Here is a 63,804-nt window from a genome sequence, read left to right on the forward strand (position 1 = left end):
TCCCATAAGTACCAGAAGCAATAGAGAGGATACTAACCGAGGGACTAGGTTAAATTTAGCCTAGGCAATAGCAAATTAGGAGGAGGTCGGAATAGATAGTATTAGGTAGTAGTAGTTAGTACCGAAGTGTTACAAGCTAGAGAGAACAAAGACGAGGATGAGGATAATACAGCGTTTTCATTAACTAAGGCCATCTAAACTAACGAATCTCGGTAGTAACGACAAATAGAGTAATAGTATTGATCTTCATGACCAGCGGCCCCAGTTGCTATCAAAGTCATAGCTAGCGACAGAAGTGTATAGGAGGAGGTTGAAGAGAAAGCGCCTATATAAGAGAACTCGACGGCATAGACGGACTCAAAAGCAGTGACGGTCTATGGTGACTGATACCTTGACAAATTTCACCTAGTTTACTTAAACTGACATCTCGTTGCTGAGCAATATATCATTTGTAGTTGGACTGTGTGGTCAGTTCATAGAACTGACCATCGAAAATAAGGAATTAAATTTTCTAGGTACAATAATGCCTACTACTTTCCTAGCTTATAATGTAATGATTGAATGTACCGCATTCTTAAAAAATTCACCCATGCTGCGCCTGCTGCTTAACTCGACTGACGACCTAACCACCGGATCAACATAGGGTACTTCAGCTGAATAGACAGACTTCGCTCATAAATTGGGGGTGAATTTCTCTCTGATTCGACTACCGTAAACATAAAAGGCTACTAGTATTGGCACTAGCGCAAGCGCGATGAATGCCAATAAGCTGTTGCCCCAACCAATACCTAGAGCATCGTACAATTGTAGGCCAGCGAGAGGCAGCAATGCGCCTAGGAGAGACCTTAAAATTCCTAGGGCTGCAGTTACGGACGCTGCGTATTGTGGATATGCATCAATCAAGTAGTTCTGTATACAAGTCTGTACATATGTCAGCCATACACTTGTATTCATTCGATTGATTTGGACCTACCATAATGCCCATGAGACCGGTACACAAAATCAGAACACCAAACATTGGTACGATCCAATGTACATGTTTTTCGATTGTCCAGCCATAGATAAATAGACCCACCGGCATTGCCAACCCACACGGGATAGTCATAACAGGCTTCAAGCGGTTCTCAGGTCTATGTTGTAAGCCCTTCGCCTCCGTCCTTCTCACCATCAAGTCCGTGAGTTGACCAAAGCCCACCACGCCAATGACCATGCCAATGCCAGCTGGAAGGAAGGACAGGCCACTGGAGCCTTCATCGAACCCGTAATCTTCGGTGAAGACATACGTGAATGTGGCGATTAGAAGATATAATATGCCATAAGCAATTGCTATATAGAGCGCGCTAAGTGTCACAATCGGTACAGCCACTAACAGCTTGATTGGACGGGCCCCAGCAAGCCGGAATTTGTCTGCTATGGTGCTCTGTGTCTCAAGACGACTACGCAGGTTTTTGTTGCCAGTTTCCTTACGAAGTCGACGTGCACGTTGCTCGAGAAGAACCGGAGCGAAGGTTTCGCGCAGGGATAGGAACGATATAGGAATGAAAATGCCGGACTAGAAACTTCATAAGCATGGTCGGATACGTTCTCAAAACCTCATTAGCACTTACTAAGATAGAAATCAACCAAAACACCCATCTCCACCCAGCTGCCCGCGTTAGGTAGCCACCAGCAACGGGACCAATACATGGCCCGAGTAAAGGACCTAACGCCCAGAGCGATACAGCCCTCCCTCGTTGCTGGGTGGGCATCATATCGGCAATACTCCCGCTCCCAATGGTAAGCGGCACAACGCCAGAAAGACCCATCAGTAAGCGGAATGCGAGTAGCATAGCCACGCTCGTACTCATTGCGGCGCCGATAGTGAACACGGCGAACAACATGTTTGCATAGATGTAAAGGTATCTGCGACCATATACTTCACTGATTGGAGCAACCAATAGAGGGCCAAAGGCAAACCCAAGAACGTAGATCGAGAGAAGAAACGTCGCTGTGATGGAGGAATCGTCGTGGAACTCTTCCATGATTCTCGGTATTCCAGGCGCAAACATGGACGATCCCAAGGGACTAAGATCGGTCAGCAAGAGATTGAACGACGCGCAGGTGGGTGCGCTTGTATAAGAGCATGAACCGACGTTACCACGCTGAGCGATGACAAGACCGCTATGTTCATCCATTTCTTCGTATCAGGCCAGTTCAAAGGGTGTTCTGGGTCAGTGGTGCCAGCCCAATCAACAATATCGGTGTCCTCGATCGTGTCATCTGAGGGCTGGTTCGTCGAGTTGACGCCTGCCTCACCGTTGTGCTGGGCGAAGACGTTGGACTTCTCACGCATAGCTTCTCCCAATTCGGGGTCTCGATTAGTAGTCATCTTTGGTTGAGGAGACTCGGCCATGCTTGCGCTTTAGCACTGTCTTGGAGCTCAAGTCAATATAGAGGAGGAGGAGGAATCTAAAGAGTTGAATACTGTTGCTCGTTCCCCACTAAAGTCGCTCATTATGGCAATACAAACAGTTGTAATACGGGCCGATCTCGTCTCAGGAAAGATACAATACGGGTGATTGGACAAATCATGCCACACAAACCTCTCTTTGGACTTGCATTCCGCTAGTAGGGACCCTCAGCATCCACCAAGCCGGAGATGAATCAAGCTCACGCAGGGATAATCTGCCAAGGTGCTGTGCTTTGTTCAAGGACACTCCCGCAGCCAAAGGGTGATGAGGGAGGGCTATCCCAAATTGGGAGTAGTGTCAATACGCGTATAAACCCCACCTTACTACTGCATAGTACACCTTACTAGACGAGACTAGATCTAATCTCGCCTAGCCTCCTGTACTCCGCAGCAGGCTCCTTCCCTTGATTTGTGAGAGCTGTTGGAGCGGAGCTTAGTCATCACTCAGAAACGCGCTATTGCCACAGATAGCTAGCACCAGAGGTTCATTCCTTCATCAGTTTAGTCTCAATATATCACTTTGCACCCAAGGCTTTGTAAGCCGGCGCAAAGTACTCGCGTTATGCCACTTTATGTAAGGTGTCAAAAGTCACACAGTACGTCAAACTGTATGTGCTATCAGTCACTTTCACCTTACAATTATATATACCCCTCCTGGGGGGGTCTCACCGCCTCCCAAACCCTCGGGACTAACCCGAATTATTTTATATATTTAAAGTGCCACTAATTATTAGTCGTTGAAAAGGTAGGAAAGACAAAGCTTACAGTGTGTCATACTGCGTGGTGTGTGGCGAGTACTAGACACCTTACCTAAAGTGGCATAAGCGAGTGTTTCACGGTCCTGTGCGAGTGCTTTTCGTCAGCTTGAAGGCTTTGCATTGAATTTCAGGGCGCTTCAAGCTACAAACAGTTTGCTCATCGCGCCAGGCGGCCTTGCTACATCTCTAACTCTCGTCTTGGGCTCTCTCAGCAAAGCAATGGCGGCTCCTTCGCCCCATGGCTCCGACTCTGACCCAAACGCCAATCTCGCCAAACCTCGCCGAGGCCACACCAAGTCACGGGCGGGTTGCTTGGAGTGTAAGAGACGCCATATCAGGGTGGGTTGGCTGGTGTACTCATGAGTCATCTCTGCTTGAACGCTCTGCTGACTGACACAACTTAGTGTGATGAAAGACATCCCATATGTGCCAATTGTGACATGGCAGAGCGGCAGTGCGTCTACACTGGGGAGTCTCTCAAAGTCGGCAAGCACGCTTCCCTGTCTACAGGCAGAGAGCCCAGGAGTATCTCGTCCGCTCCACAAATTCTCCTGCAATCACCACGCGAGCGCTCATCATCTGCACTGTCTTGTTCGACAAGCTTCGAAGGGGGGCCAGTCGTCAACTTCCTGCACCTGGAACTCTTGCACAATTTTACAAGAGACACGTTTGCCATTGGGTTTGGGCAAGACTTTCCTGACCCCACCCAATTGATAGTCGAATCTGGGTTTCACGCTCCGTACTTGATGTACGAAGCGTTGGCCATCTCCGCCTGCCGCCTTGCCTCTCTCAACCACTCTAAGAGAAGCCTATACTTACACGAAGCTATGCTTCTACAGACCCACGCTCTCTCACTATTCAATACAGATAAGGAAGAAATATGCGAGTCTTCTTGTGTTGCAAGGCTGCTCTTCTCCTCCCTTTTGGGCCGTCACCTTTTGTCTGATACGCTCGTGAATCGAGCAGGTGGTTTTATATCTTTCCTTGAGCGTTATGTTCAATTTCTGCGGCTTCATCGAAGCATGCGGAACATCGCAGCCGACGCCTACCCATTTCTGATGCAGTCAGAGCTTGCACCTGCCATCTCGTGGGGTACAGCGATCCTCGACATCCATACAACTGGTCACCATTGCGACAGCGTCCTCCGGCTGATATCGTCTGCCAACCTCGACGATACGGTCCGTGAGGCGTGTCGACAAGCTGTTCATTTTCTGCAGGTAGGCTTCGACGAGGCTCAAGGCGAGAGATCGCAGTGGCGCACAATACATGTCATTTTTTGGTGGTCAATTCTGTTACCTCCCGAATTTGTGGATTTGCTTGCACGCTTACAGCCTGAAGCCATCGTCATCTTAGGCTACTACTCTGCCCTCTTACATTATGGGAAAGAAATCTGGCTGATCGGTGATGCTGGCACCTTTCTGCTTGACGCTATCACCCAGTATCTTGGGCACGACTGGGCGGAGTGGATGGCCGGACCAAGGGCGTTGATTGTAGGTGCCCAATAGAAATCCAGGGAAGTCAACAAGACAAGATATGGTTGCGAGCCGATAAAGACATTTAGGTTTGCCTCGGGTGCTGTCTTTCCGTCTGTGAACTTGACCAAGACCAGCCCAACTTGCCGTCGACAAGACGGATTTTGTGGCCACTCAAGAGAATCTTCTCGATCTACTAGAACAGAAGGAAGGTCTGGACCTTACCAGACGTTTATCTTCGAACAGCCAGCTCATTGTTCGTCTTTCGACGGCACATATGCCCTCGATTCGAAGCCCCGTCAATCACTGGCTTACATAGCTATCAATGCGTTTCAGCTAAATGATGACACATCTGATGGGGCTCAAGGTGCAAATCAGAATTTAAACTCTCCAAATAAATGCAAACTGGTTACCCTGTTATTGACAGCTACCACAGTGCATCCAAGACGCGGATAATTGGAACTCGGAAATATTTCAGGGAATGAGATCATCGTTGAATCTTGTCTACTCAATCCCTTCGCAACCCACCAATATCCTTCCGACCTGTAGCGCATATGTGAAATGACTCTAGCTCTCTGGTTGGCCACGGGTATATCTATGTGCTCAATCTGAACAGTTCCCTCAAAAACGAGACTCGAGCCGCATGCTCCGATAGATGCTGCAGAACACGCTAATGGGCCGTACCACAAAGGGTTGTCAGAGAGAGAGAATTACATTCAAAGAGCCTACAGCTACGTCTCGGAAACTATCGCGAACGCTATGTTATCGTCTCCAACGCTCGGGCCAGTCTTTCATCCTTCGTTGTCCAACATCTCAAACTCGTTGTGTTTCCCAGATAATACGACTGGGATGACATACGTTGAACATTGCGACCACAATGAACATCAACGATGCATCGAAGATGTAGATGTAGACCTCGGTGGATTGCAACTCGCTGTCACAACCAGCGATGTATTCAGCGATACGATAGACGGAACCTGTCATGATAAACATGCTCGCGGCGTAGAGGGCGAAGATATATCTCTGCCAGGGCGCTTGAATGGAGAGACTTCGGGGGATAGGGTTGGCCGAAATCCGTTGATGGAAAACGAACAGTACAATCATGAAAAATCCCAAGAAGACGATTTGGATATACCGAGACCGCCAACGATGATATTCTGATCTGCTTTGGTCTATCCTTTGTCTTTGTGTTCGCAAGCATGCCGCCGCCTTATCTTACTACGTCAGCGCCGACTCCATGGTGACCCTCCCCCTCTACTTCTTCTTTCTCAAGTTGAATGGAGCTGCACTCACCTCCTGACAAGAACGAAACAACGTCTTCCAAGACAAAAACCTTTGTTAGTATTGTTGGCCTGATAAGCGAATGAGAATCGGCCTGAAGAAGAAGAATCAAGCGGCCCAGAACCATGTAAATGGAAGCTGCTGGAAGAGTTGGTCCAAGGAGGAGCAAAAGGCTCTGAATAACATAAGGCATCGTCGTCCAGTCCGGAGACTGTGTAGCTGAGATGGCACGGCCAACATAACCAACTGCCTCAACTGCCAACAAGAGGTTCTGTCAACACTCGGCCTTGGCTCAACTTCAGTTCAAGCCACTTGCAAGCACATCGTATCAAGAAGGGTATAAAGTACCACCTTTTGGGTTGTAGTAGCTGAAATGCGTGCCCACATGCTGCCACAGATAACAGCACGATGAAGATGACAGCCGCCGCTACGATGGGTTGTAATGATAGAGGACGAATTCGCCAACTGCCATCTTTGGACGCTATCCGATATGTAAAATTGGGTGGTTGTAGGAATATCGGCTTTTGAACAGGGCATTGAAGTGGAGGTCAACGAAAGACGGTATGGAGTGAGATGTAACTGATCAAGGTCCAACATGAAAGATCAGATAGTGGTTTTATCTACCATCGCTTTTGGTGTCTTCGGCAGCCACGACTTATAAATAACTTCCCTTGCGCGGTGGAAGAAGTAGAGAAGATATGCAACATTAAGATGAGCCACGATACGAAACGTGCTTTGCTTAACATTGTCCGCGCAAAGTGTACTCCATTAAAGGGAGATGTGAATCGCAGGCTCCCAACCGCACCCGTGCGTACTGTCCCAGAAGCCCATTTCCGCGTATCATTCTTACATCCAGCATTGCAGCAAACCCCCTGGATCAGATCTCCTCCTACACCGCACATTGCCTCAATCGAATTTCGTATCGATGAAAGCGCTTTTCGGATTCACGCAGAAAAAACAAGGCGACAACTACTCAATGGAGAACGCCGTGTGGCTGTTCATTGATTTGCGCGCTGGTGACGGCTATTGCTTTTGAGGCTGAGTCTGAGACTCAGGGGTCGCGAAGCGGCATATCGCTCACAAATTTGCGGCGTGTCGCCAGCCTCAATCACGCTGAGCTATTCGGCCCGAAACAATCATCAGAGATTTGACAGAGTATTGAAAGAACAAGTATTCGTGCCAGAAATAGCACACGAAACGAAACGCAGTTGACATGTAAGAGGGGCGATAAGGTTGAGCCCGAAACATCCAGAGACGTGCACAGGGCATACGACCCAAGCAACGATAATTTGTGGAGCCTATCTTCTACCTAAGACAGCATTTATATGAGCCAACGTCTAGATTTAGACATCTTGCAGCTACTACTCTGTACCAAACCGCATGACGGTGCTCAGAATCTCTTATCGTTTCATATTTCGATACATTTGTGCCTTTTTTCTTCTGAAGTACGACTTTCCATGTCAGTCTGTGACCGCTCTCTTCCAGTATTCCCCATCAGGGGAAGCGGCTTATCTCTATGCTATAAGCTTTGGCCTCACGACAATCGCTCACGTCGTTCAAGTATTCCGGTTGCACACCTAAGCGACGATCACCACCGCGAGAATACTGTCGTAAGTTAGTAGCGCCACTTCGTTGCTGAGAGGTGAGAGTGGCGGCTGACCTAAATGGCCCGTACCGCAAAGCTTCTTCCTACTGCTTTGAGAGAACGGGCCTCGACTGACAGCGAGTGGAACTATGGGTATGGTAGGGCTTGAGTGCTGCTAAAGGGCTTGCTTAGAGCTACTATGTCGGAGTAGTTGAGTTGTCGGTCGCAGACGGTGGAAAAAGGCGAGAATTTTCATTCAGCTGATTATTTCATTTCTCAAATAGGTGTCTATACGTACTGAGTTCGGTAGGCTATAGCTATAGAAGCCGGCCTTTTAGATGAGATAATGACCTTAATATAAAATTAAATTAGATTGGGTTAATATTAAAGTTAGAAAAAAAAATGTAGATAGCCCGATTGATGGCGATAGGGTTGGGGAAGGAGACGACATGCTCAGCGAGGCCGCCCTAGAGAAAGGCGTAAGAAAATTCCTGACTACGGCTGATAGAAACACCGTGTTCAGCGTCATTACGTTGGGAAAGAGCTCGTAAGTAAAGGTAGCATCACGCATTTATACAAGATGGCATATTCTTCACACAGGAGCATCCTCAGGCCTGCATGATGGAACGGATACTGAACAAATGAACCTGCTGCAGTTCCCAACAGCCGCAAGGCAAATACTATCAAAATATAGAAAACAATCCTCATATTCAAGTTTGCCTACAGATTCTCTAGAGTAGTAAAGTGCTAATCTGATGCATTGAGGATTTCTCAGCGTTAGGTTAAATGATAAAGATCGAAACAAAAACACATATAATCTATAATGAGCAGATACGCACTAATGTTACTGACGTCACATGATCAAGCGTTGGCGCATGTGTAGGTAGGTACTTGGAATGACTACTGCATAATACTTTCAGAGACTAACTTGGATCGGTGCAGTGTTCCCTGTATTCTGTTACTGCGCGCAGGTATTGTGGCGGGGCATGTTTAGCGCTTCCATCATGAATGATTTAGTGGACTTACACCTGACTTTTTCTTCCCCACGCTTATCTATGGCCTCTCTTCGACGACATCTTCTCGATATCTTGCTGTAACCAGACCAGTGCAAATCCGCGCACAACAAAGACTGCGACAATCCACGACTTGATTCACGAACTCCCATGTCTACACAACGGAAAGCTCGTCTTCGGACTGGCTGCCTTATATGCAGAGAAGCTAAAAAGAAATGTGATATGAGAAAGGTATTATGAACACCCCTACAATCCTATCTTTTTCTAAACATGGTACGCAGCCCGACTGTGATCGATGCAAGAAGCATGGCCGGACGTGCAGATGGCCCCAACTGGCATTATCACGGGCAATGCAGGCTCAAACGGCTGAGAATTGCCTGGCAGATCCCTGTCTCCAGTCTCTAGGAACGCTATCCAAGTCTGTATGCAGCAATAATGCCATACCACCACGCATCTACCCGTCGGCCAATGAATTGATCCGGGGTATGAATGGACAGCTGTTACGATATTATGCCGATTCAGCGGCCCATATGGCTGCTGTCTTTGACAATGATCAGAATATCTTCTTGACCACATTCCTTCAATTGGCTATCCAGGGACTTTCACAAGGATCCACTGCCTTGTTATACTCCATCCTGAGCTATGCAGCCTCGCACTACGCTCAGAGGACACCAAGTTTCAGTCCGGTTGCTCTTGAATTACATGGTAAAGCTATCAGCGCGACGTCCGAGGCTATTCGGCATCTCAACGAACAGCGAGACGATATATTGCAGCGGCCCGGCCAATACGAGGACTTGTACCAGTATAACCTTGCTGCAACTCTGATGCTATGCTCGATAGAGATTACTCGTGGCGAAACAAGTACATGGCTGGTTCATCATCAGGGAACAAAGAGTCTCTTGCAACTGCGTGCTCATGGAACCCCGCCGCCAGAGCACAATCAAATGCTTCGCATGTTCGCATATCACGACTGCCTGTCCCTGACTACAGACCCCATATTCGATCAGGAGCTATGGCAGGATGTTCTCAACAACGCAGAAGTACCCTTGCAAGCAAGCAAGCCTGATTACGACTGTTTGATGGGCGCAGCCGCTCGAGTGTTTTACTATATCAACTGCTTACGACGACTGGAATGCGAAAGCAATGCACAAACATCAATCGCGATCGTCAATCAGATCATCGGTATTGTCAGAGGTCTACAATCCCGGAGGCTGTCATGCGATAGCCCTCCAGAATACATCAAAGTGGCAGAAACGTATCGAATGGCGGCCCAGATCCAGCTTCACCGTATTGCTTGCCGCTGGCAGTACGTTGTTCTGACAGACGATGAGCTTGTAACTTTGTCTGAAAGCATTGTCGATGCCTGTTCAGAAGTTCCAAGGGCTTCGATACTCTGGCCTCTGGCCATGGCTGCCCCATTTGTAGGGTTGGAGAGACAAGGCCTTATAAGACAATATATCGAGAGGGGACACATCAAGCATGGCCTTGCCCATTTTGAGAAGGCACGGTATGTATTCGAGGCCCTGTGGGCAGCAAGGAGTCAAGGCAACGACGTCAGCTTTGGCGATATTCTGAGAGCGCATAATTGGTCTCTTAGTCTGACCTGAGTACTGAAGCACAATTACCACATCGCACTCAAACTGGACTGTCATCAGCGGTAGGAGTTCGCATCGGCTATCGGTTCCCGACTTCCGTCTTCCGACTTCGGGCTTCCAGCTTCCGGCTTCCGGCGACCATGATAACTCTCGAGGAGAGTGTCAGCTACTACGAATGTGGACGGACAACAAATAATCAATCCTCAACGAAGATGATATATCGTTGTTTGCTAGCATTTGGATATCATTGGGGTAGGGTTATGACGCTTGAAAGGCATCATCACCATCTGCCGCAAGTGGGAATATCTTCAGCGGCTAAACCTCACTTGGAGCACAGAAGCTTTGCTGTATTGGTCGGCCCATCTTTCAATAATGCTGCCACAATCAATTGAGGAATCAAGCAGGCTCCATGTTAATTTCAAGACAGCAATTGTCTCTGGTTTGTCTATTCGTTACTTATCATCAGAAGAGGACGATGTTGCGCGATTCTCATAACTATGTGGGCACCGAGACTTCTCGTCAATAATTCCTTATGAATTGAGATAAAGGTCTAGCGCATTCGAATAGGATAAATATAACTATGTTAAAGTACAAAGTCTCAAAATTGGGTCCCCCGTGCGTTTGATCGTCTCAACCCAACGTCACCGCCGAAACTTCTCCTTCCGTATCTTTAGGATAGCTTCAACATCGCACTACTCCTGGCTGATAGTTGAGTCGGAATGGTAACTTCGGAGTTCTCTGGGCGGCACGTAAGCCTTCCTACCACCTGTGAACCAACTTATGCCTGACAGGATGGCAACCGCGGAGAGCACAACGATTGTGTAGTTCATGCTCTGAGCAGTAACAGGGCGGCTGGAGGGAATGCAGAAGAAGATGATGCCGAACGTCAGGAACACAACCGAGATCAGGTTCGCCGGCAGACCAAGCTTTCCGAGGTGGAAGGGGCCAGGCTTGAGGACCTTTCGGCCACGTATCAACAGGACCAGGATTGGCATGAGATATGAGACATAGAAGCCGATGGTGGCCACCGAAGTCAAGGCATAGAAGCCAGTGGCTGTGCCGAAGTAGATGGCGCACAGTACGCACTGCACGCCGACAGCAAGAAAGATCGCATTGATCGGGACATTGAACCTGGGGTTGACCTTGCTCCAGGTGGATGCGAAAGGGAGGCCGTGGTCGCGGGCGAAGGCGTGGACCGTCCGGGATCCCTCGGTGAGCAACATGAGGGCCGCCAGGGATGCGCAGATGATCTGGAACAGTCCGAGAATGATGATGGCTGCGTCGCTATGGGTGCTGTCATACCAGATCTGGATGAAAGGCAGTCCTGTCGCAGTGCCCAAGACCTCCTCGATATTGCCCACGCAGAACAGTACAGCGATCAGGAAAGCCCAGCCGGTGATGCCACCAACAATGACTGTGGTGATCATGGCGCGTGGAGCGTCGACTGCGGGGTTGTGCATCTCTTCGGCCATGTGAGCCGGCGCATCATAACACAGCACTAAGAAGTCTGTTAGACGTGTTCTTCCAAACATGTAATCTTAACAGGAATGTATACTTACTACCCCAGAAGGATTGCAGAAGGCCGATGATAACTGCAATACCCTTCTCTTCATATCCGGAGAAGTTGGAATAGCTCGTGAAAACATATGAGGCGCTGTTCTTTTCGGGAATCATGACAAGGAGCACGATGATTGTGACGAGGAAGCCAACAACACTCCAAACGACTGTGAGTCTCAAGTTAGTTTCGCTCACAATTCACTTGCGGAAATAGTGAGACAAGAGCGACTTACGCGATGCGGTGGTCAAGTGAGGCAGTAGCTTGACCGCGTAGATGTTTGCCAGGGTGATCAAAATCGCGATCATGTACATCACCAACACCATCTGCCAGCGCTCCGACGTGTATGTCGGGTTAAGGATAACCGCAACACCCATGATGTACTGCGCGGCAAACAGAAGCCCGGTGCTGCCGAGGGCTAGCACACCAATCAGTTGGATCCATCCGGTGATCCAGCTCTATATGCTTGCCATTAGCATGCGGCCAGCGTTACAAAGTGCTCGCAGAGCCTGGGGATTCTTTACCGTGATCGGTGCCCATTTCTCCGAGCTAAGCATTCCCGTCCACGAGAACTGTCCACCATTGGTCGGCATGCTGGAGCACATCTCGGCCAGACTGCCAGCAACGCACAAGGCGCACAGGGTGACACCGATCCACCCGAAGGACAGGGTCACAGGGCCACCGGCGTTGAAGGCGTTCTGGAAAGTGCCGCCCATGGCGGTCCAGCAGGACGACACGGCGAATCCCATGCCGATCATGGACATCAGGCCCAGGTTTCGAGTCAGTTGCTGGATGAATCGCATGTCAGCTCTGTGGGTGCATCGACTCGCAAGGTCGAATCGCTTACCTGGGTGTACCCAAAGCGCTCGGGATCCTGGCCCTCTACCAGCGTGCTTTGCTTCTCATGGTAGTCATGCTTGAGCTCGGACGCGGGAACGGGAGACTTCCCGCCCGTGGAGATCCTTTCCTCCGCCATGGATGGTTAGGTGACTCGAGTTGCGAGGGTTGTGCTTGCCAAGTGCTCCAGTATCAAGCTCGAATTACGAGATAGTGGCAGGTAGACGGATCAGTTTTTGCTTGGGCGCGCCTCTGAAAACTCTTCTCTTCAAGATTTTGTGTTCACGGTCGGGCCAGCAGAGATATATGGTTTTCAATCACCGCAGCATACGATAACGCGCGAGCCAAACGTCGTCGATCCCCTTGCCGCGCCGCCACAATCAAGTCTAGCGTCTGAAGCTAGAGCGTGTAAATGAGCCTGGATCATATAGTAGATAAGTACGGCCAGTTTCGTTATCTTGACCGATTCGATTCGTAAACCCGAAGACACAGACAAGGGTTATTCCCGTCAAGCTCGATTGAGCTAGACTCAGCCAGATGTGGCGCTTAGAGATAGAAGCCCCATGTCAACTATGCATTATCGTTAGATCCATCTGGGCGCCATCTCCACGAGGCCATCAACGCTGATAGGCGGTAATACTGCCTCTTCATTGGCATGGACGGTGGCGCTTAGAGATAAGGCCAAAGTGGACTGTCCGACTGTCCCGGGCTCACGGCGGCGCTCCACCCCGCTAGAGTAGAGGACCCACCGAGAGATCCCGCCCGAGTCAGCCAGGATGGTGCAGTACTATGCAGTATGGCCGGGTCGGGTTACGTGCATGAGCTCCGTCACGAGTCACAAGCCACGAGGAGGCCGACAACCCTGACTATGCAGTACCGGTACCGGTAGTCCACAGTTCCCAGGCGCTTCCAATGGATTATGATGCCTGCTTCGAGCACGTCTTTCTGTTCGTCGTATTTCCTCGTCTCGTGTGTGTTTTTTTTCCTTTCCAGATCTCTCAGATCTCTCCTCAAAACTTACTCGGTCGCTTCTTGACAGTCTCATCGCCCGCCATCGGCTTGTATTGTTCAAGACCACCACCTCTCTTCAGCATACGCAGGTCCCCGTCACGCTGCAATGCTCACCAAGACTCTTGCGGCCAGCATTGGCGCTCTAGCCTTGGCTTGTGTGGCATCTGGAAAGCAGCACAAGCAGCACAAGCATCCGGCCATCTTGCATTACGAGGAGAACCATGTCGATCGGCCGTTCTTCCTTCAATCCGCCCAGGAGTCGACCGACAAGACACTGAACCAGGCGTTTGACTTCCTCGCCCCTGCTCTAGAGAACCCGCCGCTCTTCTCCGACACGGGAGCGTTTGCGCATCTGCCGCAGCTTGCGTGCTTCAAGAAGGACGTGTTGGAGTCCGAGCCCATAGACATTGCATTCGTGGGGGCTCCTTTCGACACTGCTACGACCTACCGGCCGGGAGCCCGATTTGGCCCCACGGGAATCAGGCTTGGCTCGAGAAGGTTGGCCAAGCACTCGGGACATTCAGTCGAGAATGACTTCAACCCTTTCGACGGCAAGAATGCGCGAGTTGTAGATTGTGGTGATATCCCGTAGGATTTTTCTCTCTTTTGTTCCCCCATGCCCGTGTCAGTCCTCCAGAACATCGCTAACACGCCATCGCCTTCAGAGTGACGCCCATGGACAACAGGGTCGCCCTGACCCAGATCCAGACGGCGCACCAGATCATCGCTTCATACACCCCGGCCAACAGCACCACCACGCCCAACGTCCCGCGCATCATCACCCTCGGAGGCGACCACACCATCACGCTCCCCTCCATGCGCGCCGCCTACAAGCACTGGGGCCCGCTGAGCATCCTCCACTTTGACTCGCACGTCGACACGTTCCGGCCGCGCATCCACGCGCCGGAGTCAAGGTACTCGCGCGTCAACCACGGCACGTACTTCCACATCGCGCACGACGAGGGCATTCTGGGCAACGAGACCAACATGCACGCCGGCATCAAGGGCGTCTACCTCGACAGTGGTGACGAGGCCCACGACCGCAAGTGTGGCTTTGACATGGTCAAGGGTCGCGAGATCGACAAGATCGGCGTAAAGGGCGTCATTGAGAAGATCAAGGCTCGCGTCGGCACGGGGCCGGTATACCTGTCCTTCGACATTGACAGTGTGGACATGGCCTTTGCCCCGGCCACCGGCACAGCTGAGCCAGGTGGATGGACCAGCCGTGAGGTCCTCGCCATCATTAGCGGGCTGGCGGACCTGAAGATTGTCGGCGCTGACTTGGTGGAAGTGGCCCCCATGTACGACACGGTCGCAGAGCAGACGGGACAGTTGGCTGCGGAGATCCTGTACGAGATCCTGACCGTCATGATCAGGTCACCTGTTTGAAGTGGCATAAATTCCCCAAGAAGAAAGTCCGGCAGTGTACACCAAAGATTGTCTAATAGAACATGCATATCTTTCCCTCTAGCTAGATATGAAGATATAATCCTCTACAAATCAAAAGCCAATTGCTTGAATACTCAACACATTCGCGCCCAAAAGAAATGCAATCGTATCAAGTTAAGAGTCAGAGGAGCAGAATTTCGCCTCTGCTAGGCCATTAGATGACATAGCTCTCAAAGTTCCCATTTGCATACTTCACCTTCACTTATTAGACCTAGAATGTTGAAACTCATAATGAAATGTTGTAAAACGTGGAAATTTTGGCATGTTCTCGAGCCCTGGAGGCTCTTTTCTTTGGCACGCTATATTATGTGATCCCGTGACAGGTTGCTGAGGAGCAGTGGACATTTTGCCAAATTTTACTACTTTATCTATTTTTTGATATACCCCGGCTATGAACTGCGAATAGATGACCATATATTGTTGAGCTAACAAAATGTACAAAGCCTTAAAACAACCTCTACACAGCTTGGCAAGGCGTGTGCTTTTGAGATCTCACAGGGGGCTCTTTTGCATCACGATCAGTAGTTCATACAACATCTCGGCTGCCACCATGGTCGTTGTCTCAGCATTTGTGTCATAAGCCGGAGCCTAAGCGACAGTCAGTAGTCAATTGCGGGATGATTTCTGTGCAGGGTCAACTTACCACTTCCACGATATCAGCGCCCACGAGGTTAATACCGATAAGTCCCTCAAGAATGGACAACATCTCTCGAGACGTCCAACCACCGGGTTCTACGGGATCATGTTAGCTGAAAATCGGCCTTTTCAATGAGGATAAGGAACAGAAGACGTACCAGCCGTACCCGTGGCAGGGGCAAAAGCGGGATCAAGGACATCGATGTCGATGGAGCTGATTTGGAAAACAATTAGCAATGTGGCTCAGAAGTCTGATGCCGAGGTGGCGTAATCATGCTCACATGTATACAGGGTTGTCACCAACGCGGCGCTTAAGACGTTCCACGATGCCGTCGACACCCAGCGTCTCCATCTGGGTTGCTTTGATGGTGTCGAAGCCACAGCGTTCGTCCTCCTCGATATCTCCGACAGGGTCGAAGAGCATCAATCTGACACCAGCATGGATGTTGGTGTCGTCTTTGAGAAGGCCTTCATCCTTCGCCTAGGCATTGTAAGCACGTGAAGGGGCCAAACTGGGTCGTAGACACGTACGATGTGGAAGTAAGTTCCATGGTTCACAGAAGAGTAGTTGCTGGTAATTCCTCCGTAGATGTCCTTCAAGCTGTTCGGGTTGAATGTGTCAAGATGAGAGTCGAAGTGGATGATGCTGAGCTGACCCCACTGCTTGTACGCATTTCTTAGCGCGGGGAGGGTTATGGTATGATCACCACCGAGCGTGATGATCTTTGGATGCTTGACAAGTGTCTCGTTGGCCGGCTTGCGGGATGTGATTATTTCATGGGCCTGTTCGAGCTGCTTGATAGCCACACGATTGTCCATTGGAGTTGCCGGCGCTGGTTGCGTGTTAGTTCTCGATTTTCTGCTCGTGCCTTGAGGAGCGTCCACTTGCCATCGCCGCAATCGACCACCGTGAAGGGTGAGTTGAACGGATTGTAGTCAAGTTCTACACTGTGTCCGCTGTACCTATTGATGCACACACACACTCATCAGTATAGAGACGGCATAATTACAGGGGCTGCGGGCACGTCTTGACATGGCAAACAGCAGACACACAACCTCGAGCGCACTCACTTTCCTAGTCTTCGCGATCCCATTCGAATTCCGGCCGGGCCAAACCTTGCGCCTGTCCTGTAAATCACACCCGTATCAAACGGTGAGCCCACGAATGCTATGTCGTAGGAACCATCTGGTAGATCTTCCGAGAAACAAGCCGGATCTGGCAAGTGTGCGAACGTCGTGATACCTGTGAATAGCGGTGGGTTATCTGTAATACGTCTGAATTCCTTGAAGGCATCCTCCAATGTCGTCTCGCCTTTCTGCCGGCTATAGAAAGGGGTAATGTGATATTCGTCACCCTGGTTTGAGACCAGCGGAATTTGGTTTGAAGGCAGGGTATGGGCAATGCTGAAGCCCGCGAAGCTGGAGAGCTTCAACAGCAGGAAGAACCGAACCATCATGCGGGTCTGGCTTGGTGTGGTCTGGTGTGGTCTGGTAGACTCGCAGCTTTGCGGGAGGATATTTGTTCAGGAGAAAAAGCAGCCGGCGACAGTCGAGGCAAGAAAGCTCAAACCACGAACGAGCCCTGAAAGAGGCACGCTATGCAAAGTGATCTAGCATCTGGTCGAGGCACATATTGGTGAACAACGCCGCCCTGCCCTAACCTTGTTATCTTATTCTTTGACTAATTGGAGCATATCCCCGGTGGTCCGCAGTAGACTGGGCGGGAATGACTAGCTAGCGTTATCTCGAAGCGCCAGCTACCCCACCGCAATCAGAGTGGAGAGTGGGCTAGCAGTGGGAATTAATCCCGGATCATGTTCTAGACTAGCTTTCTTAGCTTGAAGAATATCGAACTAACATTCACCCATCCATGATGCCGGTACCCCGATCACAAGCTTCATGGCTCTCGCGGCAACAATGATGGCATTTAGTCATGGCTACATGCTGCAACCATGCGCTCCACCCGTGCAGCCCTAGACAGACGCGAGCCCAGGGGCACCTCATACGACGCACTAATCGCTGTACCAGTACGGTGGTATTATCGCTCACTGTTTGCCTCCGGCTCTATCCACGTCGCACGTCGCCATTGTAAAAGGAAACGACCCAGTTGCAACTTTACACTCATTCTGTCAGTCCGTGGAGACACGCCTTTCAGGTGCTTCCAAACAGCCGGCATCAGTTTCGTTGCATCCCTCTCCTCGTTACTGTATTGCATGCCTCCTCCCGCCGTTGGTGTAAAGGATTCGGTCTTCGCCCACGAGCGCTTGTAGCTGGCGACTTGCGTTCATGACCATATCCCCCCGTGCGCACTGCAAACATGTCTGATCCATTACTGGCACGCGATAGTGTCAATTATGGAACGACAGGACGGGAACGAGATGCTGAAAGCAATTGTCTACCTCGCATCCATGCTGAGGAGTGTGAGAATGGCGAAGGGGTCGCTATCCCCCTAAGTGAGCTGAAGTACTTTGTCAAAGCCATGGTATAGAATACAACATCTCCCATGAGGGATCAGCAAAATCCACGCGAATGACTGCTAATTCAGTTGTGATCAGCTTCCCATGATGCTGAGCTTCTTCCTCCAGTACTCCGAGCAATTCGCTGGTGTCTTCTCCATCGGCCATCTCGGTCGGCTGCAGCTGGCGGCTGCTTCTCTAGCAACTATGACTGCCACGATTACCGGACTCACGATATTCACCGGAATCTCAACCGCCTTGGAAACCTTATGTTCCCAGGCCTATGGCAGAGACCAGAAGCACGAGCTGGGCTTGCATCTGCAACGCTGTCTGCTGCTGGAGCTGATCTGTTTTGTCCCGATTTCCATTGTCTGGTTGAACACCGAAACGATACTGTTGTGGCTTCGCCAAGATCCCGATTTGGCCCGCTTATCTGGATCATTCTTGAAAATCTACTGGTTCGGCGCACCAGGCTATGCCATCTTTGAGGCTCTTAAGCGGTTCCAGCAAGCACAGAATATCTTCCACGCATCGACATATGTTCTCCTGATCACCGCGCCTCTCAACATATTCTGGTTTGTTTTAGCCCTTCTGCTTCTCGTTGAACGCTTCTGATTTGTCTGTCATGCAGCAACTATACCCTCGTCTGGTCTTCGAAATTTGGAATTGGCTTTCTGGGGTCTCCCATTGCAACAGCGATGTCGTTCAGTCTCATGGCACTACTCCTGGCGCTGTACGTGCGGTTCATCGATGGATATCAATGTTTCGGCGGCTTTAGCACGAAGGCTTTGACGAACTGGAAGCCATTGCTCAGCCTTGCCGGCCCTGGAGTGATTATGATTTGCTCGGAGTGGTGGGCGGTCGAGGCCATGGCCGTTGCTGCAAGCTACCTCGGCACAGTCAACCTTGCGGCGCATTCTATCATCCAAACCACGGCAAACCTGACATTCCAGATCCCCTTTTCGGCAAGTGCTGTAGTGGCGACCCGGATTGGCAACCTTGTCGGCGCTGGTCGCAGCAGATCCGCTCGGGTCTCAGCCATCACGGCAATTATGCTGGCATTGGCACTTGGACTGAACAACAGTATATTCTTGATCCTTGTCCGGAACACATGGGGGTGGCTTCTCACCAATGATGCGGAAACAGTTGGTAAGCTCGTCTGCAATTCTCGTCCTTAGAGCCTTGGTTACTGATCACTGCCGTAGCGTTATTCAAAACTGTGCTTCCAGTCCTGGCAGCGTTCCAGATTGCCGACGCTGGTACGATCATCACTAGTGGCATCCTGCGAGGTCTAGGCCTTCAACGGACCGGGAGTATAATTAGTCTCTTCGCATACAATATTCTTGCCATTCCTTTGGCAATAGTATTTGCATTCATCAAGCATTGGGGTCTCATTGGACTGTGGTCTGCGATGCTGATCGCGATCACCACCGCAGCCACCTTTCAAGTCATTACGATATTAAGGGTAAATTACCCTAAAATTATAGATGCTGCAAAGAATTTTGAAGACCATACTGTGTAAGTAAAATTGAGTAGACTTTAGTTGACTATGTATTTCTTGTTTATAACAAGGCTCCTTTAATCTATCTATCGTGTTGACTAGTAGCCCTCAAGAGGCTAAGATAGAATTGAAAATGTAAGGATATCACCTCCTTGCTGTGGCTGTAGCAGTAGACCTACGCCTAAACAGAGGGCATAGACTCTTCTATAGCTACATATATAATGCCTCACCGCCATTCGGTCGGAGACCGATCAGCAAGCAGTAGTCTTAGCTGTAATTAGTAATCTTGCTTTCAATTCTCTATCGGACATAGGATATAGTAGGACCGTTATAGGTGGGATCTCAATGCAATGTAATGAAATTTGTATGGAATCTTGTGTTGATAGCTGAGGAGCTAGCCTCCTCATCTCTAGGGTTATGGCTATGAGTGCGGTCTTATATAGAACTATTGACTGGCTGGCTCACTGATTCTCTAGTGACTCTTATCTTTATGCGTGTGATCAGTTGCCCTCTACGGTGGGGTGCTGTTGGGGCGGTCGGACTTTTGGTTGTAACAAGAGGTATAAGTGACAAAGATAAAACCTAAAACCCACCAGTTTCCTGGTCCTCCACCATCTCCCATTGTTTACCATTCGCCATCCTGGATGCAACGTATCTCACCCCAGATCAGCTCGAAAAATACGGCTATCGTAAATCGAGAATTGTCGATCATACCTTGGACGATGCCCGCCTCGGAATTCGGTGTCCCCTCGACAATGGACGGCGCTACGGCCGACCAAAGCATCCAGCGGGTAGGCTATACCTGCTCCCTACCGAACTTGCCTCTGAGGTTCTCTTGGCACTGGATCTACCGTCCCTAATAGCCTTTCGGCGCGTAGATCATAGGGCCATGGTCCTTGTCAACTCGTTAGGCCAGGACTCAACAGTCTGTAATCGTTGCCCCGACATCCTCCGCGCCATCCTCAGCATCGACGCAAAGCACTTTGATTGCAGGACCTTGTTCGTGACCCTCTCTACCACCAACCGCGCAACCTGCGACCGTTTCGGTAGTCATCTCTAGCTCATCACTTGCAGACGCGTCTGCTACTCTTGCTTCACCACAGACCCCTTATACTTCCCCGTGTCCGCCACGCTTGCAACTAAGCACACTGGTCTTTCAAAGGGAGAATTGAAGTGTGTACCTCCTGTCTTCAGTCTCCCAGGAGGCTACACGGAGCGGAACAATCTGTCAAGGGACAGGATCATGCTGTTGGACCGCCAGTCCCTGCGCAACAGAGCATCGGAAATTCACACTCAAACATTCAATGAGGGACTTCCGCAACTAGACCTCACCACGAGAGAACCTCGACGATACATGTCTATTATTTCAGCACCCTACTTCACTTCGTCAGGTCGATCAGCCCATTGGGGCTTCTGTTGCACTAAGTGCATAGACAATAAGGAGCCAGCGATGCATATCAGGAATAAGTACACAGAAGATGGCTTTATGGGTCACATCGCACGATACGGGATGAATCACGGTGGTAAATACTGAAGAAAATACGAATAATACCACGGCGAAGCCAAACACTCAATGAAAAGGTATACAGTGAGCATACTCGCTCCATTTCGGGAGTCATGGAACCCCGGCAACGGTGGGCCGTAGTGGCGATGTCACAATGAAAGGCCGCAACATCTCCACAATCCAGTGCCCGTTCGAGATCGATAATGAGACTGAAGTCGTCATGTTCTACGACAGATCACACAGCCAGACATGTCAGGTTTTCGGGGGAAATGCCAGGCCATTAGAGTTCGGACGCCCTCGTAAAGTCATTTTGGAGCTCTGGCTACGGTCCGTGATCGAATGGCCTGTTGCGGCGCACTGCAGTAGGACCAGGCTAGTGCTCCGCCGAGAAGAAGATGCAGCTCTTCCAGGCGCTTTCCCCAAAGATCTGCGAGCCCGCGATGGGGATTTCTTGGCGGCGGTATCCTTACACTAGAGTTAGATCAGATTTGGCTAATTGATTGAAGTCTCTGCGAATTTGATGGATTCCTTTCTATACTAGAATGGTCTAAGGTCTGAAAGCGGCGGGCTAGGCTTATGTTTACAGACTGTGGCATTATTTTGCTTCTCTCCTTTCAATGCATTTATTAGGAAGTTGACTTTGCATTTCTATTGTAAGTTAAGCCTTTATTAGAGCGAGATGGAAAAGAGGGAAGAATGTATGGCAGAGGATTTGACACTACGGCAGAAGTGAAGGGTTACCGCAAAATAGCTGCCGGTTTTTGCCTCAAACCACCCAACAAGAATCTGTTTTTGCAATCAAGTGAGTATTCCATCTTACCAGCGAGGTAGTGCTAGTCAAGTGGTTAGTACAGCCTCCCAACATACGATGTCCACTGCGAGCTCACTGCCTTCCGACCAAGAGATTGACCCGGGAGAGACGATCGACACTGGTGACGGTGAAGCTCCACCTTGACCAGAACATTCCTGCCGATCGCCCGACTATCAGTGATGATATAACTTGTGCTTTTGCTTCTTCAGACCTGTGGAGTATAGCTTATCGTGAGGCGGTTGACAGTCTCGGGGAAGATATAGACATTGCTATTCTGAAGAGCCAAAGCATCGAAGAGCTTCTTAGAAACCTTGAAGAGACTGGGAAGGAAGTAACTTAGGAGTTTTTTTTTTTGAGGGGTGAAAAAGATCTATAATCTATATATGTTCCTCTCGAGAGATTCAAGCTAGCGCTAAACCTGACCAGTCTACCCGCGAGTCTCGAACCAACTGCCTTAGCTGTTTTCGGAGTGGTCAGAAGTGTGATAGCGGTAAGCTTGATTCATGCTTACTGTAAGTCTCAATTGTCACTGTACTGAAACCTGGCTTGCATCTACGCATATTGTCATCAGCTGCTTGACTGCCGACACGGACCTTCCAAAACAGATTGAGGAAATGCTTGAGCAAATTTCCCACATCGATGGCTGCGATAAGCTTGGCTAGCAGACAAGAAAGACATTCATAAGGTAATTTGCAGCCGGTTCTACGAAGTCTTTGAAACGGTTGTAAGCACTTATGTTAGTATACAAGATACATTTTAGATTTCTAAGTAGGTATGGAAGCAAAACTGATTATGAGACTGATACTAAGAACGGTCATCTACTAAGTATCATTCAGGACCCTCTGAAATTTGTTCGTGCTGCCTTGATCAGCCGCTTTATCGTAACGTTTCCATCGATAGCGGCTAGCTGTTGTATATTGAAGCTATTTTGGGCTTCCCCTTCTATGATGTCAGCAACCCCTTATATATGAAGTAGCCAGCATAGCTTGTTGGATAAAGATTCGTCAACACCGTCCCTAAGAGTACCATCACATCCGCCGCCGTTATATTCTTCAGCAAACCACTGAGCGTTTTCACTTACGTCTGTACCTTGCCGCAATAAGATTTTGACAACTGACCAATAACCTATGAATGCCCCGATATAAAGTGCCGTTAACCCCCCTCGGGCTCTTACATCATATTCAGCTCTACTCGCCAATAACTGGCACACAGCTTTTTCATCACCAACATAAGCCGCTGTGTGAAGTGCTATAGACCCGTTCTGTGCACTCAATGTGACATCAGCGCCGAGCTCCAATAGTAATTGTATTACTATATGCCGCCTACTCTCGACTGCCCATATCAAGGGCATACTCCCCCAGTGATCCGCAGCATTAGAATCACCCCCTGTTTCTATAAGTAGGCGTACCAAAATCTTCTTGTCAAATCGAGCAGCCTAATGTAATGCTCCTCGTCCATAATAATCCTTCGCATTAACATTTGCTCTATATCGTACGAGGTAATCTACAGTTTGTAGGTCTCCGTTCTTCGCTGTAAGGAGTAATACTGTCTATCCGTGAATCCTGATGTTAATATCGGCACTACTCTCTACTAATAATTCTACCAAGTCACTATCATTATTAGCAATAGTATGCTATAGAGCTGTCCGTCTACTTTGGTCGGGTTTGTTGACCTCGGCTCCATTCTCCAAAATGACCTGTACAACGTGCTTTAGACACAACCATGCCGCTATAGTCAAAGCTGTGGAACCCCCGATGTTATCCTCGGCATCAACATCCACGCCACCCTTCAAAAGCGCCAGTACTCTCTTAACATATCCGCTGTCAGCAGCAGACTGTAGACTGCTAACGACGCTGCTCCCTATTGACTTCTTGTCAGCCATCTCGTCTAATAATGCTGGTGTATCTGGGTTTTTTAATTGTAGGGCTATTTGCTCTACTATTAGTTGTTTGTTCTCAACCTATTCTACCAATAGATATACTATGGTATCGTGCTTTTTCAGGACTGTTGTGTGTAGTGGCGTCCATCCATCTTTATCCTTTTCATTAGGATTGGTCCCATTCTTTAGCAAAAACTGTGCCATTGGGTAATAGTCCTTTAATGCTATCGTGTGAAGTAAAGTGAATCGAAATTCATCTTTTGTATTGACATCGCTACTAAATTGAACGAGTATTTGCAAAACTTTCGCTTGCCCTTCTTGGACGGCCTAATGAAGAGGAGTTTTCTTTTCGTAATTCTTGGCGTCAACCTTGGCTCCATTTTCTAGAAGCAACTTTGTCATCGTAGGATATGCGATTGTCTAGTGTAGTAAAACGTTCGAGTAATTAATTTTAGCGTTGACGTCCGCCCCATTATTTAGGAGAGTGCGTACTGTCTTCTCGTGCCCTAAAGGCATTGCGAAGGTTAGTGCAGTGCTACCTTCATCGTCTCTCCAGTCTTTGTCAGTACTGCTGTCCAAGAGCATTTGTACCTTGTCAATTTTTCCTGCCTTAGCCGCGAGAATGAGTGTCTTGTGTCTTTGCGAGTCATTTGTATCGCTACCAGCGTAGCAGCTGCATAGAACTTTTACTACTTTATTGTATCCTCTCATAACCGCCTAGTGGAGTGCGGTCCATCCTTCTTTGTCTTTCGCTAGTAGATTTGCTTCCTTCTGAAGTAGTAGCTTGACAATAGCTTTGTTGCTATTCTTGCCTGCCTAAGCTAGTGTAGTTTCGCTTCTCTTATTGATTATGTTAACATTGGCCCCTCTCTCCAGGAGGAGCTCTGCTACTCGAGTGTGCTCATTTTGGGCAGCCAACTGTAGAGCGGTCGCTCTATGGCTATCCTGACTATCGATATGAAAAACTCTTTGTAAGAGGCTAGCGATGGCCTTATCTAAACCTTAGTATGCTGTAATATGTAGTGGTGCAACTTGTTTTGGATAGCGGTTGTACCAGGTTTTTATCCGATATTGGGGTATATATAAGACCTAAATAGAGGAAGTAAGCTTGTTAGAATCCTTTAAAAAAGCTTGAAGTATATTTATTTTGTTAGGAGATTGATTCGCTATGAGATGAAGCCTTCAATGGTGTGAAGCGTAATTAAGAAAACAGTATGTCTGCAGCTGTTGATTGAGACTCTTCTTGTTACTATATGGTTCGCTTGTGAAGACTTTCAAAGATAGATATTTGAGATATAGCTTGGCTATCTCGATTTTGGGATGTGGTAGGAGGAATTTGGAGTGCTTTTCAAGGTACTTTTGCAATGTATAATGGACAAATCCTGTGTGGCCACTTTCTTTATCAACTTTAATTAGGCTGGCGGATGTGTTGAAGAGGATGTCGGTCTTAGGCAACGTAGTTTTATTAATGGGGCTATCGTCAGTGTTAATACTGATACTGATGGCATGGATTAGCTTGTTAATGTTGAGAGGCCTTCTAGCATAGAATATGTAAGTGAGTGTCGTCCTCGCCAAATTCTTATTATGTTCGCTTTGTTCTTTGATTCTCTCTATGGCTTCTTTATAGAATGTGTATACTCCTGTTGATAGCGTATTTAGAGACTTTCGAACGGCTTTAGCGCTTGATTGGCTGTAGAGATGGAGTATTTGAAGATGGGCAAGTAGGAACCTGGTGTCAATGTCAGGTTTTCTTGCTTGGATTGGCGTATGTGTTTCAATATTGGAACTTTGGGATAGACTCATATGCTATCAGCTTGCATATGGAGACTTTTGATAATATTAGCCTTTAAATTTGGATCTTTGTCTATGAAGAGACTTATTCTATAATTTGTGTCAATCTTGGACTCTAAGTAGGTTTGAATATCTGATCTATGCGCTATAATATCGATTCGAGACAAACTTGGAAATCTTGCTTGGGCGTCTACGTGAGGCCTGGTGGTGATCAACAGACGAATAGAACTTTCTAGTTTCTTCGCTATGTGGAGAAATGTCTCTCTGTTTTCTTTCGGGCATTCGTCCTAAGACATGCGAAATTTAAGTCAATAATCTGTATAATTGGACGAAATAAACCAGTAAATATTATCAGGGCATCAATAAAGATGTAAGTTCTTTCGAAAAGCTTTGCTAGGGCGCTAATAAGCGAGATACACTCTTTCAAGCTTGGATGAGTTCTTCTGCCGATATACTTCTTACGGAATGCCTTCACTTCGGAAGGTATTGAATTATATTGTTTGGCTAATTGCTAGGTTATGCTGGATAAAATGCCGACTTTAGACTTTGTCTTTGGATCTTTATAGTCGTAATATACGTATGTAATTGAGACTTGTTCTTTTTCAGCATTATGTTCAATGTAACTGACAGCAGTTGATCTATTGTGAGTGTGAGTAGCAAGACTAAGTCATATGGCGAACGCTAGGTATGAAGAACTTATATTATAATAGTCTTTCTGGCGCTAGCTTATTTATCAGTTAGCTGGTATTGAAGGATAAACATAATGACTAGGTGTGTATACGGATACTAGGACACTAAAGAGTTGTAGGCCCTTCATTATTGACCCATTTTTGGAATATATCGGAATCTAGCAGCCATTTCCCGGTGCCTTCGTGGTGTTTCGCGAACGTGTCCTACTGTTTTTTATGAAAATCGAGCGATGATAACCATGTTAAAATAAGGTCATACTCGCTAGCGACTTCTTAGTCTGTGAAATACCTTAGTTTCCGAAACGTGTATTGTCAATTCGAAGCTTTTACTCTCGAAATATTGACTTTTTTCAGCCAGCATAAACTTAAGGTTGTCATTTATATGTTCTGCGATGGCTAGACTTTTTTTGGTATGTGTATGTATTATACTAGTTTTAATACTTAGCTGCTTAATTGCTACTAGGCTTTGTCTAATGTCTTTATGTATAGAACTAGTATTAAGTTTAAGCTGCTCTACTCTAACAAATGTGATAATGCTGACTGTATCTTGTTCTCGTTGAATCATTTTGTGGAAGTGTTCGTATGCGTTTTTTAGTTCGGCATCTTCGCTGGATATAAGGCTTCGAAAAGCCTTGATTAAGAGATGTTGTTAGCATTTATATATATTCTAACAAGCGGAACAAAATCAATCGTAATAGTCTGAAAAGTCAGGGTTGAGAATGAATCGATGTTATATTATCAGTTCGTTTCGTCTGCATATGTTTTGTGCAAATAGCATAAAGGATTAAGACTGACGTAAAGACCTTTGTTAAGGCAACCTTTAGCTTTGGTATATTTAGAACTTGATGTTCTAAAACCTTCAATCATCTAAGATACGAATTCAAATCTTCAAAGAATTCTACAATCTTGTCATAATCTGCTGATACAGTATTTACAGTCTAGCTTTCTATCAATAACGATATAGTAAAAATGTATGGATTCGTCATATACTGATAATATGTTGGACTATGACAAAGATTGCCTTACTTGGAGGAAACGTCTATATTGAGCATGAATTAGGTTGACTTTAATGTGAAGATATATCTGACCCCTTACGGTTTTAATTGTCTAGGCAACTATATTACTCAATACCTTTATGGGAGTAAGGCTCTAGCATATAAGACTTCTAAACTTATCCAATTTAGAGCTATCATGTCGATGGTGCTTGAATCTTGTCTTATCTTTATTGATTTCTGATATGACTCTACTAATATCGTTAACGGTTGCTAATGGTTGAATCTGGATACTTGTGATCCTTTTATAGTCGTTGACAATAGTCTTTTATATTGTGGCGATATTAAATGTGCTATTTAACGTTGCTTCGATGTGTAATTTAGTAGACGTTATATTGGTAGGGAGCAACTTTCCGAACTGTTACTAATGAGCTTTTAGAATTATGGAAGAAGTGATATAGCAAAGTTGTTTCCACCTAGGGCATTACCAGGATCTGAAGACTCGACCAAGCAAAAGATAGCACTCTTGATGGTAAGAGTATGCCTGGAATCGAGTCGATTCAGTGTGTATGCCTGAAATCGAGGCCTTCGACTATGTGCGTACGCTTAGGATCTGTCTTATGTGACTCGATATGACAAACGAAATGTTTATAATATGACTGACGATTCTGCTGGTGATCTCTTTGCGTCGAGTATCAGAATAGCTTTTCTCCAATTTGTATAGGATAACCCAAACAGTCGTTGGGTATCTTAGGCTGAAAGGCAAAACCTGATCGACTGGTTAACTGATTAACGTATACCGCCATCGTCGCAGAAAGAGTTCAGTCGACGCAACTATGTCCGAAAGACCTTCGCATTAGATGCAAACGGACAAATGTTAGTGGCTATTACGAAAAAGGATGGAGAGAAGGACTGGAAAGTGATTACTGAGGACAACATTCTGGATGTAGTGGAGCTGGTTCATACTAGCATCGGCCACGCAGGATGGGATGCGATATGGAAGGAGATTAGCAACTTATACAACGGTATTTTGCGAGCGGATGTTATATTCTTGCTTAAGCGATGTAGTATTTGCGTAAGAGACCTTCGAATATGCTCCAAAGAATGCGCTCAAACAGTATCTAGCTACTGCCACCCTGTCGATGATAACATTCTTAATCTTCTGAATATCGACAGTCTTTTCTACGACGATTCGAGTTCTGCTGTGTCGTAGGACGAAGTTCATGATGACGAGTCGTTTCCGGACCTTGAATAGATGATATATAGAGTGGCAAATTGGCACCTTAGTAGAATATAGATGGCAATTGCTTGTATGTAGCAGGAGATTAAAGTGGCTAGCAGCCTAGCAGTATATATTTGAATCTCTTTATTCTTTGATTTTTATGTTTTCTCTTTAGGGCTCTCTATCTTTTTCTTGATAGATTTGGTAAGGTAGTATTGCTTTAGATTAACATCCTTAAGATTTTAGATCTTAACTGTCGTGATTCCTCTGATTGAGCACAGCCCTTCAATGCCGGGATCAGCTATGAATGCATCAGGTTGTATATTCATGATCAACTCGCTCTCGAAGTAAAGGTGCAATTGTTTGAGCTTTCTATACTGCTTTAGCAGCTGAATACAATCCAAAATGTGAAGGATGGGGAGTGTTAGGTGGTGATCCTTATAATCGGGAGCGGTATCTTATTTGTATTTAGTATCGGCTTTGCTTTGCTAAGTAAACTGGAGTGACTCGATATTATCGTGCCTAATCTGGCCGATAGCAACTAGCAGCTTTATGATATCGTCTATGTTATCTAAGTGAAAGTTTGTCCTACGGTATACGACTGGTGGAGCCTTTTGTCGTATCTGTCCGTTAACTTTAAGGACTGTCATACCCTTGCTGAGTGGATAATAGAAACCGCTAGGGTCGTTTATGCTTTTGATTGTCTTGTTCGAAAGTCTCGACATCCTTGATAATCCATTTACCTTTAGGAAGTGTGAAGATGTAAAATTTTTTCCTGGATATTCGAGGGAAGACTGAAGAATGTTGGGGGCTGGGTGCTTTGAATAGTGTGGGTTTGTAACTAGTTATATAATCGTCATTCTTAAGTTTCCAGTAAGACATAACTAGCAAATACCTTTACAATAGACATGAATCAAGCTGTTTTATTTTCAAAGAAGAGAAGCGACAAGTTGAGTCCGAACCTATAACAAATGTCTACGAGAAATCTGTATAGTCTAACATTTGTATTATGGGCGAGTATGACAGTGTCCTTATCGTAGTCAACTTTCTGTAGGTACTACGTTAACTTTAGCTAACGAAATAAGATTCGTATTGGTCTTACCTTTCTCTTACTTAGCCTGGGAAGAAATCTAGTTGGGACTTGAATATGGTCTTGCGGTTTCGCCTGTTTACGAAGGCTTTGTACTCCTTTTTCGTCCGTTCATATACACTAATGGAAATATGTTTGAGGTTGGAGTAGAAGCGATTCGTGTTTTCATTCGGATCAGTTGGTGTATCAACTTTGTAGCCTATTTCCTCTTTTATGTTGAGTAGAGTTAAAATTGGCTTTCTCTTAGCTATGTTAAATGAAATCTGGATTATGGTAGGGCGAGCGATAGACAATAAATGTTCTGCCATACATGCGGTCTCAGTCGTTGAATGTATACGATCTCTGAAAGTTACGTTCCCGTTGTAATGTGGTCAATAAGCTTTGACGCCTCCCGGGTGTTAACCCGTTCCGCCCCACTTCGCTCTGTTTCGAGCCCGTTGTAGGCTAGCTTAGCGGTAATACAAATTTTGTAGGCTTCGTGAGACTGTTGCCTTCGTTTTATGATCTTTATATTTATAGTCTTGCCCTAATCTCTATGCGCCGATAGACTCTATTGTAATGGATGGACTAGAGACTCTTCTTTCGTGGGCCGAGCATATAGGAGTGCTTCGAAACGTAACTGGCCTCGGGATACTCCCAGGCCGAGGTATCAGGACAATTGCTCAGCGTCGGGTGAAGGTATGAATACTATTATATCGTCCGTTCGTCTGATCTACTAGAACGAACACGTTATTCTCAACGGCCCTGCCGAAGCTATTCGCAGCCAACATACAGTACCCGAAAGCGTCTTCCAGAGTCTCTCGCAATATCTTTCCACGACCTCCTGGCCGCAGACTTAGCCTTCGACAAGTCGATCGATTTGGCACTCTTGAAGGCTGGGCTCCCTACGTTAGCTGAATTCGAGACTACTCTACCATTAACATGGCCCGAGGAGGCCCAGAAGCTGCTTCCCAAAGCAGCCAAGCCTCTACTGCAGATTAAAATACTCCCCGAATCTTGCCCTCACTCATTTCCTTTTTCGTGGGTGGGCCGGCACTGCTGCTGCTTAAACCTGTGCAGTGGGTGTGCAGCGGGTGTGTTGACTGTTGGCGCTGTGTGGGAGCCTTAATCTGCCACCCCAGTTGAACTTACCGCAAAACCAAAAATAGAACCAAGGCCTTGCAACCGACAGGTATAATATCAAAGTATTGCAATGATTTCCATGTATGACCATAGCTAGTAGAAAAACTCACAGTCGTATTTGCACATTTGTGGATCATTGCTAAGGTTATCCCCTTTTTTTCCCCTTCGTCTTCTAGAAAGTCATGGTGCTTGACAGACTTGCATGAAGCAAAAAAAAAAAAAAAAAATGCAACTGGCAAGGTTCGAACTTGCGCAACCTTCCGGTTATTAGTGCTTAAAACTAACGCGTTAGACCACTCCGCCACAGTTGCTCAATTAAAAATTTTACTTAATCAAAACTATGAATACTAGACTTCTATACTGGAGAATACTGATGATCCTCCTACCGGCTCTCATCTGTCTGTAATGTCAGTCACTTGCGAATTCGCTGTCGATTTTGACCGCTTTTTGCCAAGCAAAAAGCACGCCAAGAAGGGGCGCCGCTTTTTAACTTTCTAGAAGTATCCCTCTCCCCTCCTATTTCCATGCTTGTTGACTATCGTTTGTGCCTTCTTGCCTGCTACCTTAATTCCTCTCCTCGATCTGTTTCTGCTTGAAGAACTTCTGTTTCCTCCCTAGGCTTTTCAATAGTGCCTGACTCATTCTTCCTATACGAACAGTCATGCTGCTCTCAGACTGGAGCTTAGCCTTAGGGTTTGATAAAGTTACCTGGAAATCACTGGGCTTGAGATCTATGTGACTCTGACAATATCGGTGGCCTCGACTGGCGAGTTTAACCGGCGACCTCTACCGGCGACCTCGGCGACCTCAGCGGTGGTCGCTACTCCTGTGAGGCTCTATCTTCTGTTCTTATTGAACGGAGTAAGTACTCCAGATTCTTTACAGGCTTATGTTGGAATAGCCCTCGTGAGACGTGGCCCGACTATGATATTATGGTCCGTGATACCTGACAATTCTCCAACAGGCCTACGACTCTGGCGGGCTTGGGCTTTCTATCAGAAACCTGTGGTTCTTTCCTAAGGCTAGCTAAGCCGGTTCATTGGTAGTCTGCAGTGTCTTAAGCTACAAATAACCTTGTTTATCGATTAATAATAGCCTTAATAAGAGTGATAAGAGCTTTTGAAGGGTATAACTCATTATGACAATATCGTAAGATAGTATTTGATCATAACGATTGGGTCCTAGCCAGCACCTATAAAGGCTATATTGATAGCCTTGCTGTTTAGCTTTATTGATAGCTTTATGCTGTTTTCTGACTAACATTTCCAGTCGCCTTTGGTCATTCATTATTATATCTGCGAATGAGTAGTATACGAAAGGACATGGAGAGTCAAAGATCGAGATTGATATAGAGTTAGGTGGAGGCTTTTCAAATCGGAAGACGAACGAGAAGCATCAGCCATTTATATAATAAAAGGTTCTACAGTTTCAATAAAACATCATAGCATATATGCCAGCATACATACGCTAGCTATGGTGTCGATAGCTCATCCAAAATCACCTGGATCATCCAGGTCACCCACTGCGGCACCATTTGGGGCTCCGCTCACCCAAAGTGGCTCTCCTAGATTTCCAAAAGCAGCATGCCTGGGTGAGCTTTAAGCGAGCTTACTCTGTAAGTTTGTTATAATGATGTGCCATTTGCATTATCAATGCCACGATCCTACACCTAGATCGTACTCTGATGAAGGAGGTGGGGGATGAATGGAATTGATCGGAGTGAGACGGACGAGGATGACGGAGTGCAGAGTGATGCCTAACAGTAGGTAGCGGTGGCAGCTCTGATATTGGACCCAGGACATAAGCAACGACTATCGCCTGGCTCAAGTGTTTACAATATCATCGCCAAGTGCTTAGGTCTTTGCCTGACAACATCTGACTCTCCGATGTTCATTATAGATGTGAGGCGAGGACTGTGTCGAAGACATGTGCTTCTGTCCCGACTACCGTCAACTGCATCCTGCCTATCATACATTTCAGATTCTCGACACAGGGGATGCACAGTTAGAGCAGGGTGAAATACAGTAAATGGAGGCTGAGAGATGACATCCTTGAAAGTTGATTGTGTAGCAGTAGACTTTGACGGCTTCCAGGGGGGTTTAAAGACGTGAGATATAGCTTTTCACAGTTCAACAACGTGGTCCAGGCCATTAGGGTTATATTGCGCGATCGATGAACACCCAACAAACAAACAAATCCAGCGCACACCATTGCGTTGCGTCTCACAGTAAATCATCGAGCAATGGCTTATTCGATCTGCTCGACTTTGACGTGGACGCACCTTATCATGTTCATGAAGTGGGCGCATCGTACGCATGGTGAGTTTGCATTAAAGACGATAATTACCCCTTCGGGGCCAGAGTCCTTGCAACATGGTATGACCAAGCCGTCTGAGTGCCAGTATGATCCCGCATTATGGGGCCGTTCCTCATCTAATTACCACCTATAGAACATCTGTTCTTCTTCGATTCCCAACAAGGAGAAGCCCTTAGCATGTGAGATGAGACAGACTATCAAAGCAGCTGTTGGTTTCGTAGGAAACCCACTAGGACTTCATCAATTCCATCGCTAAAGAACGCAAGGGGAGGACAAGAAACACCACGGTCTATCCCCTTCAATCGAGCGATTCCATATTCCAGAACATGACGACACAAATGCAATTCCGCGCGCACTGAGCGCAGTACAAAACAGGAGTGGTAATACCAGGAGCCCGTTCATTAAGCCAAGTTCAGGGGAATGAGAATTCATTGAGAAAAGAAAGGAAAGAGAAATACAGCAGGCAGGAGAAGATCAAGTGGACGAAAGAGACCATCTGAAATGTCAACTGCGCGCCGCCTGACAATCGACGAGGGAGGCTGGGCTGGGGCAAAGTCTCTCCACAATACAATCCAATCGAACTTGATCAAAGGTCCAACCAATCTTTATATTGCTCAACTGATATTTCCTGTATATATTTTACGCATACAAAAGGAGTAAATTGTGGGTCAATTTATTAATCTTCATATCCATGGTTGCCCGTTACCAACCCGCAGCCTGCAGTCTCTCGTGCTCAGTGCCTCAGTGCATTGGCGAGAGCGAGATGGGAGGAGCAGTTGGCCGCGATGCCGCTTACACCATTTGGGGCAAAACCCACTGACCTTAAATCTTTAGGGTCACCTCTCCAGAGCCAGAGCGGAGCGTGGGGGAACCTTGGAAATGTCCGGACTTGGGTGCACGTGGTCAATGTAGGGCATCAGAAGCTAGGAGTTATTTTTGTTTCCCCTAGATTTTCAAGGCTCATTCGATTTTATTTTTTTCCCACTCTTAACCCATCTCTCTGGCCGAAGTTTCAGTACTGTCAGCCGTCATTTCTTTGCCCTTATTCACACTCAGTACTTTCTCCAGAGCTTCAGGGCTAGGGAGTGCACGCTTTGCCCACCTTTGTGCTAGCGCAAGGCATCTTTCGTCTTAGCGCGCGCACGGACCATGACACCTCAGCACTCTGGGAGCAACAGCTTCAGCCTCAGCCTCAGCCTCAGCCTCAAAATAGAGACAGTCATGTCGCTGCTGGAGGCTGCTGATTGCCTTTTGCTTGTGCCCCCTGCTTTTGATCCTTCTCCCCGTTGTCATCGCCATCGCAATCTTCATTAGAATCATCAGAGCTTCAACAAAATCAGAGCATCACTGCCTACTATGCATCGCGATCACCATCAGCAGCACAATGAGCGAGACGCATGCCACTCTGGCAGCAGCCCCGCCACCAGCGGCAGCAGCACTGGTGCTGTTTCGACAGTCCTTGGCAACAACAGCGAAGGCGACCACTTTGTGAATGATGCCGCCGCCGATGGCAACCAGGCCAGTAACAACAGCGTGGGTGCTGCCATGCCACCGTCTACCACTACTGCGCACTCGTCCTCGTCCTCCTCCTCTTACTACCCTGGCCTCAATCTCAAGCTCCTTGCGCGCACTTCCGCTGCGGTCACCGGCACAAACATCAGCACTACTAGCCGCTCCATCGAGAACACCCCCGACATCAAAGTTCTGGCCAGCATCGGACACCAGCATCCCGTCTTGCGCCACTAGGAGGGCACAGATGGCGGCGGCAGTGGTGGTGATGGTGGACTGGAACACCGGCTTCTGGTCGAGGTGCGCGCTCGCCTTGGTGACCGCTGGAACTTCGCCGGCCCCTTCCGCATCGGCTGGTCCAATGCTGCCGACCCCCATGAGCGGCTGCTGACCTACCTTGTCGTCGTTCGCAAAGATGCTATTTTTGACGATGTCTGCGTCGCTACTGAACTGGCAGCCCGCTGCCAGGAGATCTTTGTGAGGTAAGTACTTGTTGGACTACTTGCTCTCGGTGTTCCTTTCCTTGCCTTCCCTCCTCGCCGTTTCCCTCCTCCCCTTCTCCGACGGTATACTTCATCTTGTCCAATTGGACTCACCGACACAACTGGATCGAATCCCTCAACTGGAATGGAACTAATATGTCTGTTTTGTAGTCGTGGCCTCGTCGACATCGCAGTCGAGATTGCCCAGTTTGTAGCGACTCCTTGCAGCGACAATGACGATCCTTCTCACCCCTCCGGAACTGAAGCCGCCGCCGGGTGGCACCCCAAGAACGATTTCGAACATGACTTTGGACCCAACCCCGCCATCGGGCGTAGTATTGGCACTACTAGAGCGACAGACAGCACGGCTACATTATGCGGCTATATCAAGATCGATGGTCATAAGTACGGTTTGACGTGTCACCACGGCTTCTCATCAGATAGTAGGTTCACGCACACTTCCATCCCTCCTTCATCATGCAAGCACCTGGTATTAAAGACTGCTTCCTTCGTAGGAACACCCGAAGACCCCATCTCGATGTCGGCCGAACCACTTGTCGTGGAGAGCCCATCTCCAGCTGACCAGGCAAGATGGAGACAATGGCTGGATGAGCAGCTCATCGAAGCGAGGCGCTACAACACGGCTCTGCAGGACAAGAAGGAACTTGCGGAACAATACAGTGGCTTACCGTTTACGAAGCAGCAAGAGGAAAACATGGCCATGTGGCAAAGGCGCATCCACACGCTGAAAGACAAACTCCAAACTCTGGATGATGCACACGATACAGCATCTAGCCACCGGCGACGCCTGGGTACGGTTCTGCTGTCTTCTGGACTTCGCGATAAGACTAAAGAGGGTTTTGTTCCTGATTGGGCGCTCCTCACGCTCAATCCGGGTCGATTTACAGACCTGGAAGGAGTTGACAATGTGAGTTCATCAAATTAATAACCACTCCACTCACCCGTTGCCATGACCAGTTCCATCTCTATCCTTTCCTCCATTTGCTGATAGTTGCCCTATCTGCATTCATTCTGACAAATCTGCCCCCAATCATCATAGTTGTACATTTTGCCTGACCCAGCTAATTCCTGTGAATCAAACAGGTCTTCCCCGTCTTCGCTCGCAAGGACTACATCACACCCCCCAGCATCGACCGGAGCAATGTCGACTGCACATCCCACTCAACCTCCAAGCTCAAGGAAGTGCTCGGCCAGCGTCCTGTCAATGTCTACAAGATCGGCCGCACAACGGGCACGACAGCAGGACGGCTGCACGAACTGCGCGTCGTGGCGGTCACATACCACGGCGGGGTGGCGGTCGAGACCAAGGCGTGGGCGGTGACGGACGCGCCAGACAAGAGCAGCGGCTTCTCGGGGCGTGGGGACTCAGGCGCGGCGGTCGTGGATGATGACGGCGTGGCAGTCGGCATGCTGACGGCAGCCGGCGGCCAGCTGGGCGTGCCGTCGTGCCTCACCTTCGTGCTGCCTATGGAGGAGATGCTTGAGCACGTCGGCCGCCGGGTTGCAGACCTTTGCGGGCATAGAACTGCTGGACAAGGTGCAGAGGCTGGTGCTGATGCTCGTACTAATGTTACGGGTAAGGTTGAGTGGCTCTAGATGTTGATGTCGGGTGATATATGGCTGTGAATTGAGGAATTGATTGGTTGTCTATGATCATGGAGGCAGACGTTGACGACAGAGGGAAGGTTAGCTTCTGAGGGATGGTGGATGGAATTTGTACAATTAGGATACCACAGGCTTGCGAAATCTGATACGACTATCGAACAACAGATGGTATCTCTGAAGGCCGGACTTCGGATCCGGCCGAGTGGTCGGACATGGCGAAATGGCGCTGTGCTGTGCTGTTCCTTGCGTCCTACACCATTGTTATATAGCCTACCTAGGTGTAGTCTAGATTTGGCTTGACTAATGCTTGTGCTTGTTGATATACTACTTCATGATATTCGGAAGAAAGGAAGGAGTGATATAACAGAAGGCCATGTGACTTTTCGTTTGTGCTTGTCGTGAACAAGATTAGACGAAGACCTACCTGCCTTCCATCTATCGAGGAAGCAGTGGCAACCTCCTCCAAGTATACCTATATGTAAGCCAGGCCATTCCAACCAGCTCCTATGAGATTTATTATTATTATTGCCAAAGTTATACTTAGATATACGTCCTCCTTGTGTTGCTCGTATGCTTGACAGTCACTATGTCGGCCTGGCTGAGGAGAGAAGGGACACCAGATGGTCTATCGCGCAAGCCACCAAGAGTCTTTGCCCACCTGTAATCAATTTTAGCAGGCCCGATCACAACACGGAGCCATGGTACTGCGCTGCGCCGCACCTTTGCTCAGATTCACGCACAACCTCCGATGTCAGCTTAGCCAGCTCTGGCAAGAAGAGCGGCAGCATCACAGATAAGGATGGGCAGGAGGCTATGAGGCCGACTAAGGCTACGAGTGCAACTGGGACTACGCATAATACCACCACGCCTTCAGTCGGCAACCCGATCCTCCCCGCAGCCAACTCCGAGCTGGCCACCGTCGGTATAGGCATCCAGGCCTTGTTCAATGTCTGGCGCACCGGCGCCGACTTCGATACCCAATCGGCCTGCAAGTTCTTGAATCAGCCGCGGCCGATGAACAGCAAGCCCTCCCGCGAGGCCATCGAGGACCGGCCAGGTGCGGCCCGCATCGCCGCCGACCACCTCGCCAGCCTCAACCAAAGACAAGGGCCCATTGACACCATGTCCAAGCGGATGGCCAACTAGCGGCTGGCCCTCCTAGATCTGCGCGATCCGGTCCTCCTGGTCCTCGGCCTTGGATTTCTCGGTGGCTTGGCGGATGCTTTTCGTCAAGCACTAGGTCCCCAGATGTGAAAAACAAGCAGCTAAGGAGAGCCGGATGGCAGTCGACCAGCAGGGGCAGCATCAGTCAAGCGACCGGTTTAGCCGGCCGAAGCGCCAGGTTTGCTAGCAAGCCGTTGTCATCGGAGTTGGACGTGGACTCGGACTCGCACTAGGATAGTAGAGGCGAATCGCTATCAGCCCCGAGTCTGAGTGCCGAGGAGCTGGCTGGTGCCCGTGAGTTTCTGCTCGCCGTAGGTAGCACGAATAAGATGCTCTGCAGCTAGGGAAAGCACATGCAGAGGGAGCCACTCGCCTCAGTGACAGGATGTTATATGAGGCCGGCAACCCCCAGTACACACTCCGGGAAGTGCGTATCTTATCAGCTCTAGTAATGATACATGCCTCAGGCCACAGCCATGGGTATCACCATTGTGTCTGCTCTGATGATCATGAGGGCTAAAGTAAAGGTCATGAGAAGGAGAGGGACATCGTCTCCGAGGGCAATGATGGCGATGAGGCGCATGTGTCGATCGAGATGTGCTGGACAGGGAACGATGCGGACGATGCCGACATAATTAATCGTTGATTGATTATCGATTACTCGATCTTCTCGATATCTGGGAGGGTACCTTTGATAAGGCTTACTTTAAACCGGACTTTTAATGCTGCTATTCTCTGCTGACTTTGCTGGGGATGGTCAGAGATGATAATGCGTCAATAGGCATGAGATGACAGCAGTTGTCAACAACTATATATATGATTGTAGTAACTATGCTTACTAGATTTCCTTATGTACTTGCACCATCAACTAAGAAACCTCACTCAGTATTTCCTGCCACTACTTCTTATATACCGTATCTACCCGGTCCCTAAGTGCTCGTAGCCCCTTAAGTAGCTGATATGTCCCAACGATCGAAGGGCTTGGAAAGGAGTGGTCGAGAAGGAGAGGTATTTGATGGCAATCTTGGGGAGCGTCGAGGCGGGCGCGGTGTCGCTTGGAGGTCATCGGGGGTTTGACTGTTCTTTTTTCGAGTAATGTCGTTGACATTGCCTAGGTCCATCTCGTTATTCCCCGGCCCACGGCTCTCTTTCTTGCTCATGTTGTCGGCTCTCGTGTCCTCTGATCCTGGTTGGGCTGATCTCTTTGCCGAGGATGGGAAATGAGCTGGTGTTATAAGCGCTTTGTTCGCCCGTCCTAGAGCTGCAGGTCCAGGTATAGTGAGTAGTTGATGGAACTTTCAACGGCAAGCCTCAAGGAAGCCAAAGAGGATCCTTGTTCCTGGCTCCCTTGCCTGATTTCATTATCGTGATGACTCTAGATCCGCATTACATATTACTCACGTCCCAATGTTGCCACCACTTACTTCTAGGTCAATGACGGGCAGGCATAAATCTAACATTCAACACCTTGGCCTCACTGGAGCATCAAGATGCATGGCTAGACCGGCCCCGTTCCCAACCTTGGCCTTATTCAAGCCAACATATCTAAGTATTATATCAAGCCCCAAGGGCAAACGCAGCACAGGGACTTGGAGAAGTGGTACTGTACCATAGTGTACTACGCAGTAGTTCTCCGCTCCACCGGTGTAAGGTTGGGAAATGATGCCAGGGGTAATCTTTTGTCTTGTCTCAGCGATGAAGGCGATCGACTTACAGGGCTGGAGGATCAACATAAGTGAGATTACCTCAAGTTTCTCCGAAGAAACAATCAAGTTCACAAGGAGAGAGATGGCCAAAGTATTAGGGAAGAGGAACTGACGGCGTTGATGTTAGATAGCCAGCAGCAATTTCGTCCGACCTGCAGCTCTAGCACAAACAGGTCGTTGCGATCAATTGTGATCATTTGTGATCATTTGTCCCGTCTGTCCGACAGCCACCTGTGCCATTCTCACAAATCTATATGCATTGCACGCACCGATAACACTGTACCTTGGATGTTGAAGCTTCCTCCTTGATAGGTGCAGTGGCAAAAGTGCGACTAGAACGAATAGCACCCGTACCCCTGTCGACTGCGCTGCCAGGCTGGCAGCTCCTATGACTTTAAGAAGACAGTCTCGGCTTGCTACGCCTGAATAAGTCACCAATCTCATGACTTCTAGGATCGACCAACAAAGTGCAGGTGACGCCTCGAGCCATTGCTTTTGGGATGGCATGGAGGGGATGCAAGGCAGGCACTGGGGTAGTCCCTTGTCAGCATGGACCCTTTTGATCAAGTCAAGGGTATCAGGTGTAAGTTAGTTTGGCAATTGGTCAGAGAGAAACTATTGTGAAGTTAATGCTATGCCAAGTCAATATCATGTTGTGTCGTGCAACAAATATAACACCATCATGACTATCATAACTACCGTCATTTCAAACGTGTAAGATGGGCAGCTCTTGCAAATGTCCTCAACGTTTTTCGAATGCTTATCTGCCTGTCCCTCAAGCTAGCCTGTAAACTCTCGCCCCTCAATCATAGCTCCTTCGAATCTGTCGTCTTCAGAAGGAAGAAATCTCCTCAGCGAATTTTGAAGAGCGCTTCGCAGCTGCAGATTCTCCTCGGCCAGGATCCTGACCCGGACCTTCATAGCTTCGGATTGGGACTCGCGAAAAGGTATTTCCTCGCCACAGCTGCCCGCTTTGGCACAGACACTGGCACTGAGGAGAATCTACGACGGATCACCCCACGATGCCGTACATCAATATATAATTTATTAAACACCGAGCACGAAGTAGTACCCCCGGGGCCCAGCTCGAGCACCTTATGCTATCCCCAAAGTGTTTATCACTTAATGCCTAGCTCTCTACTAGACCTAAGACTGAGACCAGGCTCTCTACTCAACCCTCATTGCTGACACTAAATGCAGAAGTCGTATAATGGTATAGTAACCCTGTCACTGACCAGATAGCGTCATAACGATCTCTGTGGTCCCTGGTGAGCACATGAAGGGGCTGTCCCTGTATGGACTACTTCCCGTCCTTTTCGGGAGACCTTGCAAGGCACGTCAGTCCATAGCCTACTACGGTCGATGCAAAAGAGCATTCCAAAGCTCAAACTCGGCGGAAGACTTCCTCTTCATTTTAAGCCAGCCCATCCGCTCTGATCAGAGCACGGGATTCGCCATGTGATATTCAATGCCAACAGTGATGAAGACGACAGCGGTGGCAAACATAAATCAGCGAGCTCAACACTACCACAACTTGTCGCAGCATTCTCAAGAATGGATATTTAGAAGGGATATGAATACTGAAAAGAAGACTAATGACGACAGCATACCTCGATAATACCAAGTGGATGGACCACTGCACCTACCGACGCAATTTACAGCTTCAACCTTTGCGGTGATTATGACCAACCTAGCAAGGAGTAGAATAATGATGAGAAAGCCTGGAGTGAAGCACTTAGGGCTTTCATGACCATACCCGTGTTCTTGACACACAGTATGAGAAGACATTGCGGGAAGGCTACACGCCGAAGCGCGGGACCTCCTCAAATCGCGCCCTTCATTTTCTAATTAGAGTCGAAGACAAGTCTCATTATGATAAGACTGGGTGATCAGGGATCACAGTGTAAGGTGAGAGACAGGAGGGGGTCACCAATCAATTACCTCCTAAGCTAGGCTTAAGATGCCAACTACGACTATAGCTTACCCTTCCTACGCTTATAGTAGGAATGATAGCTTTACTATATATATAGAGGTAGCTTTGGGCCCTATCTAAGTGTTCTCTAAACGCTCCTTAGCCTAGCTCCTTATAAGCTCTATGGTCCCTTCAGAAGGTTTGGTAGCTTATAACCCTTTCGGACAATAGGGTTCTCAGCAGGGGCCCGGACCATACTCGTTCGCTTTCGACTAAGAATCTCTCCCGGTCGGATAAGTATATCTTAATCTAGGCTGACTGACGGAGGTTCTAGTTATAGAGCGATTGGTTCTCATAGTAGGATTCCCGAATATAGAGTATCTATTGTTTAAGGTGCTCTCTTAGATGACTGATTAACTTGTCGGTCGAGTCGATAAGAATAGATAATTATAATCGGATAGACATCTCGCCGACGCCTAAGGGGGAGCTACATAATGTCACGATAGTAGGTTACAGACAGTAGACGAAGGCGAGCAGATCAAAATCAGATTCAATTGACTCGCTATAGTCTTCTAGAGGCTGGTAAGCAGGAGGTTGTAGACGAAGATATAGCTGACCAAGCTACGATAGAGATCGTAGTCGCGTTCTACGGACATAGTCTAAGGGTGGTATAGGCTGGCAGAGTAATAGGTCAAGGGCTGGGGTCCACTCTGCCTGGCCGAGTCTATAACAGTTTTATTAAAATACAAACTTTTACTCTAAAGCTTTAGACTAAGTCTTATCGTTTTAAATATATGTAATATTTGACTTTCTTGATAGTTGATAGCCTATCCTGTTTATATTACAGTCAATCAATCAATCAATTCAGGCTTATGGAAGACTACATCCATATATCTAGCCTGTAGAATCTATACTCGGCAATTCACGAGCAAAATTTTATCTCCTATTTCATTCCATTCCATTCTGGTACGACTGCAAGGCTTCGATGATGGCCATGTCCTTTATCTGTGCAGCCAGCCAGCCAGCCAGTCAGTCTGCTTGGCCCTCCTCAATTGCCACTCCTCCATGCTTCTCTCCCTCCCTCTGACCTAGGCTCAGGCTCAGGCTCAGGCTCCGATCTACGACAGCGGCACCTCAACTGGTATGGACTCTATCTCGCAGTGTGCTCATCAGGATCCTTGGAGTCCTCCACATCGTTGAGGCCCCCCACATTGCCTTCTCGATCTCGCAACGCTGCGGGCGCATGGGCGGCGGCGGCGGCGGCTAATGATTCAGCGAGAGCCGTCTCCAGATGAGCCTTCTGCTGGTCCCTGAGCGCCTGCATAGCCGCCGCGTCGGCAAAGATGCCGGTGATCTCGCTGCCCTCGATGACGACGGGGATGTCGGCTGCCGCGGGCGGCATGTCGGCGCTCAAGTCGCCGAGGCGGAGGCGCAGATGCCTGCCGGGCTCAACGGGTACGACCGCGTGCTCCCGGGGGAAGAAAGTCCCTTTGGCCACCTCTCTGCGGAACAGGGAGGCCGTCGCCGTCTCGGGGGGCTCGCGCGTGGACAGACGGGCGGAGGGCGTGCGGTACGCGATGTCGAGAACAATGCCCGCGCGGGCGTGGCCGACGGGGACGGTGTACGCGATGAATTCTGAGAAGGGGCAGACCTTGTTAGTGACGCAAAAGAGTAGATAGATAGATAGCATGGATGGATGGATGGATGCGCGAAGGGGCCATCCTCACCTTTGATCTTGTCACGGCCCTTGTTGTTGCTGTAGTCGACCTCGATGCTGAGGCTCTGGATATTCGGGTTGCCCTTGACGCCGATCATGCCGTCGGAGAACTTGGTCGTGTAGCCGTCGCCGCCGCCCTCATCGTTGGGGGCCTGGCACAGGTAGGACGCCGCGTTCGGAGACTTTCGCACCTCAAGCTTCTGAATGACGTCCTCGGCGGCGGCGGAGTGGCCGCTTGCAGCGCGTGCCGCTGAATCGAGGATGAGGGCAGCAAGGGCGTGGCCGACTTCATCGTGAAGAATGGTCATGATGCGAATCTCGAAGCAACTTTGGCGAGGGCTGTAGGAATAGATGAGCTCGTCCAAGACATATGCGCCAAGCTCGGTGTCATGCGGCTGGCTGCTGCTACTGACTGAAGGAGCTGCTGGAGGAGTCGCTTGGGCGTTTACACTGTTGTTGTTCGGATCGCTTGGACGGATCAGGCAGTTGGCCTGCGACTGATCCTTCCACAGATAAAGTGAGAGCAAGGTGAACTCTTGGGGAGTAAGCGGGACAGAAACGATATTGCCAAGCTCTTGGGACGGTTGCAGCTTGCCGCTGCGGTGCTGTTCAATCAGTCTGATGACCTGCTGGACATTGAAGGGTAGGTGGCGGTCAGTCGGGTTCTGTGCCGAGGCTGAGGTCGCGGTCGAGGTCGGGGTCGGGGTCGAGGTCGGCAGAAGATTACCACCGCCTGGGGCTAGATTCGGCTGGTCAATGATGGAAGACATCTTGGCTGCCGGTTCGGGTCTGTTCGAGTTTTGGTTGCTTTGTGTGCGTCGTGCCGAGGTGTCGTTGTTGTCGTCGTCGTTGTCGTAGTCGTTGAGTGTCCCGAGTCGTGAAGGTTGGCTGCGGCGGGAGCTGCTATCTATGCACGTCCAGCGTCGTCATTGTCCCGTGACAGGGCCTGTGACTCGACCTCGGCCTTGACCTCGACCTCGACCTCGACCTCACCTTGAGACCTTGTCCTTGACCTCGTCAAACTCTTAGTTCAAAATTATATCCACTGGCTCATAACATAATAGAAGCTAGCCCTTCAGAGTACTTTACTAGACTCAGTTGGGTACAGGTAGACTCTTTGTCTGCTCCAGGCCTTCAGACAAGGTATAGTGTTTCCTGTTTCGCGATAGTGATCTCTTTATCTCTTGTTTTGTGTCTTCCGAGGCAGGAAGGCTCCTACGGCGCTCGCTCGCTCGCAAGACTGGGTGATGGCCCGTAGGCAACCTGGAAGGCAAGGCACCGTCTGTGTGTATGATAGGACAGAACAGGAGCTATGAAGCAGCCATGCCTCGTTATTGACCGGGTCTCTATACTATTATAATCACTCCCGCTGGGCCTCATTGCTGATATGGTGGCCAAGTTTGACTGGGAGAAGGGGGGGGTTAAAAAACCCTTGTTTTGCCAGGTTGCGGTTGCTCTTGTCATATATCTCTGTTGCGAATCAGCATCATCCATTCCTTCACAGAACAAAAAGGAGAGAACGTAGAAAACGGCCATCTACTTACTAGATATGGCCATCTTGTGACTACTTTATCATCGGCCGATCACCGGCCCTTTCCTTCCTCTTCTTTTGAATCTAAAAGTCGCAAGCGACCGTCACCCACTTCAATTGTCTCGAATACATTACGAAGGAGGAGCTCTTGCATGAGGCATAGGTCCGGACTGGCTTTACTACACCGTCTCTAGCCTTTCAGGATAGACAGCGCTGGCTTCTATGTAGATTGGAAAGTCGGAGACGTGATGCGATCTTGATACCCGCCGATGTGGGAGAGTGATGCGGCAACTTTTCAACAGCTTTCGACACGTCGCGTGACTGTTCTCGCCTCATCTGTTATGAGAGACTTGACGTTCTGACTAATGGAATAATGGAAGGGAAATACCGTCGATTACGTAGAGAGAAGTGTGGCATTTGAGGATTCGACATTGAAGGTGTTATATGAGACTGACATGGGTTTCCGGCACATGGGTACGTCCTTGTGGAGCCCAAGACTTAAAGTATGATGCGGCGCCACCCAGCACTTAGCACGTCTACAGTGCGACGAAATCCATTGATGAGGTTATATGGTGCAGCACTCTAGGTAGGTACTGTAGGTGTAGTAGTTTTAGAATCTATATATATCTAGCTTAGAGATAATGGATTATATACTTTCTTTTATTCGTTACTTTATACGTGTGCGGCGTGCAAGCTAGCCGCTACTCCCTTAGGAATACGCTCCAGGCTATTGATGCGGTCGAACAGCCATACAACGTCGTCAGGGGTTTCACTTGTACTCGTAAGAGCCTGTGAGTCATCTTCCATCGAGCCACATAGACGAAAGAATTTTTCCTTGTCCAAGTATATGTTTGACGAGGATTGGATCATCAATCCTACACAGCGACCTTCGCAATCTCGTGCTTGACCCATTCTGTCAAGCCCCCCTTGGCGATGATCTCTTGTAGATTCTCTGGGAATTGGCCAACCCTCCCCTCCCAACATTCTCCATCCTTACCTTCTTGTACTTTGACGGTGCTTCGAGAGTTATCCCACGTTAGGGTCCAGCCTGTTCGCCGTGTTCGCACCTTCTCCGACAAGGGAAAAGCAGTACGAAGACGCTCTACAAGTCGCGGTACTTCCAGCCCAAAAGCGCATTGTTGATGCTATCGCGAACAAAGATACTAGACAAGCTCCCAGCCACGACAAGCGGGATCTGCCTGGCTAGAATTGCTGTCGCAGCTTGCTCTCGTGAGGATCCCTAGAATAGATTAGAGCCCCTTGTACGATAAAGTTGGCCCAGGCAAAAACTTACACAGCCAAAGTTATATCCCGAGACAAGGATATCATGAGGCTTCGCGACCGAGCCAAATTCGGGGTCATAGTTCGACATGCAGGCCTCCGCCATGCCCTCTTTCGTGACATGATCCTGATATGTCCATTTTGCTGCATATATATTGTCGGTCTGGAGAACATCCATGTCAGAATAAAAGGCCACATGGAGATAATTCCGACGGTGGGGGTCTCACATCAAGGTTGTCGCCACCTCAGGACTGGCAAGGTACGCTTGAGCAACTAGTAACACAATCGGTCAATCTCCTAGCAACCATCTTCACGCACAGGGAGAGAACTGACGTCTTGAGCCCATCCTGCCCTTGACGTTGCGGTTTGAGGCCGAGATTCCGACATCGCCATCCTCCAACAAGCCTTGCCCGAGCCCGATGCAAGGACCGCAGGCAGCTTGCGAGCAATCGCCTCAGCATCAAGTAATGTTTGCCAGCTCCCTTCCTTCTCGGCGATCTTCTGCTTATTGGTTGAAGCTGCTGCGATATAGAGCTGGACATGGGGCGCGATTTTAGGGATCTTCCCACTGCCACTGGCCTTGGCAGCATCCCGAAAGACTTTGGCTACAGCCCTTAGGTCAGAGCTCCTTGAGTTGGTACAGCTTACAATGTAAGCCTTGTCAATTTTGATGTTTTTGGGAGCAACCTCGCTGAGTGGGGTTGATATCTTCACAGAGTTAGGTCCTGTTATCTCAGGCGAGAGGGAAGAGAGGTTTCTATAACATGGTCAGTCAAGAACTAGCTAGCAGGACACAGAAAGGACTTAAAGGTAGAGTTTCTTGGCGTAATGAGCTCCAGGGTCAGCGTGGATGTACGTAGGGTCGCTGTAGAGTTGATCGATCTTGTCGTGTGTGATCCTCTCGCGAGTCGTGCGGTCGTCGTTTTATTGCTGCCTCTTAAGCTTTTTTTCGTAGCCAGCGCTCGAGTCCCATCAACTGGAAACTACCACACATATAAGGATTGGACGGAGATGGAATAGATAATATTTGTGTATTAGCATACCATTGCAGAAGTTGCAGACCACTCCGTGGCCATGTTGCTGATAGTAAGTCGATCGTCGATGGAGAGGCTAGACATGGTCTCCTCCGAGCCAACAAACTCCACACCATGTTTCAGCACGTCCGTAGGGAAGACGGAACACAGAGCTAGAATGACGTCCTTTCCGGTCACCCCGGGCGGCAATGTTCATGTGAGCGTGACCAGTGCCACCGGAGGAACTTGGAATCAGCTTTTGCCAGTTGCCCAAATGGCAGCTCCATCAATTCTTACCACCGCGACCCCCAGGGACCCCAATGCTCCGTACATGCAACTATGACTATCCGAGCCCATACATAGGGTACCTGGCCAGACGAAGAGTTCTTCAATCTGAGGAGGTTCGCCAGTCGAAGACTGAGTCCATGTAGGTTCTTACCATGACTTGGTGGCCGATCGAATAGCCTGCGGGGGAAAACGCTATACCGTGTTTCTTGGCGAATGCCTCGATCAACTCGTAATTTACGGAGAATGGCTTCGCTTTTCAACTGAACTTGATGGTCAATCGCGAAGACCGGCTGCGTCGGGTCTGCGATTCGCGTGGCGTTCATCGACCTGTTTGGTCAATCATGCATTCCAACTCGTGAAAAGTGTGCAAGATCAACGGGCTCCGGGGTCCCTGACATAAACTTCTGAGCGATCGGCCATGTGTTTCGTGACTGAGAGACCTATGTGGTCGTATCTGAACATAGTCGCCGCTACGAACAAGCTTGCCTTTCGGCAGACCAACGGGGTGGCGTTGGACGATCTTCTCCGTGAGAGTTTGCGGTGTCCTGATTTCGTAAGGGCGGTCGCTAAAGCTGGGGCCTCTGTTTACGTTGTTCGACGAAACTCTTGCTCGACCAACAGTTGTAGTGGCCAATGAACGATAAGGGGCGTGCTGATGGGGTTGCAAGGGGATGACATGTTGAATGTAAAGGCATCGACTAGACGGGCAGCCAGATGCGCGGTTGAGCGAGCGAGCCCAGGGGCAGCTCCGATCTGAGGGTGTCAAGTTCATCAGAAAGGGCGGTTTTAGGTCTACCATCCGATGGAGGGGGCCCCGCTAAGTAAGCTCCCCAAGCCCAGACAGGGGTCTACTCAGTATATATATATAGGTGTGCAAGCACCCAAATCTCTCTTGTATGATCTATATAGTCCAAGGAACTTTCCATTACCGATTTAAATGCTCGTACGCGCTCTACAGAATGGGAAAGCGCTTTGCAGCCATGCTTAAGCAGAGGGCAAGAGCGGCGCTTAGAAGACCGATGGGATCAGCACCCATGACAACAACAGAGCCACCAGGCTTGCGCCTAAGATGACTTCTGCTCATCTAGCAATACTAACACCTGCGATCTCACGCGCCGGAATCTCTCGTTGTACTTTAGCTAAGACAACACTACGAAAACTAAATCATACCATTTCATTCTGACCTTTGCGTTGAGCACCTTCATGCTACGGTCTACCAACGACCTCACTGTCCGAAAGCTTTATCAAGGCGCTATTAGCGTAGTCGACATTATCATCCTTGCGGCTACAGCCGTGGATTACTCGAACCAGGAACGGCTCAGTCCGCTTACCTAGAGGCCGGAGGACTGGTTCTCTGTAGTGGTTACGGTGGCGTGCGCGGACCTCCGGATTGGCTTCGTGTTGGGCATCGGCCTTAACAAGAAGCGAAAGACGAACCCAGTGGAGAAATGAATGCGACCGCACGCATTTACGTGTAGATCTCAATCTCAAAGGGTTTACAACAGCTCGTGGGAATAACCGTCGGTAGCGAAATCAAAGCTTGAACGCATAGCTTAATGAGACTGTGAAGATATCGAGCAGCGCTGCGGAAGACGTGTGGGGGAACAGACGCTACGTTCTATGTTGCAATATCATCAAGGCTAGAGCGAGAACCTTGACTTGTTTTGCTCGAGTTGGTCTTTTTGTTTATGGCTGTTCAATTCCTTTTCAGTACTCCACGGATTATCGGTCCGGGCATCCGTAAGGCTACATCTAGCAGACACAGCCATGCATATTGCATCTTCGATGGTTTCGTGCCAGGAATTAGGCGTCAGGTCATACTTCATCACGTAGATATGTTTTCAAAAGCAAAGTCGCTGTTTCTAGGCCAGTGGTACAAACATCATTACCAACAGCGTCTCCTCGAAGCAGGTGTAGTCAGGCGTTGGTGAACGTTCAACTTCAGCAACCAATAACCCTAATTACCTCAATACTCTAGAGCTTATATCAGCAAGTACATGAAACCATTTGATAACTAGATGCCCTCGAACAGTGCCCTCACCCTACGGTCTCAATAACAGTAGTGAACTCAAGCAGATCCTTGTTTGCCATAGAACCCTGAACTCCTTCCCGGTCGGTACTGGAGCTGATATTCTTCCATGACTCAATCAGCTTGAGCTGCTCCTCGCATCTCTGTTTTGCAGAGCCTAATCCGTCCGAGCCAAGCGCTACTCGTACCGCCCACGGCTTTCCAACCACGGCACCTTCCCGCTTCACCACGTCCACGATCGTAGCTGCCGCCTTAGCCACATCCCCAGGCATATGCACCGAGGGATTGGCTGCGAACTTACTAACGAGAGAACCGAAGAGTCCTTTGTATACGTCGATAGTAGGGCCATTAGTCCCAAATCCAGCTTGGGACGAGTCCCGCGGCTGGCCGAGGTTTGTAGGAAAGCCCCCACACTCAAATGCCACACAGCAGATCCCAAGAGGGCGGACTTCCTTGTGAAGAGCCTCTACATAGGTGCTCAACGCAGCTTTGGATGCAGCATAGTGAGACATGAATGGTAGGGGTGCCCAGACAACACTTGACGAAGTGAAAGCGATGCAGCCGTGTCCCTGACCACGGAAGAGCGGCAAGATGGTCTGCGTCAGGTGCATGTGACCGAAGAGATTGACTTGGAACATTGTATTGATAAAATCGTCACTAACGTGAATATCCGGTTAGACAATAAAAGTGAGCTGGGGACTAAAAAGACACTGACTTTGCTTCTTCTGCACTTTTCATTGCTGACATTCCCGCATTATTCACAAGAATGTCGACATTGCCAAAGATATTCCAAGCCATTGTCACCCGAGCTTGTATGTTGACAAGGTCAGCCGTAATATCAAGCTCTAGGAGAGCTAGATCCTGAGACTTGAGGTGACCTAGACGGTCCTTGACATTGCGGCCCGATGCAATAACTTTGTCGCCACGGGCTAGGACTTGTTCAACGAGCGCAGCGCCAATTCCAGACGTAGCACCAGTGATGAACCAGACACGAGGAGACATTGTTGAACTAGAGACTAAGTGTCGAATACAAGATGCTGAAAGAAGCGACAGGTATTGGCTACTTCAACAAGGAAAGAATTGGAAGCACTGCAAAAAGTGATGATGGTGATTTGAGCATATCAGAGACTTTAAAACAGTCGACAGCAACGACACTTTTATACTTAGCCAACTTCATATAGACATGATGTTTGACGGTATTTGTCGATTCTCTTGGGGAGTCGGTCGAAATTGAATGCGGACGAACTTTACCGTTTTTGACGCTGACACTGCATAGCGCGGACGAATTGGCGAATTTCGTCCGTCGAACCAAAGCTCGCCACGGCCCAGAGTAAATTTTCGCCCGTCATCTAGTCAGCAACATATTCCCCCTCTCCGTACCCTACTATCTATCAACTTAGAAGCGTCAAATCTGGTGCGACGTGTTCTGTCCATTTTGAGCATGGAAAATCCCGTTGTAGATACCGCCGTGGAAGGCGTGGCTCCAGGCACGCCGCGAAAACCAATGCGGAAAGGTACTCGGAGTTGCACTGAATGTAAGCACATCCAATCTTCGTCCGACGTTCCTAGAACAAGACACTGGCTTTCTGTTCTCCACAACTGGTATCCTCTGATTGTTGTCTGATTCATGGACCCGAACGCCAGGTCGGAGACGTAAAATCCGCTGTATTTTCCCTCCTGGTGATTGTGTGTGCACACGTTGCTCTACTCGTGGTACGGAATGTATCGACCAGAGAGATGTCGCGGACAATGTCAGCAATGCCCGTCACCGCACACATAGAAGATCGGCCGTCTTGTCCGCTCCGCCTCGGGGTCAAAAAGCCCAAACTACACCTGATGTGTGCTTTCGCCAGGGGAGCGAGCAAACGAACGATTTTCGGATCTCGGAAGGAGAGTCGTCCGACATCGAGATTCCTTTGGATCATCGCCCTCCCCTAGTTTCTATCCTGGACAATACAGAGGTCCTCATCTACTGTTCATCTACTTTCTTCTTTAATAAGATGATGACTGACAACGAGTAGGGTAGTAGTACAGTGACAGACAAAGCTTCCTTCTCCAAAAGCGCCACCGGCTTCGACCAGCTGAATATGCGCAAATCAAAAGCATGTGAGAGTCTCCGCGCGGCCTTGCCTAGCTATGATGCCATTACCGCAGTCATCGTTAAAAATGGCGCCTGGTGGGATAGCTTCCGTCAGAAAACGCGTGCTATTTCTCAGGCTGAGCCGATAGAACCGCTTCTTTCATTTGCTGCCCGCGCTTACACAAGCACTAACCCGGCTGAGCTCGCCATACTTGCCATTGCATATGAGAGAAGCTTAGGGCGGAGCCACGATCTGTTAGCCGTCGTTGATAATCTTATCATGGCTGACTTCACCTTCCTCACCACACTGGAGGGTATGGAATGCTTGATTCTGATAGCTAAGACATACACCGACATTGGCCAGCCGCGACGTGCATGGCTCATATGGCGTAAAGGTTTGGCCATTGCACAACTCATGGTATGTCTCTCCCGCATCCTCTGTTCCAATATTGATTAAATTCATGTATAGGGGTTGCACCGTCTTGGCTCGGAAAGCTCTGCTATACGGCAACGAATATGGTGTGCCATTTATCATGGTGACCGCTTCACAAGCCTGCTTCTTGGTATGCCTCACGGCTTTAACGACGCTAACTCTGAGGTTTCGATACCCAAGGCCATTGCTTCAAGTCCACCCGGACCTTGGCTTCCAGGCTTTGTCCACCAGTGCGCCATCATGGCTGGGAAAGTCATCGATTACATCATCTCTCCAGTAAAGGCATCTTTCTCTAAATCCATGCAGTTAGATGAACAGATGGACGCCATGTATCTCTCTGTGCCTCTAAGCTGGTGGGAGATACCGACGGAACTCCCTACTTCTCGTACCGAGCTTGATGGATTGGTAGAATGTCTATTGATCCATTTCTTCTTCTTCCACGTCCGCATGTACATTCACCTTCCTTTCCTCAAATCATCACCCTCATCGTCTACGTACGACGTTAGCATGTTAGCATGTACAGATGCAGCTCGTCAGATGCTGAAACGATTTGTGGTGCTTCGGGCCGATATGAATGGTGAAAGCCTGTTCGACTGCAAAACCTCCGATTTTGTCGGTTTTACTGCTGCAGTGGTCTTGCTAGTCGGGCATTCCAGCTCAAAAGAACGTTTGAGCGCATTTGAATCTGAAGATGTGCAACTGTTAGAGAGCGCAGAGAGGATCTTTCGAAGGTTGGAGAAGGAGAGTGGCTGTAGAATCGCCACCCAGTGTCGAAAGGCGCTGACGCTGCTCTCGGGTTCAATGCGAGATGAGGAATTCCACCAAGAAATTCTGATTCCGTACTTTGGGAAAGTGGTTCGAAGATGCGTTGGAGAGGGCAACCAAGTTGGGGCTCAGGCATATGTTGCTAATACTTTGCCTCAGTCCATACAATCCGACACTATAGCTGCCGCGCCCCTGAATAACCAGAGCACTTGGGCTAGTAGTTATACTACCGAGTACATGGGCTACGATATTTCAGATTTCACAATGGACAACATGTGGGGTACCGAGGGCAATTCTGAGGACAATTTCATGTTGCGAATGGGGGTAGAAGCGGTCAGCTTGGATATTGACCAAGATTGGAGTTACTTTTCTCAGCTTATGAATAATTAGTCAAATTGAAAAGCTCATTCTCGACCGATTGGAAAACTGCGTAGCGGTAGAATGCACAATTGCTCACGAGGTCAAGAGGTATTGTGACACTGAGAGCTGAGAAAATTTTCCATCAAGCCAAATCCTTGGTACGGTGTGTCGTACAAATAGGAAATGATTAGATTCGAATGGATCGAGATCTAGAAAAGTTGTATAGCCATCGAAATCCTAGATAAGTGATAATGGTAAGGTAAGAGGCTCACAAAAGCGGCTCTGGGACTTCAGGATGGCGGGCTATCTGAAGTCGCCGATTTGCTACATTCTTCCTTCTGCAGGGCATCGATTTAGCCCAATTCTCGATAGCTTCACAAGGGTAAGCGGGTTATATCCGAAAGATCTCTTGCGTCAATCGCTGAACCCCATTCTAATGGCCGAGGGAGGACGACACCCGCGCGATGGATGATGTTTTTTTTTATCTTCGATCTCCTCTTCCTTTGCGATGCTCGTGAAGGGGGCCGAGGAGTTCAGCATGGGGCAGCGGATTCACGGAATATTACTGAAAGTACAAAGCTCACGGATATTGAGCTAATCAGAAACTTAAAAGCAAGCCAATGGCTGGGAATACTCTTGTGTCTACCTTGCAGACTAATGCAGACGTACAACTTCAGCATGGCTGCCACGTCAAATCATCCTTTCCAGTTACAGAAACAAAAGTCCCAGTCGTGCCTAAACCAGTATATTAAGCGAATTCATGATGGTACCACAACCCCCCCTCTTGGCCAGTCCAATCATGAGCTTCATCTACGTAGCCTTATAGCTTTATCCAAGAATATGAGATCGAGCCGGGTCCCGCCCTCCGTTTTAACTTCTTTCTATTGTAAGAGACCATATCCTTCTTTCGGGATATTTCGATGCTTAGATGATGACGACGCCAACCCTTCCCCCGAGTTGGACCCCAACTGTGGACGGCTGCCTGAACCCGACTGATATTTGGTTATGGAACTATGTCACCAACCAGTTCGATGGAAGGACAGTCATTGGCGGGCCGTCACAGACCACTGATTGCTTCCCTTCGAGTTGGCCGCCAGCCGGCACGTACATCGGCACCGAGTGCCCACCAGCATATACCAGCGCCTGCGGAGACAGAGGGGTTGATGGAATTACCTGTTGTCCCACGTATGCTCCTTCTTGAAACTAACACCTTTGGGAGAATCATGTGGGGAAAACTAACCTTGTCCCTCAGTGTCTATGCCTTCAGCTGTGTTACGACACATCGCACTTCCATCCACGAATCTTTGTTCCGGTGCAGTTCCCAATACACAAGTACAGGCTCGTGGATGGTTACAACGACCAACTTTGAAGAGGATGCGACGAGCTCTGGTATTGCCACGATATACACCGATAATAAATTGTTCGCATTGGCTGTGATATTTCTAACACCTGTAAGTGCATCATGTGTAGTCGTTCAAGATAGTAAACTGATGCCGGCACAGACACCGTCTCCGACCCCGACCCCAACCAGAACCACGACGCTCATCACGACTTCAACGACTTCAACGACTTCAACGACCTATACCACCCCACAATCATCACCTACCAGTACAAGCCCTGCGGCCGGTGGGAAGCCATCAAAGCTCAGTGCAGGAGCGACGGCCGGGATTGGAATAGGTGCAGCCTTTGGCGCCATACTATTCTTCCTTATGGCATGGGCTATTTTCAGATATAGAAGATCAGGCAGGCCGAAGGGCCCTCCTGGATATGCGTCTCCTGCTCCAGGGTATTTCTCCCCATACGGCTCACCCCCTGCCGAACTCGCCCATGACAAGCAACTTGAACGTCACGAGCTCTCGCCAACCCCCTCAGGTCCTCGATTGTATGAGATTGGAGATAGTGCAGCCGTTGAACTACCGGCTCGCTGATTCAACTAGAGTTAACTACTTGTTGTATGTAGAGACGTGATAGCATTTGAGATTCTTACTCCAGGCTCCACTACATGGCTAGATCATGTTTCAGTAATCGAAATTTAAAGGGCCACTCTAGACCTCAACTCCCATGTTCTAGACAAGTTGCTATTGTCTGTTGGATCTAGTATGGTATCCGCGTTTGTCCTCAGTCTCCTCTCAGACTTGCCCTGCCAGTGGTGAGCTCAAATCGTTTGTCTTTACAGAGCGGATTCTAGTGGGCTACAGCATTGTTAGACATCATTTTACCGATGTTTATTTTCAAAGCAACAGATAAGGACTGGTCCGAACGGGATAATACGCTGAAAAGCGATGGCAGGCTGATTCTATGCATTATCGTTTGTCCACAGAAGGGCGATGATGATTGCTTGTATTGATGTTCCTATGTAGTTGACTACTGATGAAAATTTCGTCCCCTCATTATTCTCCGGGTCGAGAAAATGTTAAACGGTCACACAGACGGAGATCAGTATATGCTTCTTGGATGATAAAAGATATGTTCTCCTCGGCTAGAGACAGAGTTATCCGCCCATAGCTCCGACGACCTAATAGCCAGCTTTGAATGCAAGAACGACGCCCAAACGCACAAGCCCGTGGATTCGTGATCCAGCTTAGTTGCGATCCGCCGTCACATACGAGCACTCCCGGAGCTTTCACTGCTCGCACCATCAGCCGTACGTTGAAGGATAGTCGATACGATTCAGCTGCGCAACATTTCAAGCATGTTAAGACGAGCAACGAAGTTTCCATCGTACGCAGAACGGTCTCTAGCCGCAATCGTTGATCTCGGGGCTTATGTACCGAACTTCTAGTGAGAAGAAAAGAGACGAATGCTGCTTCGTCAGCGTTGTCGCCGTTGTTGCAAACACGATGAACAGGTGCAGACGACATCGCCTAGGACGGGCTCAGTGTGCTTTTTGCCTTGCATCATATTTCACCGCATCAGGGTTCCCGGCATCTTCTTCCTGTCTTGCGAAGGGGAAAGAGTTACTTCAGCACTGTCTCTCGGACTCCGACCCTCCTAGCTGTTAAACGCCATCTTTCACTTCTCCTTCTTCCAGGAGCGGGCCAGCCAGGCGTATCTCCTCTCTCCATGAAACCAAACACATATCAGATCTCCTTCCGTCCGTTTCTGAAGATCAAGGAATCTTCGACGGTCAACTTCGGAGACTCGAAAGGACATGGGGGCTTTCTCCTCTCCGCCTTTCTCGTCGGTAAGAGGCAGCAAGGTTGTCTTGGTTGTCTGTGCGACAGGTGGGACGGATTGCAGGTGGCAGAATTTCCGCAGATCATCCGGTGTCCGTACCAGGCTATCGGCGCTTATGATGACTGGAAATCGCTTTCCTAATCTCTTGGATGCGTTGGGTTTGGCGGCCATAGCCCAGGACCCCGGCGCCCATTTGGACTGGGGACCATCTCGATTTTGCGTCTGCAATCTATTGGCAACAGTTCGTCTAAGATCTTCAGCCATGTTGTTGTTATGAATGTTAAATGGTTATAGTGGACCGGTCGCGTCTCTTGGGGTTTTTAAATGGGGAGGATCTGGGATGCTGTTGTTGGTGGCAACTTTAGTGGCAAGCCTTCCCATAATATTACGTTGCTACCGCCGCCAAGCCGGATTTAAATTACTCCGCCCACGGCTTGTATCGGCTAGTCTTAAAGGGCCAGCCTTCTTTTCATCTTCAAGCGCCGACCCAATAGGTAGCCTCAGGACAATTGGCCAAGGAGATCACATATCGTAGTACAGACACTCTGCCTAGGCTGCTATTTATAGAAGGGTCATAGGAGCACTAAGTTCAACATACCTATTATACCGGTACCAACAAAGCAGCCTCGCACGCTCATGGAGAAGGACGCATACTATTACCACCATCAAAAGTCTATTAATAGATTTCCGCGCATAGCTGGCATCCAATGGTCTCAACCGGGCGCAAGGTGGCTTGTTACTGCAGACGCACCGTGACTTGGAATGCGCAGCCTTATGAGTTGAGATGTGTTCCAACATGCGATTTAATGCAGATGGTATTTGTATAAGGTCCCCCTTGTTCTTGACATTTTCGCATTATCACATCATACAGCTTGTCCATTATCAAACATTCACTAAGACAACACCCACGATATGTCATCAAGTATCGAACTTACCACATCATTATCATTTGGGGTTGAAATCGAACTTCTTGTGTGTCCAAAGAGAAACCCTGATTTTCGGCAAGCCCTGGATAACAAGGGATGGAATGACCGCATCGACTCCACACCCCAAAGAAATTTCCAAGAAGCCGATCAAGAACGCAATAGACGTGCTTTAAGAACCGCAATTGCCGCAGCCATGACCGCAGCTGGAGTTGGAGCTGTGCCGGAGAAAGCTGCAGACTATGAGAACTGGTCTGTACTCGACGAAGAATCACTGACCGAGATTCCTTCATATTGTGTGTTTCAAATTCATATTGTTCAACAGCTTTGAGGCACATCAACGTACTAACGTCGATGCTTTAGGGAGGGTTGAACTCGTATCCAGAGTTCTGTCGACTTCTGAAAACTGGCAAGACGAACTCGCTACTGTGTTCACTGCCCTTGATACCAACTGTACTGTTCATATAACGACCGGTTGTTCTATGCACGTTCATGTTTCCCCGGAGGGTAGTGAATTCACCGCTGTGCAACTGCGTTCCTTGTGCAAAGGGCTGTGCTATTTTGACGAGGCGATATTAAAAGTGATGCCACCAGAGCGCAAAGATAATCCATGGGCTAGTTCAAACGTTAAGGGACGCGGCAACAAGACCAATCAGAAGCTGAAGAGACTCTATAATGGAGTACCTAAGACCAAGTGGGGATATCTCTTCGGCAAGCTGGATGGCCTAACACCGAATAATGTCTACCAAACCCTTTCTGGTACAAGCTCTAGCGTTGACAGTAGATATTTGGCCTGGAATTTCGAACACATCACTCGGGACTGCGGCACAGTGGAATTCAGACTTCCGCCAGCAGTGAAGTCCGCAGAACAAGCAAGTCACTGGGCAGCATTCACATTGGGATTTGTTTCTCGGGCTATGGTCACCGACTGGACACGGGTTGAGTCATTGGTGACCCACGGCTCTGTTGATGAACTAAAGGGCGCAATTTCTCAAGGGTTGAGGTCGTTGGGGGATACATGTGCCGATGCTCTTAACGTATTACTGGTGGTAGAGAATACTTCACCACCCACTGTTCTCACGGCTGTCGAATTAGAAATCCTTGAAAAGAAAATGCAGAAGAAGAATAAGGTTAAGAATCCCTTTGCTGAAAAGGCAAGTAACAATTCCCGCTAAGTAATATTTATCATCCATTCGTTTAGAACTAATTAAACGCTCTCTAGGTGAACTCGCGACCAAACACCCCGAGTCAACAACACGCTGAGCCCGTCCTAGCACCAGTCGAATAAACTCTACCAGCATCTTGGCTCCAGGGTGTTGAGCTAAGGGGGGGAAATTTGCCTAGGGATGGGAAGTATGCGTCCACACTGTTCAGATTGTAATCACAGGTCATGCTAGGCAGACCAGAATGACCAGCGGATCTATGAGTGTATATGTTCTAGACAGAAACAGAATAGCTTTTTTGAAGAAAACCTATGACTAGCTTGCTACGGTGTGACTTGTTTGATTTGTTCATCCAGCTCGAGTAGCTTATCAAGACAAATTGGCTCTTCATGGCTTGCCAGCTGCGCATATATCTGAGATGATTTCTGAACATTTCATACGTTCTGGCTCTGTTTTCGTATCTGTTGCGATTTCGCAATGGTTCCATGAGAAGAAACTATTTTACTCGGCAGGATAATCTCCTTATGGAACATGTTACGCAGCTACTCTCCCTCTTTCTGGTAAGCTATTTGATTCGTTCGAAACAACCGGCGAGCTGGTCTCGTCGCTGGACGCTGTCACAAGTGATATTCGGATCTCGGAACAGTGAAGCTATTTCTGGAGTTCTCAGAGCAACGGCCTATGGACGCTGTTTCTGTGCAGGATCACTTGAGAAGGGAGCGCTCTTGGTTGATTTGTAAGGTTATGGAATTATATCAGCTGTCATTAAGTCTACAATTTTATTTCGCTTCTCGTTAACGTCCGAGCATAAAATATAGCGTGGATTTTTAAAAACATTCAAATCTTAGAAGCATGTGAAGTTCGAACTTTGTAGACCTTTCACGAAACGCCTATGACTGAACTACCTGGGTGTCCTAACACAGCACCTACATACCATCTGATAGAGCCAGCACGGTGATTGAAGTTGTATACAAGTTCAAATTTCATCATCTGGTAGATATTTGTGGTGTGTGGGATATTACATGCTGTTAGAGCCACTAAAATCATCAGATGTCTATGTGGTGTACCTACCTGGACGCCTGAGCGCAAAACAACAAACGAGCTCACCACCCTACGAGGCTTACCAATTGACCAATCCAATGTATAAATTTCTCCAAACGTCCTATCAACGAATCTAGTTGTTTCAAAAGTGTGTCCACAATGCGAACTCCCCTCCATTGGCGCCACGCGAGCTTGGCAAAGTGCCAGTCCTTTACTACATGATTGAAACTTTCGAATAGTGTTGCGATATGTCCAAATGTGCAAAGGAATGTAAAGGAAATCCACCCGGACCATGTCATATCACCTATACTGGCTTTTCTCGGGAACTTCGTTTGATCCGAAGGCTGGCAAGTGGCCGTCCGCACGTTCGGCCGAAATTCACAGTGGCTTCTCAACACCATTGATTTGGGCCACGACCGTACAAGCCGTGCATCCGGCCGGCTTCGTCCGACTCGAATATTTGGCCAGGTAATATAAGGGGCGTTCCAATTCAATTTCTCATTTGCAAGCACAATCTTCTTTGTTCTTCTAGAAATGCTAGGTTTACATTTACTGGCCGTTTCAAGCAGCAAGAATGGCACGAATCGCGGCACTAGCAATCCTGAAGAGCATCTTGATCCTCGGCGGCTCCTACGGCGGCGTATGGACCGCTCATTACCTCCTTAAGCATGCTATTCCTCACCTGCCCAAGCCGTCGACCTACCAGGTCATCCTGATCAGCTCCTTATCCCAAGCCATATGCCGATAGGCTTGCCCTCGAGCGCTGATATCGGCCGATATGTTTTTATAAGATAAGTTGTTTGTCAGTATCCCGACTATGTTCGAGTAGTATCCGAAAGAGTCCTTCTGCTTTATCTACGGTACGGCAACAAACGTCAGCTACGTCGACTAAGCTGTTTTTCTCATGTTGAAGTCTGGCAATGTCGAGACCATCGAGTATCATACTCTTGTCATCGTGACCAGCGTATCTACCCTATCGCTCCTACTCGGCCTCAGCCACGATGAAGACTTCCTACATTTAAGCTAGGCTACGTTCCGCCAGACGCTGTCAGCCGCCAAGAGTATCATCATCGTAGGCGGTAGGCCTATAGGCATAGAGACGGCCGGCAAGCTGGGGGAATACCTAAACGAGCGTATAGGACGATAGGCCTTAAAGCTGGCAAACCCTAAGGTTGCTATTACTATGTCACCGCCGGCTCTAATATCCTGCCGGTCCTACACCCAAGCATTGCCGACAAGGCCGAAGCGCTCCATACTAAGGTCGGCATAACTATTCTTAAGAACACGAAGGTGGTCGCTGTGAAGTCTGCCGGCGCCGGAAGCGACGACGTAGCCTCGAAAGCGACAGTTATGCTCACGGATGGCAGGACGCTTGATGCCGATCTATATCTCCCTACCATAGGGACGGTACCAAACACCAGGTTTCTAGGTAAGGTGCTGCTTATGCCTAACGGCTGTGTCGAGACGAATGAGACGACACTATAGGTCGATGGCGCTAGGCCATGGGTCTATATCGTCGGCGACGCTGGCTTGTATGGCTGGCCGGCAGTATACAACATCCTGGCCGCCGTGCCTATGCTGTACACAAATATCAAGCATGACTTACTACTGGCGGTAGGGTGGAGTAAGGCGGAGGTAGGAGGGCTGCGAGATTTTTCTACCCTCCGCGAGCTGCAGCCCAAAAGCAGGAGAGGAGATAGCAGAGTTGATGCTGCCTTATACTACTCGGTGACTTGTAATATACTTGGCTATGGCTCCGCCTAAGTGAGAAACAACTTCAGCATTCTCCTTGATCCTGATTATTGAGAGATGCCCTGGGGAGTCTGGGGAATTAATTGTTGATACGGCATATAGGACTCTTCCACGCGCTGGTAGTAACTGAAATACCCCCTGTCAATGAGACATAGGGATGGCGTTCCGAGAGGTGCAGCCATATAGCGATATCCAAGGGTAACATAAATACTGGTTATACCCGCTGGTAATCCTGGCTGTATCAGATGGGTCATGATTATCATCTCTATTGTATAAGTTGTCAAGGATAACTGGTATATTAGTTGGGTTCTAGAGGTAGACAAATGAGTTGTCAGTATAAGGTTATATATTTATGTAGTTTTTTATCAGACTCTAGGACTTATGTTAGTGAGGATTATTGGAGAAGTGGGACAGGATACTTATATAAAGTTGTGACAGTTATAGTATTTATCGTTTAAATCAATAAAATAGAAGTTATATAGGCTATTATTCTCTATTATGAAAAACAAATAATTAAGAGAAACCTCTTATAGGAAGTCAATTTGATAGGTTTAGGCTATGCTTTGAGATTTGCGTGTATAGCGAACGGGTTTTACAAACAGTTGTCCCGGTTTATAGATAGGGCTATCTTTTGATTTATCACTTACAATCTTTTAGTTAGGTTGTATGCTGATGTGTATACTATTGAAACCATTATAAGGAGACGTAAGGTTGACTTTAAGAAGAGTATGATTCTTTATTATATTTTGAGTTTTAATTAGGATAAGATTGCTACTTATTCGTAAGAATTTAATATAGATATTACTGATTGTTATATTGTGAAAGTCCTAAGGTATCGCTTCCTACCTATAGGAAGTAAAGTTATAGCCTTTCTGGCCGAATTCTAACGTCTGCTTTTTCTTCTTTACGCTTATCTATGAAGATTTGTGGGATTAATGTGACGAGGATATGATAATATATCTAAAATCGAGTCCTATATATATGATGGCGGTGTTATATATTCTGATAAGAGCTAAATGACGATGATGATCGAATAGTGTAGGATGAAACGATTTAGAATCGAGAGTAGCTATAGAAATGTAAAGACGATGATATTGTCTTAGGAAATGGAAGTATATAATTGTAGACTTGGTTTATATATATGATATAACGGCTTGTTAGAAAGACTTAAAGAACGTTGTTCCTACCTTCGCCGATGACCTTTATGCCTGGCTGCATCTTCAACCTGTTGCACAAGCGAGGGTCGCCAGCTGCGCGGGTATTACACCTTCATTGATTCGACAATGTTATGAATCCCCCGTTTTCGCCTATCTTGATATGTATGGTGCCCTTTCGGCGCGTATTGGTCTTGGCAATATTCTCCACTTCGTGAACACCAACAGTCTATAGCCCATGGTTTAGTATAAGTTGCATAAAACGCCAATATAATTTATAACAACCTCGCGGAAGAATGTCTAAAAGTAATTTGATACACCAACGTCGGCGCTTCCTTGGCGAGCGTCATTTCTAGAAACCTCTTTGCATAATATCCTACTTTGAGTGGTTACCGACGTTTATCTCAGTCGATTTGCCCCACCAGAGCGGCTTTACGTAATTACCAGCCCACTTTTTTAGTGTGTGTTAATCTTACGACTCAAGCTCTTGACACTCTTATTAACATAACTCCAGACTCGAGAGCTTTAACTTGAAATCATTTTCATTCTTGAGTATTTGAGCCTATGATATATACTGAAATATATTATGTTGGGACTGTAGGAATAGGACGAGATCTGCTTTGATAAGGAGTTTGTTGGTATTTTGCCTCCGTATAACGTCTGATGTCCTACGATAAATGAGCTTTTCGACCTTTACGTTAAAGAGTATCCTTGTAGAGGAATTGCCTCTCTATTGGGATCGCCAGTCTTCTGGGTCAAATATGGCCAAGCGGTATATTGGAATGAGGTGGTAGCCTAATATATGGCGTATTATGAGTTATGACGCTTAGGATCTTCTGTGTGGGCTCTAGCTGTTTTTTATGCCTTTTAGTATGATTATTGGGTTTTCATCGTTATGGAGTATATTTATGGAAAAATCGTCAGCAAATGTCTGGAGGAATCATAAAATTATGTGGAAAAGGAGGATATTATTGACTAGGTTGTCTTGAGTCTGATAGAACTTTATTGTATCCTTATCCTTTTGGGCTCTCGTCTGGCTATAGTAGATGGAGGTTATATCTAGTATGTGCTATTTGATGAGTAAGAAGTGCTAAGGTATTATGAGAATGTTGAGTAATTAGAGCTTTATCTTAATGAAGTAGGTTTCTACTTTGAGTTATTTTGTTGATTTTGCTTTGATTTTTACGATATTATATATGAGAATTAGGAGACATTAAAACTGACTAAAAGTTTATCAATAGTTTTTAAAAGAAGTAAAAAGTAAGTATAAGATTATAAACCTTTCTTTTAAGCTTAGGATTTTCTGTCAATCAGACTTATATTCTAAGAATTTTATGATCGATAATAATAGCTTTGTTATAGTCATCGATTTCTCTGACGTAAGTATTTTTTCATCTAGCTTTGCTAGATACTCATTGTATGAAAACATGCTTGGCTTCGACATTCGTGGGCGAGTATACGTTCCGACTATAGAGGGTGTTGATAACACTCAAGCACTACTCGCTGTCGGCAGCCGGATGGCTATAGGGTCAGCTTTTCTTGCTCGCCTAGGTCGAAGACTGCCAGGGGGCGACAAAGAGACATAGGATAGAATAATGAACTCGATTAGGACTTCTAATGAATGTCTCCGGCTGGCTATGGAGGAATGAATATCCAAGGTCCATTGTAACGGGCCAGATAGATA

The 63,804-nt window shown here is 48.1% G+C and overlaps 6 protein-coding genes across 6 annotated transcripts; 3 read left to right on the top strand and 3 right to left on the bottom strand.

The window, feature by feature from the left end:
• Positions 1-10,845: 10,845 nt before the first annotated feature.
• On the bottom strand, positions 10,846-12,684 carry UCRPA7_4969 (putative gaba permease protein; the record flags this gene model as incomplete). Its single annotated transcript, XM_007917524.1, has 5 exons — positions 10,846-11,651; positions 11,713-11,877; positions 11,944-12,166; positions 12,233-12,496; positions 12,556-12,684. The coding sequence occupies 5 exons, from the start codon at positions 12,682-12,684 to the stop codon at positions 10,846-10,848; spliced, it is 1,587 nt and encodes a 528-aa protein (XP_007915715.1).
• A 978-nt stretch (positions 12,685-13,662) lies between these two features.
• Positions 13,663-14,945, top strand: UCRPA7_4970 (putative agmatinase 1 protein; the record flags this gene model as incomplete). The annotated part of the gene is made up of 2 exons (XM_007917521.1): positions 13,663-14,144; positions 14,222-14,945. 2 exons carry the CDS (start codon positions 13,663-13,665, stop codon positions 14,943-14,945), a joined length of 1,206 nt encoding a protein of 401 aa, XP_007915712.1.
• Positions 14,946-15,497: 552 nt separating this feature from the next.
• On the bottom strand, positions 15,498-16,460 carry UCRPA7_4971 (putative arginase family protein; the record flags this gene model as incomplete). Its single annotated transcript, XM_007917528.1, has 5 exons — positions 15,498-15,593; positions 15,649-15,737; positions 15,800-15,855; positions 15,923-16,122; positions 16,173-16,460. 5 exons carry the CDS (start codon positions 16,458-16,460, stop codon positions 15,498-15,500), a joined length of 729 nt encoding a protein of 242 aa, XP_007915719.1.
• A 17,910-nt stretch (positions 16,461-34,370) lies between these two features.
• On the top strand, positions 34,371-36,622 carry UCRPA7_4972 (hypothetical protein; the record flags this gene model as incomplete). The annotated part of the gene is made up of 4 exons (XM_007917525.1): positions 34,371-34,547; positions 34,761-35,005; positions 35,177-35,933; positions 36,110-36,622. The coding sequence occupies 4 exons, from the start codon at positions 34,371-34,373 to the stop codon at positions 36,620-36,622; spliced, it is 1,692 nt and encodes a 563-aa protein (XP_007915716.1).
• Positions 36,623-37,444: 822 nt separating this feature from the next.
• UCRPA7_4973 (hypothetical protein) lies at positions 37,445-37,777 on the top strand (the record flags this gene model as incomplete). Its single annotated transcript, XM_007917529.1, has 1 exon — positions 37,445-37,777. The coding sequence occupies one exon, from the start codon at positions 37,445-37,447 to the stop codon at positions 37,775-37,777; it is 333 nt and encodes a 110-aa protein (XP_007915720.1).
• A 4,786-nt stretch (positions 37,778-42,563) lies between these two features.
• UCRPA7_4974 (hypothetical protein) lies at positions 42,564-44,687 on the bottom strand (the record flags this gene model as incomplete). The annotated part of the gene is made up of 4 exons (XM_007917535.1): positions 42,564-43,048; positions 43,141-44,033; positions 44,124-44,154; positions 44,675-44,687. 4 exons carry the CDS (start codon positions 44,685-44,687, stop codon positions 42,564-42,566), a joined length of 1,422 nt encoding a protein of 473 aa, XP_007915726.1.
• Between the last annotated feature and the right edge of the window lie 19,117 nt (positions 44,688-63,804).

Source organism: Phaeoacremonium minimum (assembly GCF_000392275.1).
Source record: "Phaeoacremonium minimum UCRPA7 unplaced genomic scaffold PA7_03_scaffold_377, whole genome shotgun sequence".
Taxonomy (NCBI): domain Eukaryota; kingdom Fungi; phylum Ascomycota; class Sordariomycetes; order Togniniales; family Togniniaceae; genus Phaeoacremonium; species Phaeoacremonium minimum.